General features: G+C 40.5%; 1 protein-coding gene across 1 annotated transcript; it reads left to right on the top strand.

The window, feature by feature from the left end:
* The first annotated feature begins 808 nt into the window (after positions 1-808).
* Positions 809-51,415, top strand: NOL10 (nucleolar protein 10). The gene is made up of 21 exons (XM_063314541.1): positions 809-924; positions 3,402-3,447; positions 4,669-4,767; positions 5,421-5,498; positions 6,840-6,877; positions 8,133-8,269; positions 9,861-9,926; positions 10,739-10,799; positions 11,950-12,035; positions 12,194-12,272; positions 13,106-13,255; positions 23,447-23,513; positions 29,421-29,473; positions 39,213-39,339; positions 42,084-42,163; positions 42,709-42,807; positions 43,721-43,810; positions 45,713-45,886; positions 47,407-47,654; positions 48,172-48,274; positions 51,005-51,415. The coding sequence occupies exons 1-21, from the start codon at positions 859-861 to the stop codon at positions 51,122-51,124; spliced, it is 2,067 nt and encodes a 688-aa protein (XP_063170611.1). The 5' UTR covers positions 809-858; the 3' UTR covers positions 51,125-51,415.
* Positions 51,416-61,063: the final 9,648 nt, after the last annotated feature.

The raw sequence follows: 61,063 nt of genomic DNA, 5'->3' as shown, positions 1-61,063 counted from the left end.
GACAGGAAGCTCTGGCGTGGGCTGGTCCATGAAGTCACGAAGAGTCGGAAGCGACTAAACAAATAAACAACAACCCTCTGGTATTGAAGATGGCAGGTGGAAGGGGCTTTTTCAGCGGTAGCCCCTCCTATCGGAATGGCCTTTCCAGGAAGATGTGCCTGGCATCCAGCAAAGATGGTAACAGTATATTCTTCCAAGCTTTTAAATATGTCTCTGTTAATTTCAAATGTGTATGCTACTTAGACATTTTAATTACCCTGGCTGCTGCTGTTATTGCCTATTTCAGTGTTTCTCAACCTTGGCAACTTTAAGATGTGTGGACTTCAACTCCCACAATGCTTTGCCGGCTTTCTTGTTCTCCGTTTGGGGTGGTTGGGATGGGGGATGCCAGGCCCTCATTCAGTCCAGGGAAAAGCCTGAGCATGAAGCCAACTGGCATGTAAGAACACGCTGAGAGCCACATACAGCCAGGAAGAGGGAAGTGGGGAACTTGCCCCTGGTTTGGAGAAGGGGGTCAGGAGCCCGTGTACACTTTCAAGCATGCACTTCGGGAAGGGTCTTCCCACCAAACCCACACCCAGGTTCAGAGCTGGTGGCAACGTTTTTTTCCATCCTCTCCTTTCCGGACAAACGAAGAAAAAGGTCCACCCTGAAAGGAGGAAGCGCACAACCAACTCCTTCTGCAGAGGGCAACCCAGCACAAATGAGCTGAAGAAGGGAGCACGCCGCAACGTCATCTTTCGATCTGTGACGAAAGCGGTTCGCCGCCTTTTGATAGGTTTTCCCCACTGTATGGCCGGAAGGACTGCCTCTCGCACCCGGAAGTGAAGCCTGGTCTGGTGCGGGAAGTGGGGCGGCATGCAGGTCTCCAACCTCAACGAGGTGAAGATCTACAGCCTGAGTGCCGGCCGGAGCCTGCCTGAGGTGAGTGCCGGAGCGCCTTTCCCGTCACGCGACACCCGCCGCTTTGCCCTCCCCGCGCGCTGTGCTGCTTGGTAGAGCGCGTGCCTTTCGCTCGGCGCGATGCCCAAAGGCGAATTGTGCGCTTCAGTTCCCTACTAACGCATCTCGAAGAGCTCACCGCGTTTGCTGCCTCTTGCCTGGCTAACCAGGGGAAGAGTATTTCTGGCCTTACGAAAAACATCTAGTATTCCCGAAGCCCGCAGTGTCACTGTTTCAGGACGATGAGAAAGGAGTATTCCAAGAACGTCTGTGGACCTGGCTGGATGAAGCTTCCATAAAGGCAGCTCATCTTCAGATCCAGTCGTTTTGCCTTTTAAATCTATTTGACCCTCCGATAAAAACAGATAATACATAAAATCTCATGCTTTTGGAAGAGGTTAGGCTGCCATCTTATTTATACTTACTTGGAAGTAAGCTGCTTTGGGATCATTCATGTTAAATATTTATTATGAACATATATTGTATTATTTTTGAAGGCAGCATTCCACAACTTGGGTATCTTCCAGATATATGGCTTCAATTCCCAGAATTCTCGACCCATCACAGCTGGTGCTAAGAAATCTGGGAGCTGCAGTCCACACTTTTGGCAGTTGTCTAGGTTTGAGAAGTCCGCTTTAAAGTGCTGCAAACATCACTCCCTTTTTATATGTCTACCTCTGACTTGATTGTGAGAATGAAAAGCTGATTAAACAAGCCTTGGAGATAGAGCTAATTTGTAATGAACCACAAAATATTGCCTGGCATCGCCTTACTTGTGGCTGCTTATCCAGGATTATTTTTCTTTATCATTTGTTTGGCACTCTCTCATAGCTATAGAGAGCCAAAAGAGAAGTGCATTCTATCCATTTTTCTGTTTGAGAATACTGTGTCAGATTTAGGCAAGGTGATTGTTTTTATTCAACAAGATGTAGGTTTTAGAACTGTAATCCTGTGGACATGCAGGTAGTCCTTGACTTACAACCACAATTGGGACAGGAACTTCTGTCACCAAGCGAGGCAGTTGTTAAGTGAGTCATGCCAATTTTATGACCTTTTCTGCTACAGTGTTAAGCGAATCACTGCAGTTGTTAAGTGAATCACATGGTCGTTAAGCTATCTGGCTTCCCCCATTGACTTTGCTTGTTGGAAGCTGGCTGGGAAGGTCACAAATGGTGATCACATGGCTTTGGGACGTTGCAACCATTGTAAATACATGCTGGTTGCCAAGCACCCAAATTTTGATCCTGTGACTACAGGGATGCTGTGACAGTTGTAAGTGCGAGGACTAGTCATAAGTCACTTTTCCCAGTGCTGTTGTAACTTCGAATGGTCACTAAACAAATGGTTGTAAGTTGAGGACTACCTGTACAGATAACCGCAATTAGGATAGGTAACTCTGTTGCTAAGCGACATGGCTGAAAAGTAAAAAATCATGTGACTTTGATTGTCGGAATCTGGCTGTGAAGATCGCAAATGGTGATCAAGTGACCTCAGGATGCTGCAACCATCTTAAATGTGTACCAATTGCCAAGCACCCAAATTGTAATTGCATGACCATAGGCACACTGCAATGGCCTCAACTTCAAGGACTGGTAGTAAGTCCCTTTGTTCAGTGCCATCATAACTTTGAATGGTCACTGAATGAGTGGTTGGTAAGCAAGGACTACCTGTAATATCATTCATGGTGTAGTCTGTCTACTGTTGAATTCTGCAAGGCTTACTGACAGATATTTGGACTGTACCTTCATTGAACTAATTCTCAGGATAAGCAGAAAACTGTAGCCTTTTCCCCCTCCTTTCCCCTTTGTGAACAGTTGGGCTATTTAAGAGTACACTTTTTTGTTGACATGCTGGCTAGGAATTAAATTCTACCACAGCTGAAAGATACAAAACTGGGAAAAGGTGTTTTTATGTATATAATAAGTTTTGTTGCAAAATTCATACTTCCTTTAGGTGAAAGTTGGAGTAATTTTTTTGAAACAGCACTTTTCTAACTATACTACTGAGTTCACTAGACCCTGATTACACGATCTAAGATTTGTAAGCTGTCAAGGTGAATACAGTGTGTCCCCCTTCAGCTTCTTGAAAGAAAAACAAATGTTCAGTGACTGCAGGGAATTACCTCGCAGTCACCTGCACAGTGGTGATGAACATTTATAATCAATGGCTTACGTATTCCTTGAGTTCTTAATTTTGTAGTATGCTACTTGTGATGGTAAAGATATGCTTAGTTACAAAGTCGGGTGATTGTTCAGCACTTGTGAATGCTCAGTTGCCATGTTGGATCCTTCTACATCATCGCTTTATTTGATTTTATTGTATTTTTAATATGTAACCCTCTGCAAGCTGAAAGTATTTTAGCTGAAGTTTTTAAAGATATAAACTGGCCTTCTAGAACATCATTCCTCTTTTCCACAGATCATCCAACCTCAGGGTTCTGTTTTTGTTTTTGTTTACAGTGGCTTTCTGATAGAAAAAAAAGAGCACTTCAAAAGAAAAATGTTGGTGAGTTGTCCTTATTTTATACTAAAAAGAGTTATGTTCGTTCATTTCTGATTTCAAAACTGTTTCATGATACCAAGCTGAAGTCATGTCTCCATCAACTGTAGCTTCTGTATTTCATTAATGTTGGAAGGAAGAACATTCTTTGCTGTTCTCTCTGTGGGGGGGGTGTTTTAAACTGGGAAAGTATTTCTCTTTTAAAAAAATAATTGTCTTGTGAAATTCAGTTGGCTGTTGGAATGGTTGCTATGGACATTTATTCACTAGATACAGTACATCTGCAAGTTACTTTTTCATTTTCAGTGAATGAGGTCTTTTAGTGCATAAATGGCTGTTGGAAGTATATTTCTAGTTCCTCTAAGATTAACTCTCGTTAGTCTTGTTCTGGACATTGGCATGTTGTTTTAGTCCAGTATAGAATATCCTGAAGCTAGTTTGTTTGGTTAAAGGCCTAGGAGCACAAAGTGAGTGTTAAGAGTTTTAGATAGCAGAACACACAAGTTTTCCAAGATGGAATAGTATACATGAGGCCAGACTTTTTAAAATAAAAAGTATTTTATTAGCACAAGTGGGAAAAAAATTGAGGCAATTCCCTGAAGCATTGACCCAAAAGACAAAAATACCAATATTTCAGTATTACAATGGGAATACTGAGAACTCTGAAGCTGGCAAAGAAAAATTGATCAACAAAAGAGAAGAATTAGACTTGTTCTTCATTTTATTGTCACAGCAGGTGGCAATTTTTAGCTCACCTTGGTTCTTCAAAAAGCTAGGCAGAGTTGGACCTGGTTAGTATTTGGATGAGAGATCATCAGCAAGTCCAGGGGCTTTAGGCTAGACTGGGAAAGAGAAAAAACATTCTATGAGAAAGTGGTGGGAAACCTGTATGGTTAAAAGAAAACCATGTGGTTAGCAGGGGTTGAGAAAAATTTGAAGAATATATTTTCTTTCCTTGTGTTAGTCTGTCAGAAGCACATTTGAGGAAAGAGATGCAGGGTTCATGGCAATACTGTATGGTAAATGCAAAGAGGGGACAAAAGGCAGTTGTGGGGGTGGGGAGGTGCAGAAACATTTTACCAGGCCACATTGCATAAGGAGAGGGTATACAAAGGGTATTTAGGACCAAGTTGGGCAATGTTAATCAGTGCTGTCGCCATTAATGTCTTACTGTAGTGATGTGTTCGCTGTGCAGCCTTTCTTCCATTTTTATTTCATTTTTTTAAGATATTCATAGGAGAATTGAGCTTATCCAGGATTTTGATATGCCTGCTGTTAGCACCAAGATCAAGGTGTCACAAGATGGACAGTATGTAATGGCAACGGGTGAGTTTGGCTAAAACCAGCTCCTTTCTGAGAACAGCTTCTATTAAACAATTATTCTGCAAATGTGCCTGCTCTGAAGTGTAAAGTGTTAATAAACTTGCAAGAGTGAGATTAGGGTTGAGCAATGCTGGGTTCTGGAGATTACACACAAATCTGATAAGTGTCTAGTGGCACTAAACCTTGCAAAGGTTAGGATGGTAGAACATGGTTGTGTACATTATGCATTATGCATTAATGTATTAACTTTAATAATATCAAAAAAGAATTTTGACATAATGCTGAAATTAGCAAAGAGTTTCTGGGTTTCCAAACTTGCTGGTCCCAAGGACACACTGAGAGAATATTAAAGACATGTTGTGGGCACTGTTACAAAATGGCTGCTCTGGGAGCCACCGCTAGCAGTTTTTATAAAACATATATACATGTGCATATATGTACATATTTGGCCTGCATAGAAAACACATTTGTATATGAAACATGAACATAATGTTTGACTAGGACCATTTTCATTATTTAATTTTACTAATTAAAAACAAAATTTCAGAGTATTTTTGTTTTGCACATCCATTAATTTCTAGATCAAAATCTCTTTTAGAAAACCCAACCTCTGAGTGTTTCTTTTCTCTTTGATGTCAAATATAATTTTTTAACAGGCACGTACAAGCCAAGGGTCCGATGTTTTGATACCTATCAGTTATCTATGAAATTTGAAAGATGCTTAGATGCTGAAGGTTAGTAATCTTGATTATGATGGAAATAAATATGAATGATAAATTAGGCACAGAAAAAATCTCAAAGTGCAAATCTATGCATGTTTGCTTGGAAATAAGTACACCTTTGATCTGTGAAGCTTTCTCCTGGGGGAGCAGGTAGGAGCTGCACCCTAAGTGGTTAGAATTTTTTTGTTGTTGTTTATACAATAATTGTACTATTTATTTGTTTGTTTATAGAATTTATAAGGGCACCCATCTCAGCCTAGTGACTCTGGGAGGCTAACAGTACATGATAAAAAACAATATAAAGCAAAATAAAATAACCACAATACAATGCAATGTAACTGAGGCTCCAAAACTATCCCATAACACATAATAAAACATTCATACTGTATCAGGTTCAGCTAACATCTTGGCCCCAGTGGTAGGGGGAAAAGCTCAGTCTTCGAGTATGAAGATGCAGCACAGTTTCAGTGTGTGCTGTTTTCCTTCTTTGGAAAATGTATTGTAGAAAACTGAATTGTTTTTCTTCTTTGAAAATATATGAACGTGGAAAACTGGAATTTTAAGAAACTTCACTCTGACTGGGCAGAACATTGTAGTGCTTTTGAAACACTCCTGATTTTAAAGAAATTATCATTGGAGGAGGAAGGGCTTGCTGGGCCTGGATCCTCCTCTTCATTCTTTGCATTGTGTCCACTGCAGTGGAATGGTGGGTGTATTCATGTTTAGATGCAACTAAAAAAGATGGATACAGTGAGGAAATGATCTCTTGGGGATTTTTGAGGATTATCTTCTAGAAACATCTGATATAGATCATATCTGGGCAGGACATTCAAACAGTATGTAGGCTTGTAATCATTTGTTGCTTATCCAGGATAAGTGCATGACTGCTCCCCTGTTTTATTACATATAAATGACTCTAAAGCAGAAAGCCATTAGAGAGCTATGAAAGCAACTTTGAAGGAATTCCCAGAGTCATTGGGAATCGGGGATATACAAATTTAATTCTTGCCATTACTTCTCCTGGGCCCTTGAAACTTATGGGAGAGGGAGAGGTAGACATCTTTTTACAGTCATAAGAGGATGGGCTGAAACTGGTTGCAGCCCTCCTTGTGGAGGCTCTGGGTTCCAGATGTGGCAGTACCGTGAATCAAAAGCCTGAGAGAGATCTTTGAGGGAGAAGGCAAATGGAGAGCTGCAATGGCTGTGCCTGTTCCAGCCCCCTCCCCTGTCTCCGGCTGTAAGATCAAAGACCGTTCGGCAGATGATGTAATTGAGTCTTGAAAAAGTGGGGAATGGCATGATGTGGAACAGTTAATATGTGGTTGATTTATAATCTACTTTTCATCTCCTCAGTGGTCACGTTTGATATTTTATCAGATGATTACTCAAAGGTACGTCAACTTTTCATTTTTAAATTTTATGTTTAAATAGTAAATTTGGAGTAAATCTGTTGAAGAACCTTCTCATGGTTTTAGCCTGTGTGATTGCCTCCCCCTCTTAAGCTACAAAAAGACTTAAGAAACTGAGAAAGAATATGGTCCTGATCTCTTGATAGAACTGCGATTAGTTAGATCTTTTAGAGAAGATATTGTTTTCCGTCAGGCTGATGGTGACCAAAACTGAAAAAGCCTGTGGTCAAGGCTGACCAGAGATTTGAACTTGAGCTCTTAATCACCATGCTAATTAGCAGGAAGTAAATAGCATAGCTGACATGCAGGTGTAGCTGGCGGGAATAAGTATGTCCCTCCAAATAATGTTAAGCCAACTTTGGACAAATTTGTAGTACTGCAGGTGAAAGCTGTTTGAAAGATATCTATTCTGACTAGGATCACACATTACCTTAAAGCCTAATTTTAGCTTGGCTGTGTTTTAATGTGCTGTGGGAATAAGCCAGTTGTGGTTTATTTTGTAAATCTTGGCTTAGCCTGATGTGTGAACCTACTCAGGTAATACAATTTTCAACATAATGCAATTTGCTCTGCCATATACCTGTATGTGGCATGTTAGCTTTATGAAACAGAGAACCAGACTGAGTTAATGTGATGTCAGTATGCCTTGTTACATCTTCTGTATTTCTGAAACAGGGTTCACATGCTTAATAGGGTGTAGATGGCTTGCTGTTTGCCTTGTCAGAGAATTGTAAGATTGGAGAGGACCTTGAAGGTCTTCTAGTCCAACCCCCTGCCCTGAGCAGAACTCCTCAGACCATCCCAGACAAGGAGCCGCTTGACACAGCCCCTTGCTGTGTCTCCATGAGAAAAAACACCTCATGAAAATGCCTTGGTCCACCTTGCCAGAGAGATGAGGCAGGGTCCAACCTGTGTCAGGGGACCGCTGTACCAACAGTAGCTATTGTGTACAGAGAGAAGCTGCTTGTATGCAAAAAGAGAGCCACTCTTTTTCAGTGAAGATAAGTGTGGCACTGCTTCACTTCACAGCTTTGCTTCAAGAAGGCCCTAGTTGGAACGATTCCTGAAGCAAAGCATACTTTCAAAGATTTACAGTTACATTTTTTGAATGATAAATTCTTCGTTTTAAACAACTGTTTTGTTTTGTTTTAATGAGGCTGCAAAAAATAACCTTTTATAAGTATCAGCTGGGAGAAGTAATCCTCTTAAACTTAGTTCTGTGGCTTGTATTTTTCAGATAGTTTTCTTGCACAGTGACAGATACGTGGAATTTCATTCACAACATGGCCGTTATTATAGGACAAGAATACCAAAATTTGGAAGAGATTTCTCATATCATTATCCATCCTGCGACTTATACTTTGTAGGAGCAAGGTATTTGTGATGTTTTGAATTGTTACCTAATTCTACTTGTATTTTCCTATAGTGCTTATGGGAAATAACTTTGACTAGTTCTTCTTTTTCCTTGAAAATTCATTTTCTCTCTCTCCTCCTGAGTAAAGAGATGGAATTATTTTATAAGCATTTCTACATAGGTCAAGCACAATTACTGCAGTGCTTTTCAGAAATCAAATAGTTTCCTGATATATTTGTGGCACATTTCAATTTTGTGAAGGATTGAGGATCTAAATTCATTTTAAAAACATTTTTAAAAGGACTGCAAAATCATAACTGGAAATCTTGGAAAATTAAATGACATTTAAAAAAATGTTTTTTAAAGTGTAATTGCAGCTTTGAAACATAATCCAGTCCTTTCCATGAGTAATAATTGTCAGCCCTTTGAGGTAGGCAAGGTCAAGATACAGGCACAGCAGAGATTCCTGAAATGTTCTTTACTGTTGTAGGATAGAATAACAGAATCTTGAAAGCCTGTCTGTGTTTGTCTCTGCCCCAAACAGAATGAAGGTGGGATTATTTTGAGTTTGAGTTTCTTTTTCATGCTTTTTTCTTTCTCAAGATTAAGTAATTTTTTTCTGAAATTCCCCCCTTGATGGAGTGCTCATTCCTCCCCTATTTCCAAGGCCAGGTCTATGTTCTTTCCAAACAATAAAGCAAATATTTTTCTTGACTTGTTAGAAAGGAGGAAGTGGAATGACACTAAGAGCTTATACACTGAAGTCACATTTTCCTTATTGATGTTTGGAGAGGAATCTGTACATCTACCAGTATCTCTGTATTTCGCAGAAGGTTTGGGGGAGAATTTCAGTGTCACTGCAAGCACGTTCTCTTAGTGGTGCTTTGGGTGATGTGACTGAGTTTCTGGCTCCCAAGTAGCAATGCCTGAAAGGCTTTATTGTTTCTTCTATTCTTCAGGTCAAGCTGGTCTCCTCTTGACTTTATAGACAGGTCCATGCCATTTTCTTTAGAAAAATGCAAAAGTATTTTGCACAAGTGGGATTTTTTTTCAGTCTCCCACTCTAGGATACAGTCCTGGTATTCTGCAGAGGAATCCCATCAGAGTACTAACCAGGCCTAATCCTGCTTGGAGTCCAGACAGTCAGGCAGCTACTGCCAGCTGTTAAGACTCCTAATTAAGTAACTAAAAAAATAATGTTTGGAGGAATTAGGAGGTGGATTTTTGTGTGAAAAGACTTCTCAGCCTTGGTTCCAATATATGTCTTAAAGGTATGCCTAGAGGAACCAGGTGTCTTATTTCTAAGCATAGATCATCAATTTGAGCTATTATTTTGTACCTGGCTGCTGTTGGTAAGCCTGGAGATCCTCTCAGCTTGCCCATCACTGTTTTACAACCCAAACTCACTTCCTTTTAGATCTCACCACTTGTGGGTGGGAATAAAGAGTGGTTTTTAAAAAAAAAATATACCCAATTTTTTCCAGAGTTGTTGGGAAATCTCGTTGCAAAGCCAAAAAGTAGGTATTCTCCATGGAGCTTGCATGATTTTTATCTGTCTTTGTAAGTCTCAGTAATCAAAAGGAAAAATGAATATTTTCTTTCTCGTTGCAGCTCTGAAATATACAGGCTAAATCTGGAACAAGGAAGGTATTTGAATTCTCTACAGACAGATGCTTCGTAAGTGTTTCTTCTGCTTTTTGACATAGGCATTTTTTTCCAGTAGGTGGAGCCAAACTATGTAAGATCTGTCTGTGAAAATACCATGGATGGATCACAAACTAATTTATAAACAATCTGGTATTGGTATTTATACATGTGTGTGTGTACAGTGTGTGTGTGTGTATGTATGTATATACACACAGTCACACACTATATGTACAATATACATGTTTAATATTATTCATTGTCATTCATTGTCAGCATTTGCACATTACACTAATTCTAAAATCAACTGAATAGTCCAGGAAAAGCAGGGGGAATCTTCCTGCCTGCAACCCCCACTTTCTTTTTTGCTTTGCCGTTTTCTTTCCACAAGTTGTAAAATAAGTCTGATCTACTGTGTTAACAAAGCTTCTCGTTACATTTGAACTAGAAATAATAATTGAGTGCTGAGGGCTAGAAGGGAAGAGCTACTTTAAATACATCTCCCTGAGACATTCCCAGGTGATAAAGCATTTGTTAGAATCACCTGCAGATTGGGCCAGGATGGCCTGTTAAGAATAGATATTTGTATCTGAGATATTTTAGAAGAGAAGCAAGTTTTTGATTATTTCTTCTGTGATAATTCCTGGTTTTATATTTATATTACGTTGCATATTTTGTATCAGAAACAAAATACAGTAATTCAAATGCAAGCCACTGAATTCAATTGGACCTATAATATTTCTGGTCTCTATATGTTTTGATTGGCTTTGATATTTCTGACAAACTTGATTCTTTAGGATTTTATTCCTTATCTGTATTAAAAATTCATTATTGTTATTTTCCAGAGAGAATCATGTATGCGACATAAATCCTGTACATGGTTTATTTGCCACTGGGACAGTTGAGGTAAGTGACTTTCTCCAGAGATGGTTCCATTTTTTGGTCAGAACAGCATCACTCACGCCGAAGTGGGAGGTAGTACAAGATATAAGGGAAGTGTAGTGTTTCTAGAAGTACATTTAAAAAATCATCTCCAAATCTTTAGTGGAAAATAATAGCAGGAAAATCTCAATAAGTGTTGTTAAATACTGGGCAGAGAACATTGATTTTTGGAAACAAGAAAAGATAACTAGGAAATGGAACAGCATATCCTGGAAAAGGAGATTGCTGGCAGGAGAAGTTGTCTGTGTTGGATATAATATTTTGGCTGGAGGCATTCTTACTATAAAAAGTTACATCATAATTAACATTTATTGAAGCGTCACTTCTGTACCCTTTTATCTAAGAGTAGGTAGGAATAGTTCTGTTGAATTAACAAGGTTTATTCCTGAGTAGACAGGCCTGAATCCATACTGCCATGGGCCCAGATATGCTGCATCTTCCAGAGTTCCCCCTATTATTGCCCTACTGCTTTCTCAACAACCTTCTCTAAAAAAAAGGTTGGATAGTAGCTATCCATCAAAGTTGGATACAGGGCTGCCCTCACCGCTTTCAAGGCTGCTGGAACCTCGCCTTCCCACAAAGAGGTGTTGACCACTAGATTCAACTCCCTGTCTCCTTGCTCGCCACCATGAGGAGCCAGGGGAGGCAGGAGTCCACACATGGCAGAGCTACCATCATCGAAAACCCTGTTCACTTCCTGAAGCTCAAAAACTTCCTGGATAATACTGCTAGACATTGCCTCTACAATCTCATCAGCTTGGAGTGATTATAAACAATTTTACTGGCTAAGTGCTCAGCCAGACAATCACAACTGGACCTTATGGCCCTTTCTTCCCTAATAGAGTTCAGGGCACTCTAAATAATTCAGCTGGCTGATGTTCTGCAGATGCTCTGTGTTCTACCTTTTGAATCTCCTGAGTTGTTCAGAATTGGGTAAAATTATGTCAGATTTGAATGCAGCAAAATATTTTAACTGGAGGAATAGATGTGCATTATTCCAAAGATCCCCTTGAAAAGTAATTCAGTGATTTTGGTAAAAAGCAGATCAGGAAACAGATGAACCATGGTGAATTATTTCTGAATACTGAGTGGTATTTTTCTTTGTTTTTCTCAGGGAAAGGTGGAATGCTGGGATCCTAGACTGAGAAATCGAGTTGGGGTATTGGATTGTGCTTTAAACAGTGTGACTGCTGATCAAGAGTATGGAAATTTCTTGATATTCTTCCTAAATACCTCTCCCATGTAATATTTTTAACAGAAATAGCATGCTATCAGATGCAGATTTTGGTTGATAAGTCTGGGTCCGGATTATGATGACATTTACTGTATCTGAATGAAATGTATTTGAATTCTCTCAGGATAGGTGGCCTGCCCTCTGTTTCTGCCCTGAAGTTTGATGGAAGTTTGAAGATGGCTGTTGGAACATCCACAGGGCAGGTATGCAGTACACCTCCTTGCTGCACTCCTTAAGTAAACTCTCTGGATGTTAAAGTGAAGAGTGAAAGAGACTATATTTTGAACGGAATGTTCACATAATCAGATTAGTTGAGCTTGTGAAGGGAATGTGGTGTTGGAAGTTTTGTAATTCAGATGGCCTAATTCTAAAGCAAGTCTAAGTCTGCTTATTCTTCTGGGTTCTTCAAGGGGTTAGTTGATGTGTTGCATATTAAGTTGGGTTATTGATGAGTGTTTTTTGCAGTGCTTTCCCGTAAAAACAAAACAAAACACACCAGCCAACTACACCAAACCAAACTGGAATATTAGTATAATTCATAGTCCGGAGGATTGTTGTTCTAGCTCCTCTTAAAGTTTTAAAGGGTGAATGAAACACTGCTCTTGAATATAATGAGATCACTATAGCCCAACCAGAATAATGGCTGGGTGATTCACTCTAGCAAGTTACAATTTGATCCAAAATTCCTGTATTTTGTAACATACAAATAGGGATTTGTCAAGCATATAATGAGATGTGGGTTCAGCTAGTCTACAGCAGCTTTTCTGCTCCATAGTATTTTAATACAAAAAGATCTAATAGTTATGCTAAATAGAATAATGCCTAATATTGCTTCATTTGCAGACCAATAGTATAAATTATTTTAATAGATTTTGTTGCTTAGAAGTCCATGGGATGGGTTTACAGAATACTCAATAGATCAAAATCTCTCCTTTTTATTATTTTCAATTTGAGAATGTAAATGTATATTTTAGATTTGTACCTGTATTAAACAATACCTGACCACAAAAATTGACCTGTTTTTTCTGGCTGCCAGGTCTTACTTTATGATCTTCGATCGAGTAATCCATTAATAATGAAGGATCACCAATATGGTCTGCCAGTCAAAACAATCCAGTTCCACAATGCATTAGATTTGATTATTTCTGCTGATTCACGAATTATAAAATTATGGAACCAGGACACGGTAAGTATATTGATTCATGTCTTCTTTCTGAGCACCTTCTAGTTTCTTCTGTTGTAGCTGAATAATAAATACATGTTTACTTTCAGTGCTCCATTCCAAATAAGAATAGTGTATTATTGATTTGTATTTAGTGTGCCAAAATAAATCATGACTGTAACTCTGTATAGTTAAGTAGAAATGCTTCAGTACTTCTACAAAAGGTGTTTGCATGTCTTTTGATTTTGCAAGAACTGAACATAGAAAGTCCTACTGGTATTGCTACCATCCAAAAATGCTTAATTTCTGGGCTAAGCCATATTTCATGTTATCATTCTAATTTGACAAGGTCAATGGCAGGAGTAATACAGCTGCATGATCTTCCCTCCCTCTTCTGGTCTTCCTGCCAGTTATCCAGCCATATGGCATTCCACCTTCCCATCTCCCTCTTTCCTGCTGTCACAGAACTCCAGAAATGAGCCCTCTGTCCACAGAATAACAGACAAACATCACCAACCCAAGGATATTCCCCAGGAGTCAAACTTATTTATGCTATTAGAAAATAAGATTTGGCCATTGTTTTGAATGGGGTTGACTGAACATTAGGGCAGATACTGTTGCCTGTTTCTGAAAATGGAACTTTAAGAGAGCAGATGCCCTTGTCCCTTACAGCCCTTGTGTGTCTTCAGATCTGATCCAGAGGGTTAAAGAAGGAGGAGAGAAACCCAAAGTCCCATCTCACAAATGGTCTTCTGCTCAAGACTGGCATCTGCCCTTGTACATTTCTAATCACTTCAGCAAATGGTGTACAGTGAATAGTCTGGCTAGATCTTACTTTAGGTACATTTGTCTACATGCTTATGCTTTTCCAATTCTTCAGTTTTTCTAACCCCCTGTCCTACCTTCATGTTGATATTTCCTGCTACAGTTAAAAATGTAATTGCAAGCTAGTTGGAGACAGGGATTTCTTTCTTTCCTTATATTACAGGTAGTCCTCACTTGCTGACTGCCTCATTCAGTAACTGTTCAAAGTTGCAACGGTGCTGAAAAAGTAGGTTTACGACCAGTCCTCGAACTTGGGACCATTATAGTGTCCCCACAGTCACTTGATCGTGATTTGGGCACTTTGCAACCAGTGTGCATTTACAATAGTCACAGCATCCTGCAGTCACATGATCACCATTTACGACCTTCATAGCCAGCTTCCAACAAGCAAAGTCGATGGGGAAGCCAGCAGGAAGTCTGCAGTCGCGATCATGTGATGTTGCACTTAATGACTGCCGGTGATTCGCTTAACAACTGCAGCGGAACTGATGTCATAGATCCCACGCAGTCACATGACATTTCATGTAACAACCATGTCGCTTAGCAACAGAGTTGCCAATCCCAATTGTGGTCGGTAAGTGAGGACTACCTGTAATATCACAAACTTTCCGGAATGGTGACACCTGTCCTTTTAAAATTGTGTTTGTCGATCATGAGCATAAGAAGCTGTCTTATACTGAGGCAATAATCTGTGGTAACTGGCAGTGGCTTTCCAGGGTTTTAGATCAAAGTTTTTCTCTGGATACACCAGGGGTTGATCCTGGGACCTCGTGAGTGTGAAGCAAGTGTTTTATCATGTCTTGCTTCATGCTTCACCTTTGCTTTCTAGGCTGTGTGCCTTTGCACAAGATTAAAGTGCACTTAATTTTGAATTGTGGGCATGATAAAGTCTTAGAACAGAAGAGAGCTAGAGCAGATATCAGGCTTGTGGGATCTGTCTCTTGATGTCCTCCCTCAAACCCACCAACCGAAGCCAATGTGCAAAAAATACAGTTGGAATTAAAGATACCAGATCTCAAGAATTCTGAACATCAGAACTGAAATGAGTTCTCAGTCTTTCTGCATACAGATGCACTCTTGGTTGCTGTCCTCTTCTGAAGCCTTTAGTTTTATAATTTGGGGAGTAGAATCATAATGATTTAAGCATCCATCCCTGACCAGTGGCTATCCAATCTCTCCTTAAACATACAGTATTCAGCAAGGGTGATTATGCCACCATTTAGGCAACTGAATATTTTGTTGTGGCTTTGCTCCAAAACTGGGGATGTGGGGAGGGATCCTTTGCTGATCTGCTTCCCTCCCCACCCCCACCCCCACCCCACAAATGACTTGTAAACTGTATCTACAGCAAAATTACAAGTATTGAATTACAAAGGGCCTGATGAGGACTCTCCAAATGAGGAGTCTTCTTGCTACAAAGCAGATCTAACAGTTTCTGCTGGCCTCTGTCTCTGCTGCTCTCTAATCACCTCTGGTTGGGTATCCTTGGACAAAAGAGGAAGGTGGGAAGCAGCTTTTTGTTCCCACTTTGCCTGCAGCTGGAAAGTATCTCATCCTTTGTTTTCAAAGACGAGGTTGGGGAGAAAACCCTTCTCTTAATTATTAGGGAAGCAGCAGAGGTAGGTGAGGTCCAGAATTAAACAGGGAGGGAAAGGAAGAGTATTGTACCTAGAGGCAAAACGAAGCTATTAAAGAAACAAGTGAAGAAGGGAGGAATCCACAAGGGGAAAAAAAAAGTCCTATTTCAGAGTCAGACTTGTGGTCACGGCTGTTCATACCTTTTGTGTATTTAGCTGACTTATCCTGGATTCCTTGAAAACTAAGATTAGGGTGGTGTTCTTTTTCCCCAAGAGTGGTCTCTCCAGTCTGTGCTATAGCATCTCTACAGACTAATCTCCAACCCCCTGGCCTTTTTGGAGCTGTTCTAGTACAGCCTTTTCCCATCTGGACACTTTCCAGATGTGTGGACCAAATCCCAGAATTCTCAGCCAAGGCCATGCTGGCAGCTGAAGTCTGGGTGCAATTTAAGGTGCTGGTTTCAACCTGTAAAGCCCTTCATGGCTTGGTGCCAGGTTGCTTGCAGGAGGGCACCTCCCTCTATAGTTGGCCTGACTGCTCTGATCATGCTGGGAGAAGCAGCTGGTTGTCCCTCATTCCTAGGAAGCCAGGGGGTCCAAAGCCTGGAAGCATTGCTTTTCGGGGAAGGGGCTGGCCCTTCCGTTGGAGGTTTGTCTATCTCTGACATTGTCTGCCTTCCCAAAAAAGCTGGAGACAGAGCTTTTCTTGAAGAGTTTTGAGGCCCCATGCCATGTGTTCTCTCTGGGTGTTAATTATCCTATGTCTTATGCCTTATGTTTTTATCCTGTTATTGTATGTATATTTATTTATTTATTTTATTTTATTTTATCAAATTTATCACCGCCCATCTCCCCGGAAAAGGGACTCTGGGCGGTTATTGTATATTCCTATTTTGTGAGCTGCCGAGAGTCCTGTGACTGCAGCAGGGTATAAATTCGATTGATATTCGTAAATGAAGTCCATATTTGAAGGAACCCAGCTTGAAGGCTTGTCTGTGCATAGGGAGCTTCTGCGTAAGAACCAGAAATAGGGACTCTCCTCCTCCTTCCTGGCATATCACAGACCCCTTCTGCCACAGCTGTGATTTTGCCCAATCGTGTCCCAGTGTTCTGAGCCCAGCATGTTGTGGAACAAAACTAATTTACCATTTCACTTGTCCTGGGGAAAAAAGTTGTTTTTAGGGACGAGAGGAAAGGGGTTGGGGGCATCCTCAAACATCTTGCAGTTATTACTACAATATATTGCCCTCTTCAAAGTAGTAGATCTTCTTTCCTCTCACACCTCCCCATATATATACTCACTTCTAAGTTAAATCTAGTTCTGGCCAAACATCTTTTTCCTCTACATGAAAACTTTGGAGTAGGGTGTGGAAAATATTACAGTGGAACGGAAAATCCACACACTTCCCACGGAAAGGGAGAAAATACATTCTTTGAAGGCCTGGAAAGATTATGTTCACACATGCTGGATGAAAAGTGTGCGGCAGTGGCTGATCCAGCAGGCAGATAGGAGTTCTGAGTTGGCAAATGATTGCACGTAGGACTCTGTTTAATTAACACTTACTCAAGGAAGAAGTCTCCCAGTGTATGAGCCTTTCCATATTTGTCTTGCTAAAATCTTCAACATCCATGTCTTCAAAATGCTTGTCAAAGATTTTTTGCAAATCCAGCCACCGGAAAAGTACCAGAAGAATCTTGTTTCTTTTCTCTATATTAACTGATCTGCCTTCTTCATACCTAGCAATACAATTGTCTGAGTGTCCCCTTCTACATACTTTGGAAGTAGGTGGAACTGGCTGCCAAGGAAAGTGGGGTGCACATGACCCAGTGGCAGCCCCAAATGTTTTGCTTAGTGAAGAAGAGTTTAAATAGCATTCTTCACTTCTGCTAGGAGGCCAAGACTTTACAAATGGCACTTTTCAGTCACTGGTTCCTGCCTTTCTCTCCCTCTCTTCCGTCTTTGGTGCCACAGAAAACAGTGTGGTTTGTAGCTGCATATAGGACTAGCCAGATCACATTTCGAACAGAAACATAAAGATGGTTTATCATGTAGCAAGTAGATTTTTTTTTAGGGGTGCATGATCTGTTTCCACCAAAAGCATTGGGTTCAGTCTCCAGAAGTTACTGCCAAATTGTAAATTTTAATTTGATGGAAAGAAAAAAAATTAAGGATCTGGAAGCAATTATATTCACATCATGTTGGCTGAAATTAGCACTGATGCAGCGAGTCTGCCAGTCTTAAAGGAGGATGAGAGAGTTTGCAGAGCAGTCTCCTGGCTAAATTGACTTGTGCAAATTGAAGCAGGAGTTTTGGTGAGGGTATGGTTGTTTGTTGCAGATACTTTCGACCACATGGCCACTCCAGTGGGAAGGTCCCAAGATGAAAAGTCAAATACATTCTAGGAAAGGTGCCTCTGACTTTCATCTTTCCCTTTGTTTGAGACTTTTAGATGCATTTCATTGGTGGAAAGTACTACTTAATAAAGGTCTGATCCATCATGGGAAGAGTAAATTAATTGACATAGGGCTGGGATGCCTTAAAGCTTCTGTCATGGCACGAGAGATAAAGGAGATCTTGGAAGGAGCTGTACCCAGAATTTAAGTGGAAGAGTTGCTATTGCATGTTCAGTCCTATAGAATGATAGATGTCAGAGATCTGTTATTTTGTTTAAATATATATGATTATTTCTAATTAAATTAAGCACTGCAGTAGAGAAAGAAATCCTATTAACCATGGTTTGTTAGCTGGTGTAATACTAATTATAGTTAGCACTAAACTAGGTCAGTGAGAGAGAAGCTGCAAGGAAAGCAAGGGGAGAACCCCTGTGGTTTAAAGGAGCTCTAAAGTGATCCAACCCTTTTCTGTATTACAAACGTTCCTGCAAAAAATCATAACCATTCACTCATAGGGAGCTGTAACTGGGTAATCTTTGTGAGACTGTTTAAAGCACAGAATGCTAGCAATCCTTGAAAGTTCATAATCTTCTCTGAGAGAAGAATTTAGTAGAAACTGATTTAATACTCAACTCATCTTGGCATTACGGTATGTGAACTCACAGGACTAGAATATTTGCCTAACCCAAATGCTAGAAGATGGAGCTTGCTACAGACACCAGCATGATGATCGCAAAGCATCAAAAAAGAGGACTATGTGTCCCAACTTGTGGGTTATCTACTGAAATGGAAATACGTACTATTGGCCACACCTTGGAAGTCAAGAGTCAGTTATTCAGTGCTATGGAGAAGAGTTTGAGGGCAATAAAGATGAGTCCAGCCTGGCCAGAGCTAAGAAATCCTTCCTCTTTCCATAGAGGTGGTTTTGATAAACTTGTTTATTGTTTATTTGTTTAGTCGCTTCCGACTCTTCGTGACTTCATTTACCAGCCCACGCCAGAGCTTCCTGTTGGTCGTCAACACCCCCAGCTCCCCCAGAGAAGGGTCCGTCACCTCTAGAATATCATCCATCCACCTTGCCCTTGGTCAGCCCCTCTTCCTTTTGCCCTCCACTCTCCCTAGCATCAGCATCTTCTCCAGGGTGTCCTGTCTTCTCATTATGTGGCCAAAGTATTTCAGTTTTGCCTTTAATATCATTCCCTCAAGTGATCAGTCTGGCTTAATTTCCTGGAGGATGGACTGGTTTGATCTTCTTGCAGTCCAAGGCACTCTCAGAATTTTCCTCCAACACCACAGTTCAAAAGCATCGATCTTCCTTCTCTCAGCCTTCCTTATGGTGCAGCTCTCGCAGCCATATGTTACTACGGGGAACACCATTGCTTTAACTATGTGGACCTTTGTTGTCAGTGTGATGTCTCTGCTCTTGACTATTTTATCGAGGTTTGTCATTGCTCTTCTCCCAAGGATTAAGCGTCTTCTGATTTCCTGACTGTAGTCAGCATCTGCAGTAATCTTCGCACCAAGAAATACAAAGTCTTTCAACTGCTTCTACATTTTCTCCCTCTATTTGCCAGTTATCAGTCAAGCTGGTTGCCATAATCTTGGTTTTTTTGAGGTTTAGCTGCAAGCCAGCTTTTGCACTTTCTTCTTTCACCTTCATCATAAGACTCCTCAATTCCTCTTTGCTTTCAGCCATCAAAGTGGTATCATCTGCATATCTGAGATTATTAATGTTTCTTCCAGCGATTTTAACTCCAGCCTTGGATTCCTCAAGCCCAGCATGTCGCATGATGTGTTCTGCGTACAAGTTGAATAGGTAGGATGAGAGTATACAGCCCTGCCGTACTCCTTTCCCAATCTTAAACCGGTCCGTTCTGTGGTCTGTTCTTACCGTTGCTACTTGGTCGTTATACAGATTCTTCAGGAGGCAGACAAGATGACTTGGTATCCCCATACCACTAAGAACTTACCACAATTTGTTATGGTCCACACAGTCAAAGGCTTTAGAATAGTCAATAAAACAGAAATAGATGTTTTTCTGAAACTCCCTGGCCTTTTCCATTATCCATCGGATATTGGCAATTTGGTCCCTAGTTCCTCTGCCTTTTCTAAACCCAGCTTGTACATCTGGCAATTCTCGCTCATGAATTGCTGAAGTCTACCTTGCAGGATCTTGAGCATTACCTTACTGGCATGTGAAATGAGTGCCACTGTTCGATAGTTTGAACATTCTTTAGTGTTTCCCTTTTTTGGTATGGGGATATAAGTTGATTTTTTCCAGTCTGATGGCCATTCTTGTGTTTTCCAAATTTGCTGGCATATAGCATGCATTACCTTGGCAGCATCATCTTGCAAGATTTTGAACAGTTCAGCTGGGATGCCGTCATCTCCTGCTTGATAAAGTTGACTATCACTTAAATTGGTAGACTGGACTGTGCCATTTGACAATTTGACTATTAATCTAGTCTTATGATCTGGTGCATATTGTATTTTAAAAGGAAATGCAATTTGGACATGAAACTTTGCTCCTAGATGTTCTTTGCATTTGTGTAAAGTTCAGGTAACAACTTAGTGAGAACATTGTGAATAGATAGATAGATATAGATATTTTCTACTCTTTTAAAAAGTACTAAATTTCAGAGTGCAATAGCTAAAAAACTGTAACAGCTCAATAACTGCTTCCAATACAGAGCTTGCATACACGCACACACATCTGTTCTTTTCTGTTCACCTTTTCCTCCAGAGTCTGGGACGCGGTGGCGCTGCGGGTTAAACCGCTGAGCTGCCGATCGGAAGGTCGGCGGTTCGAAACTGCGCGGCGGGGTGAGCTCCCGTTGCTAGTCCCAGCTCCTGCTCACCTAGCAGTTCGAAAACATGCAAATGTGAGTAGATCAATAGGTACTGCTTCGGCGGGAAGGTAACGGCGTTCCGTGTCGTCATGCTAGCCACATGACCCGGAAATGTCTACGGACAACGCCGGCTCTAAGGCTTAGAAACGGAGATGAGCATCGCCCCCTAGAGTCGGACACGACTGGACTTTACGTCAAGGGAAACCCCCCTTTCCTCCAGAAACCCTATAGAAATCCTTCATTACCAAAAAGTACAGTGTACAAAGCTTTTGCTTTTTATTTCAGTCCTTCATAAGCCAGGCAGATAGAACATGGGCATTTAAAAAATGGGAACTATATATGCTTTAGATGTAAATCAGAGTAATGAAGAGAATCTGGTAACACAGAGATCATTTGATTGGCTTTATGGGAGGGAAGTATACATCAGCAATCAAGGAAATGTTTTGCATTTTTAATTTGATATATAGTAGGCCTCTTTGAAAACTATTTTTTAGGCCCAAAGGTACATTTTCAAATGAATAAGGCGCAACTTTTGAGGAATTAGTTAATTAATTCAAACATTCTGCTCAGTTAGTAAAGTGTCTTTATTAATAATAATACAAGTACCTACAAAAGCTGTAAATACAATGTTAGCAAAATTGTTTCTGCTTATGTAAAATAAGTGTTTTTTTTCCCTTTCAGAACTCTTATATAAATAAGGAATTCATGAAAATGCAATTGATCTAAAGATTAAGGAGTTTTAATTGGAGGAGGTTGCTATTTTGTTTTGTTTTGTTTTGTTTTATTATTTTATTTTATTTTTGTGCCTTCAAGTCAGTGTTGACACCTGGCGGGCTCCCTGGACTGCTCTCTGCAGTTTTCTTGGCAGGGTTTTTTTCAGAAGTGGTTTGCCCTGGCTTGCTTCCCAGGGCTGAGAGAGGGTGACTGGTCCAAGGTCACCCAGCTGGCTTTGTGCCTCAGGCAGGACTAGAACTCACGGTCTCCCAGTTTCTAGCCTGGTGCCTTACCCACTACACCAGACTAGCTCTGTTTTTAATTAGGTAACAGCTCTAAAATGTAATGATATGTGTGAACATAATATTTTCTAGCTAATTTGTAAGTTTGATATACAGTTACACAAGAAAATGTGCTACAGTATGAAGTATATCCAGTGAACCCAACACTGTTGATTTAGAATGTATTAAGTGGTGTTGGTTTTTCAATGGGGCAAGAGCTTTCTTTATATGTTACATGCCAGAGATATACTCAGTCTAGGAGATGCTGGTTATTGGAGAATATTTTCACTCCTGTTAAATGTATCCAATCTCTGCAATAGCCTAGTGGAATCAAGACTGTGAACCAGGTCTATGCTGAAACAATAATGAGATTGTTCTGTTTAACTTCACAAACTTCCAGATTAATATTAGCAATACTAAGGTAATAACAATATTCTGCCGATAATAGAATTATTGTCTGGAGAATCCTGTTCTATAGGTAGTCCTCAACTTACGGTCACAATTGGGGCCAGAATTTCCATCATTAAGCAATGCGGTCATAAAGCGTGATGTCATGTGACTGGATTGCTTAGCAACAGCAATCCCGGCACTCCCCGTTGCCATTGTTAAGCGAGTTCCACCAATTGTTAGCCAAGGACCCACCCTAATGCAAGCCATTCCGGGGTTGGTCCCTCCCAGCCCCGAGCCTTAGTAAGGTAAGGGGCTGCCTCCAGCTCCCCCCACCCACCTATCTTGGCCCTTTTGGCTGCCCTGCACCTGCCTTGTGGGGCGGCAAGCAACCTCAGAACGGTGTGGCTCTGGGGCTGCTTGCCATGCTGCGGCTCAGGGGCTTCTTGGTGCGCCCTAGCTCTGGGGCTGCAAGAAGCTCCTGAACTGCATTTGCCCCTGGAAGCCTCAGCCGCCCAGCCCGGTCCCAGTTGCCCTCACCACTCTGCACTCGGAGACCCCTGCCGCCCTGTGCTCTGCCACCCCAGCTGACCTTCACTGTCTTCTTGCTCCCGCTGCTGACAAGGCACGCCCAGCCTGGCCCTTCGCACCAAGAAGTCCTTTTGCACCGTACTGCTGCTGAGCACATTTTCCCCAGGTCTCACAAGGAAACTGCCGTGCGTGACCTGGGGAAGAAAGCCTTGTGTGGCCAGCAGCTGCCTCGCAAAGGGCCAGGCCAGGCATGCTCATCAGCAGTGGGAGCAAGAAGATGGCAAAGGTCAGCTGGGGCAGCGGAGTACAGGGTAGCAGGGGGTCAAAAGGACATAGATGGGGGAGACAGGCTGGTGGGGGAGTTGAAGTGACCCTGTGGTTGTAAGTGCAGGTGGGTTGTCAAGTGCCCGAATTTTGGTCACATGGCCATGAGGGTGCTGCAGTGGCCATAACTTCAGGGACTGTCATGAGTCCCTTCGTTCAGTGCTGCAGTAACTTTGATCCAGTAACTACGGTCGCTGAACGATTGGTCGTAAGTTGAGGACTACGTGTATGACATTCTTTGCATTACCTTCAGCTCTAGATAGGTGTCTGACTTTTTTGGCTGATACTTCCTTTGTATGCATTTATTAAGAATTGTGCGCCTTCCTTTTTCAGGGGAAAATATTTACCTCCATAGAACCTGAACATAATATTAATGATGTTTGCCTGTACCCTAATTCAGGTAAGTAGAAAATAATGTCCGGATTTTCTGGTCAGCCAGGTGAGAACCATGCCACTCTTACCTGGGCTCATCGCTTTCCTGGCTGGCCACTGTTAGATGACTTCTTGAGAATTTGGAAGGAGGTGACCCCTTTCACTTTTCCTATGACGGTATTTAACAACTGAAGCATCTGTTGACCATTTTGGAATTCTTAGCGATTTTAACCAGCCTTGGAATGTTTCTGCTCTTACAGGCTATACTGTATACTGAATCCTCTATGACGATTGGATATAGACCTGGTTGTGTTGGCCTAAAAGGCTATTCAATTCAAGAGGTGATGAGTTTGAGGTATACTGTGCAAGTAGACATATACTTCGTAATTATTCTGCATAGATGTTTTTAATCAGTTCATTTCTAAATTCCAAAACCTTCATTTCCCATTAAAAATACTGTCATGTTAGAACTTGATCATTTTATTCCTCCATTCCAAAATTTCATTGTCAATCATCTATGATGTTTGATTTCTTAACAGTGTCACCATGCATTCTCTTTTACTAATGAGATTATTCAAAGCAGCCTGATTTTTTTCCCATGTTACTGGATTAAGCCTGCTCTATTTTCAAAGGTGTGTTTTGATGGGATGATTAAAATTAACAAGTTCAAACAAAAGTTCCAAGATTCATTTACTTTTTTAAAATAGGTTTTAATGTTTTCCATTATATGCATCTAATTTATATTCACTGTGAATCCCCCTTCTCCAGCATGACTTGAACTCGGAAGTACCCTTTCATTTGTGCAGGAATCCCCCACCTTAAGCCAGCAGTTACAACTGATGTTTTGAGAGCATGTTGGCCCTCAGAGGAAATGGCTGGCATAGTGTTGCCGGCTTACCTATGCACAAAATAGTTGATGTGATGGGTGTGATTTACCAGAAGACATGTGTGTATATTTGTAGTCTACTGTCCCATCTATTCAAGAAGCTCTCTGCTACACAATTTAACCTTTCCTCCCTCTCTTCTTTTTTACCCTAAGGAGAGCATTGACTTGTAAACAACCACCATTTATATTTTCTAAGAATACTTACGGGATCTATTTGGAATCCAGGGGCATTCTTGGAAATGCAGAGATTCTGCAGACTGATGCTTTTCTTGTCACTGTGCCAGCTTTCTTTTGTTGTTTTGTTGTTTATTTGTTTAGTCGCTTCCGACTCTTTGTGACTTCATGGACCAGCCCACGCCAGAGCTTCCTGTCGGCCGTCAACACCCCTAGCTCCCCCAGGGACGAGCCCGTCACCTCTAGAATATCATCCATCCACCTTGCCCTTGGTCGGCCCCTCTTCCTTTTGCCCTCCACTCTCCCTAGCATCAGCATCTTCTCCAGGGTGTCCTGTCTTCTCATTATGTGGCCAAAGTATTTCAGTTTTGCCTTTAATATTCCCTCAAGTGAGCAGTCTGGCTTTATTTCCTGGAGTATAGACCGGTTTGATCTTCTTGCAGTCCAAGGCACTCTCAGAATTTTCCTCCAACACCACAGTTCAAAAGCATCGATCTTCCTTCTCTCAGCCTTTCTAAACCCAACTTGTACATCTGGCAATTCTCGCTCCATGAATTGTTGAAGTCTACCTTGCAGGATCTTGAGCATTACCTTACTGGCATGTGAAATGAGCGCCACTGTTCGATAGTTTGAACATACTTTAAAAAGGTAAAGGTTTCCCTTGACGTAAAGTCCAGTCGTGTCCGACTCTTGGGGGCGGTGCTCATCTCCGTTTCTAAGCCTTAGAGCCGGCGTTGTCCGTAGACACTTCTGGGTCATGTGGCCAGCATGACGACACGGAACGTCGTACGCCGAAGCAGTACCTATTGATCTACTCACATTTGCATGTTTTCGAACTGCTAGGTGAGCAGGAGCTGGGACTAGCAACGGGAGCTCACCCCGCCGCGCAGTTTCGAACCGCCGACCTTCCGATTGGCAGCTCAGCGGTTTAACCCGCAGCGCCACCGCGTCCCCTCTGAACATACTTTAGTGCTCCCCTTTTTTGGTATGGGGATATAAGTTGATTTTTTCCACTCTGATGGCCATTCCTGTGTTTTCCAAATTTGCTGGCATATAGCATGCATTACCTTGACAGCATCATCTTGCAAGATTTTGAACAGTTCAGCTGGGATGCCGTCATCTCCTGCTGCCTTGTTATAGCAATGCTTCTTAAGGCCCATTCAACCTCACTCTTCCGGATGTCTGGCTCTAGCTCACTGACCACACCTTCAAAGCTATCCCCAATATTGTTATCCTTCCTATACAGGTCTTCCGTATATTCTTGCCAGCTTTTCTTGATCTCTTCTTCTTCTGTTAGGTCCTTGCCATTTTTGTTTTTGATCATACCCATTTTGTCCTGGAATTTACCTCCGATGTTTCTAATTTTCTGGAAGAGGTCTCTTGTCCTTCCTATTCTATTGTCTTCTTCCACTTCTGCGCATTGCTTGTTTAAAAATAATTCCTTATCTCTTCTGGCTAATCTCTGGAATTTTGCATTTAATTGGGCATATCTCCCCCTATCACTGTTGCCTTTTGCTTTCCTTCTTTCTTGGGCTACTTCTAGTGTCTCAGCAGACAGCCACTTTGCCTTCTTGGTTTTCTCTTTCTTTGGGATGTATTTTGTTGCCACCTCCTGAACAATGTTGCGAACTTCTGTCCATAGTTCTTCCGGGACCCTATCTACTACGTCCAGTCCCTTAAATCTATTCTTCACCTCCACTGCGTATTCCTTAGGAATATTAGTGAGCTCATATCTAGCGGATCTGTGGGTCTTCCCTAATCTCTTTAGTCTGATCCTAAATTGTGCAAGAAGAAGTTCGTTATCTGAACTACAGTCAGCTCCAGGTCTTGTTTTTACCGACTGTATAGATGTCCGCCACCTTTGGCTGCAAAGGAGGTAGTCAATCTGATTTCGGTGTTGTCCATCTGGGGAAGTCCATGTATAAAGCCGTCTCTTAGGTTGTTGGAAGAGAGTGTTTGTTATGCAGAGTGAGTTGTCTTGGCAAAATTCTATCAGCCTATGTCCTGCTTCGTTTTGTTCTCCCAAGCCATGCTTACCTGTAATTCCAGGTGTCATTTGACTGCCCACCTTAGCATTCCAGTCTCCCGTGATGAAAATAACATCACCTTTAGGCGTGTTGTCCAGTAGGTGCTGCAGATCCTCATAGAACTGCTCTACTTCAGCTTCTTCAGCATCTGTGGTTGGGGCGTATATTTGGATCACTGTGATGTTAGATGGCTTGCCCTGAATTCGAATTGAGATCATTCTATCATTTTTTGGATTGTATCCAAGCACTGCTTTAGCCACTTGACTATTAATTATGAAGGCTACTTCATTTCTTCTGTGGTCCTCTTGTCCACAGTAGTAGATCTGGTGGTCATCTGATGTGAAGTGGCCCATTCCAGTCCATTTCAGTTCACTGACGCCCAAAATGTCTATCTTTAATCTTGACATCTCACCAATAACCACATCCAATTTGCCCTGGCTCATAGATCTTACATTCCAGGTTCCAATGGTGTGTTGATCCTTAGAACATCGGATTCGCCATTCAGCACCAGCACCGTCGGCCGCTAGCCGTCCTTTCAGCTTTGAGCTAGCTGCGTCATCACGTCTGGGGCTAGTTGAACTCATCCTCTGTTCCTTCCCAGTAGCATTTTGACCATCTTCCGACCTGGGGGTCTCATCTTCCAATGGCATACCAACATATCTCTGGTTGTACTGATCCATTTAGTTTTCACAGCAAGAATACTGGGGTGGGTTGCCATTACCTTCGCCAGGGATCGCATTTAATCTGACCTCTCTGTCATGACCTTCCCGTCTTGGGTGGCCCTTCATGGTTTAGCTCATGGCATCATTGAGGTGCTCAAGCTCCAGCACCACGACAAGGTAACGATCCTTTGTTGAAGAGCTTTCTTTTACATTTGTTAAAAACAAATGAATCTTTAAATCAATGGAAAAACAGAGTGGGACAAAGGCTTAGTGGAGACCATGAAGGTTTCATGGAAAGATTGATGCCCCAGTATCACACTGAGGATCCCAGCATCAGGGAAGAGTGCTTTTTACTTTTAAGGCTGCTTTTGTTACAGCAGAAGAACGGCTCTGAATCCAGCTGGATTCTTCCATTTGCAGTATTTCTCTCTGTAGACTCCTTTACAACCTGCTGGCATTCGTATGCTCCTGTATCTCTTGCCTGACTTATCCCCTATGCTTGTCATACTGCAGCCTCCTCCAGCATGATGCCTTCCTGATTTATTATAAGTACCAGTCTGAGAGTTTGAAGCTTGTGGCTGGGTGGGCACCCAGCTGGAGAAATATTTTGTAAGGTCATCTCTTTGTAGTGCTGCTCTGGGAGAAATCTGCCACTGACAAAAAGAAAAGGTCCCACCACAGCATGAATACACCTTTTTCTCAGGTTCATGGCTTGTTCCGGATTTAAGCTCATATTGGAGTGAGGAATAGTAGAGATTCTTCCTTGTTTTCATTGGTTTAAGGTAATTTAAAAAGACATTCTGGCAGCTTTTTTAAAAAAAACTACACTCAGTCAAGGAGCCCATGATATTCTCTTTCTAGTCTAAGGGAAGAAAGCATCTTTACTTTTCTAGTCTAAGGAAAATAAAGCATCTTTATTTTCCCATTTACTTTTTTAATGGGAAAATAGAAATACAAGACCTATATGCTTTAAATAGGGTACACCTGGAGCCCCAATCATATGGTCAAAAACCTGGAGTCCTCATGCTGTAGTTAAGCCCTGCCCCTCCCTTCCCCAAAGTCACTCAGACAATCTTGGCTTCCTGCTGGCAGCCGCATACAGTTGTATACATGTCGATTTCCACCTGAGCCAGGGTCCTGCAGATAGTCACACTAAATCTGTGAGAATCTCTGCGGGAAGTTGATCTCATTTGATGGGAGTGGCAGAGCTTAATCAGAGTGCTCACAGGAAGCTATGGATTTTTACTGCTTGCATCTTTACTGCAATATATGGAAGTTATTATGGATGGTCATAATAAATTCTTTGTGAGTGCTGTGGTTAGATTGGTGTTCTTGCTTTTATTATTAACTTGTTTGTCCAGGAGGAAGGAGGACAGAAAAGTGTTTAATGAAGAAATGTTGGACATCTTGTTTTAAATCCCAGAACAGGGTGTGCATGCAAAGATGATCTTAACCCCATCTGGCTATAGGATGGCAATTCCTTTCCCCATATTCAAGGATTAGGTCTGGGGGTATTAATTGGAACATACCTCTTACTATTGTTAGAAGTCAACTATATGGGATAATGCAAAACTCAAAAACCCAGATTTGTTCTAAGCTTCTTGGCTGTTAGAACCTGGCTGCCAGTATAATATCCAAGATAAAATAATGGACACTGCTAATAATTAAACCTAAACAGAATGTTGTCTCCTGCTCCACTACTGTCAATATTTATTTATTTATTTATTTTATTTAAAAAATTTATAAGGCTACCCAACTCACACATGGTGACTCCGGGCAGCTTACAGAATTATAGAAGAAGAACAATTTCTCATTGGTCAAATACCTGTGCTGTACTGAGTATTGGACTGATACTGAAAAGCTAGGGTTTTCTCTTAAGTAATCTGCACGTGCATTTGATTGGGTGAAAAGTGCATGTTGAAAGTTGGGAGAAAAAGATAATTACTTCTGGTTGCTCTGGGGTAAATGTTCTTCTGTCTGAGCTAGAGTTGCTAGTGTATCAGTGGGACTGTTTAATTTCTTTTTGCAAATGGCTTTGCAACGTATATTTCAGCTTTGTTTTGCAATGCATGATATTTCAGCTTTGTTCCCGCTAATAGTCTTAGTGAGTTCAATCTCCTCAAAGTAAAAAATGGAGGAAAAGTTCTGCATTTGAGATCAACCGTTTTGATTTTTTCGATTTGCAGGAATGCTGTTCACAGCCAACGAAGCCCCTAAAATGAACATCTACTACATTCCAGTAAGTAACATGGGATTTTAAAGTGATCTTTGCTGTTTTGTCTCTGAACATGGTAGAATAGGCCTGTACTCTTTGTTTTTAATGTTGGCATTCAATTAAAGTTGTTGCACATGTATTTCAATGCATGAGTTATACTTGCTGTTGAAAAGGAAGCAGCAGTAGCACTTCATGCATGCTTTTCATTCCCATCCCATTGAAATTATGCAGCTTAGTTTATTTCACTGAACTAGTCTTTTGATGATGGCAGTACCTCCATTAGCTGATCTAAGCAAGGTGGTATCTAGTTAGTACTACAGTGGGAGATCACTAGAAGATCCCAGAGCTGCAGTTAGACTGGGAAATTGGAAAAAAAAACTTGGAAAAATGCAAAAGCAGACCAGTTCTGTGCTATTGCCAAGAATATGGGTATGATCTTGAACTCATGAGGAGTAAAGCTCAAGGGAGAATTTACCTAGTATTATCCCATTTTGAATCAATCCTCAGATGCTGAATTTAGTCTTGGCAATTCAATTTTGCGTAAGCAACAGTGGGAAATCCACTGGAAGAGGGAGAAAGAATGGGATTTCAGTTCAAAATTAGGAGCACCTGAAGTCTGCCCTACTGTTAGGTCTGGGCTCAAAACAAAAAAATTAATAAGATAAGTTGAAACCAATGATACAGCTGATTGATAGTCAGTTATAATGAACAGCTGCTTAGCAACCATGAGTTAGTTGTAATGGAAATGAAAAGCATACTTTGGGCTCATGCACTTCCCCATCTCTTAATCAAAAACAAATTGGAAGCTTCTATTCTCTTTTTTTGCTGCTGCTCCTGAGAGGAGATCTAGAGATGCATGCAAATCGGGGCTTTCTGTGGTTGATCTTGTCAAGACCATCCATTGTTTATTTTGACATTGAATATAGCTTATTGGACCTATGGGGAAGGAATTGAAAAATGTAGGATCACAACCAGAAGTCTCTATCTAACATCCCACTTTTCACAGGAACATGATCTAGAGAGACCACTATCAAATCATTTTAGGGGTTGGTTATTTGAGGGACCGCCTATCTCAGATTGTTTCTGCCCACCCAGTACATTCAGGCAAAGTGGATGTGCTCCAGGTCCCTCGTATTAAACATTGGCATCTTGTGGGACCAAGGAAGTGTACCTTCTCTGTTGCTGCCACCGTCCTGTGGAATAGCATCCTCCCAGAGATATGAATGGTGCCCACTCTCCTGGGGTCCCAGAAAGCCCTTAAAACCTGGCTTTGTTCCCAGGCCTGTGTTTAGGAGGGGCCTGTCATATTTTTATTGTTGTGGCTGTTTTTAGTACAGGCTGCCTTGTTTATGTTTTTAACCCTTTTTAACCATGTTTTGGATTTTGTAAGCCATCCAGAAGCTATTGGGACACGGGGGTGCTGCGGCTTAAACTGCTGAGCTGCTGAGCTTGCTGGTTGGAAGGTCGGCGGTTCAAATCTGCGTGACGGGGTGAGCTCCCGTTGCTAGTCCCAGCTCCTGCCAACCTAGCACTTTGAAAACATGCAAATATGAGTAGATTAATAGGTACCGCTTCGGCGGGCAGGTAACGGCGTTCCGTTTAGACATGCCGGCCACATGACCACGGACAAATGCCAGCTCTTCGGCTTTGAAACGGAGATGAGCACCGCCCCCTAGAGTCGGACATGACTGGACTTAATGTCAAGGGAAACCTTTACCTTTACAGAAGCTATTGAAGTGGGCAGCCATAACAAATTTAATTGAATGAATGAATGAAATAAACAATTTTAGCCTCAGCATTTTGAATTGAGAGAGCCAGTAATTTATTTACTTATTTATTTTAAAGACTTACATGGCTGCCTATCTTATGAAACACAACTCTTCATGGCTCAAAACAACAACAGTAATAATGTTGGATTAACAACGGAATAATATGGTCTGAATGTCACATATCAGATAACAGCCTAGTAGCTTCATTTAGGATTACTTGAAACCTCTAGAAATATTCAAAGGGAGACTGATTTGCAGCATATTTAGATCATCTAATCTAATAGCCAAGGGCTCAAGGCATGCTCATGGGATTTATTTTTTTTTAGAAAGACAGATTCCCAACCCACCTCACAAACTGCTGTGGAAAGACTCTTTGTTTTTGTTTTTCAAATAGCTTGTGTTGTTATCTAAGTTGGGTGGAGAGAGGGTGTTGTGTGAGAATTATGAAAAGAGAGCCAGTTTGGTCTAGTGGTTAAGATGCTGGGCTAGAAGCCAGGAGACTGTGAGTTCTAGTCCCGCCTTAGGCATGGAAGCTGGCTGGGTGACCTTGGACCAGTCACCCTCTCTCAGCCCAGCCCACCTCACAGGGTTGTTGTTGTGGGGAAAATAGGAGGAGGAAGGAGTATTTGGTATGTTCGCCGCCTTGAGTTATTTATAAAAATAATAAAGGTAGGATAGAAAATAAAGAAAGAAAGAAAGTAATTTGGCTTATAGAACTAGTACAATTAAGTCCATGCAGTGTAAGTTTCAGATTATATGCAAACACAGACATGTAGAAAATGGAGATGTTATTTGTTGCCAAATTTTACTGATGTGGTTGTGTTTAGACATCCTGAATGCATTTCTGTTTACTGAACTTTGTAAAATCTTGAAAATGTTTTAGGATTGCCAGTCTCATAATATTAAAAAGAACTGTACTATGGAATCCCTCAAAACACTGCAACTAAAGGTTGTTGTTCATCTTGGGCAATCCAAAATAATGCAAATGAGAAATTCATTAAGGCAAAATATTTTAAGGCATCATAGTTCTTGGGCCAGATTCAGGGTAAGAAATCTGGGGTGCATTCTGAAGGAAGGCCCAGGTTGATTTTAGATTACAAACAGCATTACGTAAGAGGATCTCCACTCATATCACAGGACTTTCACTTGCATCTTCTCTGCCCCATACATGTTACAAAATCTGTTCAGGTGGGCCTCTTACACTTTTAACAAGGGGGTTGGGAGCAGGCTGCCATTAGAGGCAATCTGTTCCTGTGAATACATTGCTTGAATACTTTTTCATAAATAGGATGTGGCTAGATTCTTAGATACTAGGACAGCCTTTCTCAACCTTTTGACCCTGGAGGAACCCTTGAAATATTTTTCAGGCCTCAGGGAGCCCCTGCACATTCAGGCTCAAATATAGGCCACAAGTTACAAAATTATTATATTTGTTTCGTGTGTAGGCCTGTATATATGCATTAACAGTGTTCTTAAACTGAAAATAAAGGATGAAACTTACTTCTTTAACATTGAACATAGAAATAATTTTTTAAGTAAACCATGATCTCCCAGGGAACCCCTAGTGACCTCTTACAGAACCCTAGGGTTCCACAGAACCCTGGCTGATAAAGCCTGGATTAGGATGATAATTGAGATCAGGCCTCCTCCATACTGTATGGTAAAGATTGCTGAGGGATTGTTGACTGGTGCAAATGGTTTGAATAATAAATAAAGCATTTATTTGAAGGAGCAGAGAAGGCAGTTATGATGCTATAAAAGAATTCTGTGTTTTGATTTTCTGCTGTCACACTCTACTTTTGCACCTTTTATTAGAATCAAGCTTGTTTATAGCACAGTTTATTTGCAAAAATTGCTACAGTCATTTGAAGTTAACTGATAACTTCCCCTTGATTTCCACTTCTTATAGAAAACTGGACGAAGCTTGTTAATGAGACATTCTTTGTCTTTTACACTGTCACAGTGAAATGCATGTAAAATAGTTGATACTCAGTTATGAACTTTTGTCACCAACAAGAGGTGTTAAAATCTGTAAACAAAAATAAAGAAAAAAATAAAAAAAGATTAGAAGGAAATGTGCTTGTTGTTTTACTTGTGCATTTCACACATAGTATTAACTATTTTATTTCTCTAGAAATTTCATCTTCTCTTTTCTGGGTCTTCTTATGGTAATGTAGTGAAAGACTGTGGTTTGTCTGCCAATATTTTTAAGTATAACCTGCCAGACAATTGTTGAGTCTTCACAAAACAGGAAATGTGGGCTTCCTATCTGTTTTCGGATAAGTACTTTCAATCTAAAAAGTAGCATGTTGGGCTTATTCACAACAAAGGAAATCCTCTACTTCCCATCATAACATGTTGCCTCAAAGGAAATGCGCGTGTGTGGGCATAGGTGCGGAAACCATCCAGTGTGTGACTCTCAGGAAGTAATTTTGTGGCCATCCTGTAGAATCTTTTAACACATTTGGACACTCTGTTGGGTGTGGGGGGAGACTCTGTGTGCCTGATAAGCAGCTGGATAAGCAGATGTGAAAGACAGATACTTCAGTTAAGGGACTGTAGTAGATTGGACCAAGGTGGGTCTGGATGAGAGGGGACATTTCTGGGAGCATAAAATGTTCTAGTAGGGGAAATGCTTGTTGTGGCTGCACTTCACAACATAGGTGGGACTAAAACAAAGAAGAGAGTAGAGTGAGGAAAATATATAAGTCTGATTTAATAATTTTACTAAATTACACTAACTAGTTAATATGATTGTTCTCCATGGATTTAAAAATTTCCCACCTCTGTCACAAAGAACATTAATGTTTATTGGCAAGATAGGGAGGGAGTCTGGCGATAGCATCAAGGCTACTGAGGCCTCATGTGGGCCTTGTTACTTCCAGTGTGCCAAGGCCCACCCTCCCAAAGGGAAAATGGTCATGGAAAAGATAGTGAATGGTAGGTGGGTGGGGGAGAACAGAGAAGGCTGTGGGGAGGGAACTGAACCACACCCTGCTCACTTTTTGGATTTCTGTTCAAGGACCTCAGATTTTGCGTAGAGGCTTTAAAATGTTGAAGAGGGGCAGAAATAGGATGTGATTATTAATTGATTTACTTCCCAAATTTGACACATCATTGAGTAGGTTGGGAACTGGGTGTGAGGAAGGTGTGACATTTGTATTGTTACATATAGCCTCAGGTGATGAATATTGGAAAATGTCTCTGGAGGGAAGAATACATCATTTGTAATACACTTGGCTTGACATGTGTTTTCCATTCTTCCATTAAAAAAAAATCTGTTTAGTTTTTAATCCTGGTCCATCTGTTGTGACATCCTTATTTTACGATTTGAATATTTATCCTGAAATAGAACAGGAAACACAGCAGAGGTGTTTGTGAAAACAAAACACTGCTTCAGTAGCTAACCAATGCAGCTTTGGGATTCCCATCATGTTGGGTTTAAATAGAATCCCTTTGGTCAGGAGTACATTAGTTGAACTGGATTAGGGGAGCAAAAAAACTAAATGTGGCTTGCAGCAACCATTTTATGGCCCCAGTCTCCCAGTCTTTCCAAAGTTGGAAAGACCAAGAAAATTTAGACCAATTTCCCCTCACTTTTCCTTCTTCTTCTTCTTTTTTTGGTGTGTGTGTGTGTGGTTGGATAGATTTAAAGTCAAATAGATACCCTGAGCCTTAAAAGAGATCCTCATCCCATCCACTGTGGAGTATGATCCTCACTATGCCATGAAAAGTCCTTGAGCTGATGGAATTGTACCTCCACCTCTAGATTTTGAAAATGAAAGGGCATTGGGTAGTTTTATGTACTGAGAAGGGCAGATATTAATTGCTGTATAAAGAAAGGATGCTGTCATGACAGCTCCTTTCTATGACCAATATGACAGTCTAATTTAGTGACATATGATAATTTGCCCAGAAGACCATTTTAACAGTTGCCTTTCTGCTATTTTACAAAGTAATTGTAGGCTTAGGTACAAGAAAGGTTTTTCTAGGAATATTTGGAAATTATAGACAACTGCTTTTGCATTCAAACATTTAGGGAAAACTGGCATATTCCTACAATATAATGCATCCTTTCGAAGCTGGGAAAATCTAGGAGAAGATCCTTTCCCCAAATATATGGACTAAGTATGCCTGTCAAATATTGAAGAGCACTATTGAGTCTGTTTATACAAGATTTTGTACTGAATGTAAAGGTGGTGAGGCAATGTATGATTTGTGTGGCTGTTCTTGCTCTGGACACAATCCCGATTGCCTCCACCATCATAATTAGCTTCTACTGACCTGCACCTCTGTTCTGTGGTAGTTGGTTATTGTGGAGAAATGTGTAGCAGGATGATTTTGGAGAAGTACCAGAAAGTTTGTGAACCTTTAGCTTTGTCTGTAATCCTGCAGTACTGTGACACACTTACCTAAATCCTATTAGTAGAAAAGAAATTCTGCTTAAACAAACCAGCCCAAGTAGTGTACTGTGTCATCCCTTAGTTGAACATACTGACCTAATATTGGTTTCCTTAGTTGGAAATTGTATGTGAAGCCCTAGGATAATCAGCTCTCTTAAGTAGGTAAATGGAGCCAGATTTTGGAATGATCAAGTCAAAGCCCTGACCTGAACCTAGCTGAAATGTTGCGGCATAATCTGAAGTGAGTTGAAGCAGTTTCTGTAAATAAGAGTGGGCCAAAATACCTCCAAGCTGATATTAAGAATTGATCAATAGATACAGGAGACATTGGGTTGAGCTATTGCTGCCAAAGGAGGTGCCACCATTTTTTTTCCCCAACAAAGGCAGGGAATGCTGACTTGGTGTGTTCAGTAAAAAGATGTGACAGTGCCCTGTTTTGTTGTTTATTTAACCAGAATATCTTGATCTCTTAATGAGACTTAGATGAAGCTCACATCACACTGTAGGTGTATTGCAAGATTCTGGATGTTCTAAATGTTCATGAACTTTCTTCCAGCACTGTATGTATGAATACCCTTAGCATTTGTTCTCTCTTGTAATACAGATGACTCAGACTATATTAAATATCTGGCCTTAGAAATGAACAAGCTTCAGAATAAGAGATAACCAGAATCTTGCCACAGGGATGTTCAAGGAGTTGCAGACAACTCTTTGGTCACCTGAAGAAACAAAAAATGCACAGCAAGAAGGAAAGGAGTGAAAATTATCTCTTGCAGAGCTTTCTTGTTATTTGGAGTTCTCATGCATTCTTTTCCTTGGAGCAACTTGCTCACAAGACTAAGCAAGTCTATCCCTAATCCTCATAGTAATTAACAGTGACTGAGAGGAAAGAAATCAAAACAAGATTCTGGGATATTGAAGGGTGGCACATAAAGAATAACACTGAATTGGTCTGGATTAATAATAATTTTAAAAATCCCTAGGCTGGTCAACCGATAACATTAGCACAGAATTATAATGATGCACATCATGCTTTGTGTGGGCAGCATCTCGCAGCAGGACATCCATGGAGAAAAGCTGTTTGTCCATAGGAAGATCCATGGGGAGCCTTATTTTTAAGACTGTGCTCATAGTCCACACCACAGTTCTAGACAGAATTTCATTATTGTCCACTGACTTTCTTTTTGAGGAAAAGGAGACAAAAACAGAGACTGAAGAGGGTGATCAGACAGAATGGAGAATAGAGTTCCTTTAATAGTTTGTAGAACAGAGCATTTTAGTTGAAACAGACTTTCTTGCCCCTGCTTGGGAAGTTCATGGTGGAGAAACTCTCTTTTGTTCAGGTGCTTAAAATCCAGTGGCCCTTCCCTCCTTTGCTTCTGATTGCTCAAAGGAGAGGAGGAGAAACATGGACTGGTTCCTGTGCTGCAGGTTCAGGGTTTGCTGTGTCAGTGTAATGGCCATAAACAAATGATAATTCAATGGGGCTTGTCATTTACCATGCATGCTTTTAAAAAGAAGAGGAAGGAGCATCAGAAAGCTTCTGGTGGAGGAGGAGTTTAAACTATTTCCTTCTCAGATACAGTTTTAACGGAATTACTCACCTGACGCTGCTTCAATGACTCAGATTGGTGCCTGTAGCCCACTTGGGTTCTGTGTCTTTTCAGAGTTGCTAAGAACGATAAAATAGTAATTCTCTACTTTCTATCTCTGCTTATAAATAAAATGGTAGAAAATCAATGTGTGATGGTGAACCAATCTGGAAATACTGTAGTCTACAGTCAGCAGGTTGATCCTGCGTATACTCTTTTCTCATTTTTAGGCAGCCCTAAGTGAAGAAAGAGTAGATGATGGTGTAACTAATGTTGAGAAAATGTGACCTTATGTGTATATTTTGGAAAGACTTATTTGAAGGAAAAAATGGCAAGAGCAGGTGTACTTGTTCTGACAGTACTGATAGGGAAAGTACTCAAGAGCAATAGAGGAGAAATGGGGAAGGGAAACAGAGACTGATAGGGCTGTGTTTGTCTAGAGTAGAGGGGAAAAACGAATGGTAGTAATGATAATCCTTGGGTGTATCTAGTTGGGGAGGGAAGGAAGCCTGTGACAAAGTGTGGCATACAGGTAGTCCTCACTTAATGACCACAATTGGGACCAGAATTTTGGTTGCTAAGCAAAATGGTCATTAAGCAAATCGCCACGGGTGTTAAGCGAACCACGTGGTTGTTAAGTGAATCACACAGTTCCCCATCGATTTTGCTTGTCAGAAGCCAGCCAGGAAGGCCGAAAATGGTGACCATATGACCACAAAACGCATTGGTAGTCATAAATGTGAACCAGTTGCCAAGCGTACAAATCATGATCATGTGACTTGCAACAGTCATAAGTGTGAGGGTTGGTTGTAAGTTGGTTTTTCCAGCACTGTCATAAGTCTGAACTATCACTAAACAAATAGTTGCTAAGCAAGGACTACCTGTAATTATAATGACAGGAAATAAGTTAACAGCATTATTCTCAATAAACTAGAAAGTAGGTTAATGAGGAAGCTGTCAGTAGTATGGACAAACACAACTATAAGATGGGGATTTAATAGCTAATCCTGAAATAATGTTTTCTGTGTGTGTTTGAAAAAAATTATAATTACAGTTTTCAGGTCATAGCCTTGAAATGTGGATGAAGGATAGAAAAATAACTGGAGGACTATACTTAATAGTAATATGAAATCCATCTTTATTGGAACCCAAATCTCCAGCTAGCAAAATTGTTTTATCAGGAAAAATTATACTTCACTACTGAGGTTTCTTGCTAAAGAAGCTGCCATGTGCCAATCATGCATTTGACAACACAGGTTGAATGTTCCTGTACTAAGGATTTTCTTATTCACAGTTGTGTAAACTTTGTCATTAATAATTTCTAGCTCCCCCACAACTTTTCATGTGCATATTAAAAATAAACTTATATTGACAATTCCAAAGAAGTACTTGGAGCATCCAAATAGTGAACATGTATCAATATAAGTGATACTGGCAGTTTTTATTGATCTGTACAAATATTCTTCTCAACCTAGAGCAAAGTTGTGCAGACACTTGTATATTGTCAGGTTGACATAGTCTCAGTTACAGTTATATTAGTCATTATATGAAGCGTATGTAGGCACAGCATCCATAAAATATATTTTGCTCTGGATTAGGGCAGTCTAAGGTGTTTAGATAGCAGCTATTCTCTTTTGAAATGTCTTGTTTATCTTCTCCCTGCGTAATTGCCACTGATAGAATTCAAAGGGAAGTGGGGCATCTAAAATTCCATTCTGTAGGTGCCATTATACCCTTTTTCCTTTCCTCTGGAGAGAGGGCTTTCAACATTCACCTTGATAATGCATTGTACATGTTACAGTTTACTCAGTTAATCTTGGTTCACTGGGTGTGACTGTGTGCTCATGGTAGCAGAAGAGAGATTGATATCAGCAGTGGAAAAGAGCTGAGCCACCCTCATTTGGGAGGAAATGGAAACGATCATTTTGAGATCTATCAGCAGCCATTGGCCTTTCACCAAAATAATTTGCCATCACATCTAACTTTAATATATCTACAGGTTTTAGGCCCTGCTCCGAAGTGGTGCTCATTTCTTGATAATCTGACAGAAGAACTGGAGGAGAACCCAGAGACAACAGTTTATGATGACTATAAATTTGTAACAAGAAAAGATCTTGAAAACCTTGGTAAATTACTATTACCGCTGTAGATAAGATTTATTTTGTGTTGGCTCTTTCCTTTGGGTATGATTTCAGATATTCTCTTTACTTATATGCCCTGTAGTGGCTACAATGTACTCCAAGAAGAAATGCATTTGCATTCCTATCCTAGGTCTTTGGTAGAAGATTCTAGTTATGGTTTCCTTATTTTCCAAGTCCAAATAGAGAACCTTGATTTCTGCCTTGATCCAAGTTCAAAGAATGGTTTATATTAGCTGATTCAAATCACTATTGTCACGATTCCAATACCTTATAGCAGGGGTCCCCAACCCCCGGGCCACAGACCGCTACTGGTCTGCGGCCTGTTAGGAACCGGGCCACACAGCAGGAGGTGAGCGGTGGGCGAGCGAGTGAATTTACAGCTGCTCCCTGTCGCTCGCATTACCGCCTGAGCTCCACCTCCTGTCAAAGAAAGCAGGCCCATTGGCTGCTATCTCCAAAGGGCGCAAAGAAAAAAAAATAAAAGGTCGGGAAAAAGAGGAAGCGCTTGAATCATCCCGAAACCATCCCCCCCCCTCCCAGTCCATCGAAAAATTGTCTTCCACGAAACTGGTCCCTGGGGCCAAAAAGGTTGGGAACTGCTGCCTTATAGTATTATGGAAAAAAAATATGTGTGTAACTGGCCTTTTTGCAGGAATAATTTTCCTGCTAAAGAGATAGACCTACTTCTTAATTTAAAAGTTGCTTGTCTTTTGGGCACATGAGACTCAATTCCTTATTGGTAATTGGGGAAAATTAAACTTGTTTAATTTAGAAGTAAACCATTAAAACTCTACATAAATCTATAGCAATATATTTTACCTAGGGGAAGCCAGTTAAGCATGTGAATATCTTTGTTTAAAAAAAACAGCCTTAAAAGAATATAAGGTTTACACTAAGATTTTTAAAAAATCTATTTGTGCCTTGCATTTAAAAGTTTAAGAATACTTAAAATTTTCATTTCTTAAGATTTGTAGCTAAATAACTGAGACATAAAGTGGTTATCTTAGACTTTACAGGGAGTCTGTGATGGTGACCTGGAATCACAAGTCAGGTCTGTAGTAATGTTGGCACCACAAGATTACTTTATTGTGCCTAAGAAGTTATTTTTTCTAAATGTCCATTCACCTTTATTCTCATATTGTCATTATCATGTCATGATGATGGGCGGTAGAGCTGTGAAATATGGTCCAGTGTAAAATATATATTAGAGAGCCTTTTTTTATAATTGTGCTGCTCCCCAGCTCAGTCTTCTACATAATGCATGGATACTCCATGTACTTCTCATTTGAAAGCATATGTGACCCTTTTTGTGGGATTTTGTAATTGAAGAAAGCTTTCTCAAATTGTAAGCATCTCCAACACATTCTGGTGATGTCCCAGAGCATCTCTTAACTTCTTCCTCCATATAAATGAACACATACCATTTTTTTGCTGGTATGTATTGACTTGACTTCAACGGTATAACAGATTTGGACAAGGTTCTCTTTTCATACAGTGATGTTCCTAAACTTTGTGTCTTTCTTCATGTTGTGCATTGGCTTCATCCACATCTATAGCAGATTGCTGTATGTCATGCTGGTGAAGAGCCTCCATCTTGCAGCTTGACTTTTCCTTTTGCCACCATTCTGAACTCATAGCAAGTGCTAATGTTGGTGGCAAAAGGCAAAGCACTTCTCTTCCTCTCTTAATTTTAGCTGTAGAAATAAATTCCATCTATTGCATTGGAAAATGGCCCAGGCTTTCCAGAACTTTGCAGTATGACTGCACCCATGTTGAAAAATAATCCAGTGTGAAAGAGCCAGACTCAGCTGGGAAGTCATTGGCTCCTTTGTTTATAGCATTTTCCCAGGATCAATGTAGGGAAGATGGGTGAATATATGTAAGATATAAAGTAAATGTAAAGAGAACCAGTTTGGTGTAGTGGTTAAGGCAACGGGCTAGAAACCAGGAGAGTGAGAGTTCTAGTCCTGCCTTAGGCACAAAGCCAGCTGGGTGACCTTGGGCCAGTCACTCACTCTCAGCCCTAGGAAGGAGGCAGTGGCAAACCTCTTCCGAAATCTTGCCAAGAAAACTACAGGGACTTGTCCAGGTAGTCACCGGGAGTCAAAACTGACTCAAAGGCACCAAAAAAAAAAAAAAAGGTAAATGTAAAAGTAAAATCCAATGATGGTAGCACCTTTCATGTACTTGAAAACTGTTCATACTGAAGAACCTAGTCGTGTTTTTTTAAAAATATTTTTATTTAGAACATACTTAAAAATAAGTGCAATACAAGACTTACCAATTTGAAGATCTTAATTAGTTATAGGAAGGCAGCATTTTAACTAAATGCTAGATAAAGCTTCATTGATGAAGCAGTCAGCAATGGAACCAGTTACCAAAAGAGTGATGAGCTTCCTTTCGTTGGATATGGTCAAGCTAAGGCCAGAGAGCCATCTGTTGGGATGCTTTAATCTGAATTCCTGTACTAAACTAGAGAGTTGGACTTAATTGCTTAAATAAATAGCATTTCCTAACTTTCTAATTCTCAGTGTTATAGCTATTACACTGTAACATGTATAATTTTTGTACATGACAGCATCCTAGCCACACTTGCACGTACACACCAATGTAGAAAAACATATTCTGCAAAGTACCCTGAAATTTATTTTTGATTTTATGTCATGTTAAGGTCAGGTTCAACATGTGTATCTCCCCGCTTCCGTCCCCCACCTCTGCTTTGTTTCTAGGGCTTTCTCATCTTATTGGATCACCCCTTCTCCGGGCATACATGCATGGCTTTTTCATGGACATACGGCTGTATCATAAGGTATGCAAGCTTGCCCTAGGAAGTCAGGCTAGCTTCCTTTCTGATATAGCACTTTCTTTTAGGCAGGCTTTTGGTTGGATGGATGGGATGACTTTTAATTATTTGGTTGCTCTGTGTTTCATTTTATTGACATCTTTTAGTAATGTTTAATGACTACATAGAGAGCCAGTTTGGTGTAGTGGTTAAGGCACTGGGTTAGAAACTGGGAGACTGTGAGCTCTAGTCCTGCCTTAGGCATGACGCCAGCTGGGTGACCTTGGGCCAGTCATTTTCTCTCAGCCCTAGGAAGAAGGCAATGGCAAACCACTTCTGAAAAACCTTGCCAAGAAAACTGCAGGCACTTGTCCAGACAGTGTCCAAGAATCAGACATGAACAGATTAAAAAAAAATTAGTACACAGCCCCATTTTTAGTTTAATTCTCATTTTTGCTAGCCATCATGCATATATGTCCTACAAATAACAGACAGCGTTAAATCAAATGAAAGAATTATGCAGTGACTTGTGAGTTCTTCCTTCCCCACCCCCCATTGCTTTGTGCTTACAGGTTAAAACGATGGTAAATCCTTTTGCCTATGAGGAATACAGAAGGGAGAAAATTAGACAGAAGATAGAAGAAACACGTGCACAAAGAGTGCAGCTAAAGGTAAAGATGAAGTTCAGTTCCTTCATAATAGGTTCATTAAAGAGAGAGAACGAGGGAGAGATTCCCATGTATAAGCAGTACATTTGGGGCGTTTCAAAGCTGTTGTGCCCAAAAGGAAAGGAGCACAAGTGCATCTGCTCCAGAGAAGATCTTCTTTGTTTTTGGCCTTGCTGGGATAAGTAATGAGGTCTGAAAGGACATTACTGGCATTGGCTTGAATTTTAGCAGGAATCCTATTGCTCTCATCTCCCGGAACACAAATCAGGAATCTGAAAAAGTCCATTCTGGATGGAAGAGTTATGTAGCCCCTACATAGATAGGGTTTTCCTGATCAGAAATAATATTTGAACCAGGTGAAAGTCAGCAGCCTGAATTTTACTTTGCACTAGCTTGGCAAAATGTAAATGGACTTTGTGCTTGGAACTCACTTTGCAACATGGAGGAGAGATCCCAACATTTTTCGGCCTCTTCGTGAACCTGGAAAAAGATGCTCCTGCTTGAAGAGTCTCCTTAACTTTAATAAGTGGATTCCTTAAACCAGTGGCCAAGTCTGGAACCTTTCTTCTAACTCATTTCCAAAGCATGCACTGCTCTGTTGTGAAAGCAAGTGTGATCCAGTTTTTAATTAAGCCACTGGTGAAATATTCAGAAGCCCTTGGCTATCTCGGAAGGATCCAAGTTCCTGATGTTTCCTACTGAAATCCCTGGTATGAGCACCTTCTAGTTGGGGAACTCAAATTATCCAGCAAAGCTGTATGGATATAACTAGAGCTTGCTTTTCACCTAGTATATAATTTAACAAATGTATCCAGTGCAACTATTGTTTGTACTATGATTCATATGCTTAATTGGAAAATACATTGAAAGTGCCAAGTTCCACACTAAAGAGATCCCTGCTCGTTTTATTCACTAGAAACTTCCCAAAGTTAATAAAGAACTTGCACTGAAGTTGATTGAAGAGGGAGAAGAGGAACCACAAAATGCTAGAAAGAGGAAACAGAAGGTAGGTTACCCTTCCTTATTCCTGTTACATTAGTTATATGAAATGAAATAAATCAATGGTGCTGTTTCAAAGATGCCTGTGTCTGAATGTGTGGGGTGGTGGAGGGCTAGAGGTTCTCAGGAGACCAGAAACTTTGTAAGTCCTAATTTGACTCCTGACATCCCCAGTTATTGGGCCTTTGCTGCTCTGCTGGGCCTCCAAGACTGATACCATCCCTAATCCTTGGAGAGCGTGATAGGAGATGGTACTAGAATCACTGAACTAAAACAGCTTTACTTGCTAAGTTGAATTCTGTTAACCAAAACATACCTGTGTTAGATTAATCAGAAATGAATGAGAGTGCAGTACGCACATCCGTGTATAGAAAAGGCGTGTTGAAATTAATGGTGATTAAAGCTAATGCAAACTGTTTTAAGTGATATGGACTAAAAGTTAGTCATCTGTACAGTAGGCAGGGGATGATGCAACTGTTTGATCAATTTGAGTACTGTGCTCTTGGCTCTTTTAGGATTTTAAATTGGGCTTTACATTTAAGCTATTTTATCAGTAAAATAAATTAGCACAGCTACTTCTGACTCCTGCCACAAAGCAGTTTGCATTAGTAATATTCACGTTAGCTACTCTTAATGCATATTTTAGAGCAATTTTAACTGCTCAAAGAATTTTCCTTTCTGTCCAGCTGTCCAAACAAGTTGTTAGACAAAATGAGTTCCCAGGTGCTAGTATTTTTCCAGTGGCCAGGCTCAAATGGTGGTCTTTTTCTAACTCCTAAAAAGCAAATAGTGATTAAATAGCTTTGTCAAAATACTGTAATGTTAATTAAATTATAGCTCACTTTTAAGGTGAAACTGCCTTTCAGTTTGTAAATGAGACATTGCCATCCTAACCGTGCTTAAATCCCGGGTGCCTTGACTAATAGGCACCCTAACCCTAACAAAATCTGCTTAAGGTAAGAGTGGGGACCTTGTCCCTGGTCATGCTGACAGGGGCAACTGATTACTTTCGATGTATGTATGCTGTTTTTCAGGGCAAAAGGTAGCAGTAAAATGATGCTATCAAGGAAATCACTGTATGAAATTAAAAGTTTGACACCTTATGACATTAGAAGAACCTCACTTATACACCAAACACCAACTATTTCTTTATAGCCAGTTTTGAGTAAGGGATGCATGTATCTCCTTGGAAGAATGTTCTATAAGCAATGGGGTTATTACAGAAAAGTTCTGTTTATTCCACTCAAAGGCTTCCATTGAGAAGTATAGCTCATGTATTTAACACAGCTATTTTCCATCCCTTCTGCCACTGTGATCTTAAAATAACTTTTTATCTTGAACTAAATGTATGAGCAAATAGGTATATTAAAATCAGTTCAATAAATAAAGCAAATGAAATAAAAGTGAAATAAAAAATAAGTTAACGTAAGTTTAAGTCAATAGAATATTAGGTAAGTAGTGTGGAAATTTCAAGGACTGGAGAAGAATTTGGAAGAAAACACATAAACCATTCTGCCTGGCAGCTTCCTTCTTTCCCTGCAAACCCACAAGTTGCATTTGTTTTAATTTGTTTAACTTATATCCTCCCTTTCCACAAATGGCACTCAAAGCAACTGACAGTAAAACAAAAATGGCCATTTAAACATAAAAACTTATCAGATAGAAAACACATGAAGAAGTTATAGTTCCCCAAGCAAATTATTAGAAGGCTGAAAATAGTTGATTTAGCATGTTGTTAAATAAATGGTAAAATGGATAGCTCATTGGAGAAAAAAACATACATTTTATTTCACGAAGCTGCTTCTTGCTCTGCAAAGGCCTTTGGAGATCTAAATGCATTTAGCAGGTATATTTGGAAAGGTTTAAGCTATGCAACCATTTCTCAACTTTATTTTCATTTTTCTTCCAGAAAATGCCTAGCATTCTTAGTGATGACCGCTTCAAAATCATGTTTGAGAATCCTGATTTCCAGGTGGATGAGAAGAGTGAAGAGTTTAGGCTGCTTAATCCACTTGTTTCTAAAATAAGTGAGAAAAGGAAGAAGAAATTAAAGATGTTAGAGCATCATGAAGCTCTGGGAGAGGTAAAATCTGAGAATTTGAGATTTTCTATTTTTCTTCAATAGCTATTTATAAAAATTGAGATACAATTCACTTACAGTGTTTGAGAAGGATCCCAGTAAGATTCAGTAGAACCGTATTTTCTTAACCTTCCAACCTTCCTATCCTCACTGCGTGTTTGGTTACTGTGTGCTAAGAATCCCAAGCAAGGTTTGGAATAATTATGTTGTGTCTCTTACACAGACATCCAATTCTTGCTTGTGCGCAGGCATACGTGGACAGCCTATAAAGCATGACAAACTGCCCCTTCTCTTTTACATGATATTTGTACTTTGAGCACAAATACCTTGAAAAGTGCAGAGAGATTGGGCTGAGTGGGAATGCAGCATGCACTCTGGGCACATGCAAGTAGGAGGTGGTCTTAAATTTTTTACAAGGGGTGAAAATATCAGTGCATAATAAGTTTGAAGCATTAGGAGTGTCTTCTTCATACGGGAGATCTACCTGTTCTAGATTGGGCTGGTTCCCCCTAAAGGAACAAATGTGTAGTTTAGGATTGTTTCTGGATCTATCAGTGTTTGCTGAAGGATCAGGTTACCTTCATGGCTAGGAAGCATATTATCAGTTTTAACTGGTAGATTAATTGTGCCCAGTTCTCAGGAAGAACAGCTTAATCACAGCAATTCATTGCATAGGCAACCTCAAGAGTGGCTTGCTATAGCATGCTGTATGTGGGACTACCCTTGTGAATGGTGCAGAAGGTACCATTGGTGCAGAATGCAATGGCTAGGTTACCACCTGGAGTGTCTCACCATGAACCCATCATTCCTCTGCTAAAAGATCTGCACTGGCTGACACTTTGCCACCAAGCTTGGTTCCATGTTTTGAGTTTATACAGCTCAGTAGCAGGTTATCTTAAAAAGCATTTCCAGATACATCAGGCATCTTTGGCGGAGGCCCTGTTTTCTATACCACAATTTTGCAGATTGCTGCTGGGAGATAAGATGGAGGCAGGGCTTCTCTGTGGTAGCACATATGTTGTGGAATGGTTTTCCCACCCATGTATGTCAGATCCCCAGCTCTGGCATATTTTAATGTTTTTTAAGAATGCATCCTTTTATGTTGGTCTTCTCTCGCCACTGTTTATCTTTGGAAGGGGTTGTTGTTGTTTTATTTGTTGGATTGTTATAAGTCCAAGGGATGGGTCTCTCATTCTCCCTCTCTGCTTCCTGATAGACTGGTTCCTAATTTCAGATGTTTGCTTCTTAGGTTGGGCAGTTGGAGGGTAGATTAGGAAATCTGCTGATATAGCAGGTACTTTGCTTCCTAACAGTCTTGTGTCATTTTTGTCTCCTTTCAACAATAGGAATGTTAAATCTGATTGATAATGGATATATTTTGTCCCTTTCTAGGGTTTTTTTTAAAGTCCTCTCCAAACAGTGCATCTGTAAAGCGTCACGTACTCCTAATTGGGTAAATGGTTCATTTAAGGAATGTTAATTCTTTTCTTTTCTTTTTTTTAACTGACTATTTTTGTCTTCAGGAAGAAGAGGAAGAGCCAGAAGGAAAACCAAGTGATGCAGAAAGTTCTGAGTCTTCAGATGATGAAAAAGGATGGGTTGAAGAGGTCAGGAAACAGCGCAGACTTCTATGCCAAGAGGAAAAAGTAAAACGGCAGGAAAGGTTCAAGGAGGATCAGAAAACCGTCCTGGAACCAAAGTTTTTTGAGATTAAAGCTGGGGAAGAATTTAGAAGTTTCCAAGACACGGCCAAAAGGCAAAAGTTAATGAAGTAAGACTACCGTTCTACTGCATTCCCTAGATTTGTCCTCACTGCTTATGATTCAGATGCACATTTTATGTGCTGATGATTTCAGATTTCTGCTAAAGATAATTGATTTCATAGCCCAGACACAGACATAGAGAAGAGGGGTTTCTCTTAATCCATCCATTCATTTGCACACCAGTTAAAAAAGGAGGTGCAGCTACAACCTCGTTGGCTCCCTCGGAATTATGATGGGGCTATGCATAGGGGGGCACAAGTCACACGTGGCATCATTACGCAAGCATCAAGGGCCCTTAAATGGTCTTAGGTTGGTATGTCGTAGGACCTGTAGCCAGATAGCCAGTCAGGCCACTGGCCTGTCTTAATCTAAAGAATATCTTCCTCCCTCCCTTCTTCCTGCCCTCCCTATTTTTGTGGTGATTTTCTGTTTTGTTTGTTCTCAAAGCACAGACGGTTACTGCGGGGGATGATATGCTGATCCTAAAAGTAGATGCTGACTTTATCCTTTCACGTTTTTTTGCAGAAAGTCACTTGAAGATCGCTTGCAACTTGAAGAGAGGGTTGGTGCACTTAGTGTACATGATACCACTGTAGGAAGTAAACAAGTTACCTTTAAATTAAAAAAGGTAAGCATAAATCCTAATTTAAAAATGTTAAGACCGATGCAGTAGAAGTACTAAGTGGGCCTTCTGATGACCCTGCTTTCCTCTTGCACACTGCAGGTGGATTAGAGTTTCTAGGGCTAAATTGTCTCTGCCGGGCTAACTTGGCAGACCTGCATCACTCTCTCTGCTTTGCATATTTTATTTCGCTGCCACTAGCTGTGGGAAGGGGCACTGGGGTATGCAAAGGACTAAATCTTTGTCGGATTGAATCTGTGTTGTGACAGCTAGATCCATTTGGCATTATGCTTCCACTGGGTATTAACGTGGCTGCTGCAGAAGTCTAGCCAAAGAAGAAACGGGAATAGAATGGATCTCAGTTTCTTTCATGTTTTCGCCACCACCACCATCACCCCCACCACACACATACCTGTAGTGCTCTCCAATTTTCTTGCAGTCCCTCCCACCCATCTCTGCTTCGATTATTGCTGCAGGTGTCATCCCACACTCACAAAGAATAGCTTATAGATGCGCATACAGGAAGAAGGAATTGAGAACCTCTAGTTAGTGAGTTAAGATCCACTACCAACAGTTTCTTAGGGGCCAGACCACAATTTATATCTCTTCTGGATTGATCTCATAGCTGTAAAAGCTGATTAGTTTAAAAAAGACTAAAAAAAAAAGGCTTTAAAGTATCAAGAAGGCAAAGTTTGCTTCTGTTATAGTATTCAGATGGCTTACAGGTAGTCCTCGCTTAACAACCATTTGTTTAGTGACAGTTCAGACTTATGACAGTGCTGAAAAACTGACTTACGACTGATCCTCATACTTACAACCATCACAGTGTCCCTGCAATCACATGATCACAATTTGGGCATTTGGCAACCAGTTTGCAATTATGACTGTCACAGCATCCCGTGGTCATGTGATCACTATTTTCGACCTTCCTGGCTGGCTTCTGGCAAGCAAAATCAATGGGGAGCCATGTGATTCACTTAATGACCATGTGGTTTATTTAACGCCCATGGTTATTCACTTAACGGCCACTGCAAAAAAGGTAGTAAAATCAGGTCGGATTCACTTAATGACCACTTCGTTTAGCAACTGAACTTCTAAGAAGTTGTTTGGTAGCTAGCCTAGGAGTTTTCAGCCCGATAACCTAAGTTGTAATTGTAGATATCTTTAAGGTTTTTGTCAGCTCTTAGAAGCCGGAGGGGGAGGAGAAGGTGATAGCCACATTTTAATACAGTTTTCCCCCCTCAAAGAAGACACTTCCCCATATTGTGTGCTTTTAAACCCTCTATTTGTTGTTTCCCTTTGTATCTGTGCTACATCATACAGTGTGTTTCTTGTATTCTGGGTGGCTTTATAGTCAGAAGTAACCATGGAAAAGAAATGCTATGCATAAAACACAAAAGCTTCCACTGACCATTGTTTCAGTCGATTATTTCTGTGGTACATATCATTCATACTCAAATTAATGTTTAGAAGAAATGATGGAATAATAAAACATGTTCTTGCTAGAGGAGGAGGAGCGCAATAAAGCAGGTATCAATATTTGTAGTGCTTATTTACCGAATTTTTGTATAGCTCTTCCTACAAAAGGCAGGCAGAGAGAGATGCAAAGAGCAGTAACCAGGCCAACCCCAAAATCATTAATCCTAAAAAAACAAACAAATACAATTCATTGTAAAGAACTTGTTTTTAAAAATGAATTTCAAACCTATGGAAGTGGAAATATAACAATGCTACACAGTGACTATCAGAAAGAGAACAGTCAAGAGTTCATTCAAGGCTGTGTATGTTTGCTCAGAGTGCAGAGCAGTTTGCTCCCTGAATGCATTATTCCCAGTTCAATAGGTAAAGACCTGTCATATTATTCTTATATTTGGGGGCATGCACAAAATGGAATGTATGTTTTGTTTTAAACGTGAAGCAAACTATTGCATTTTTGAAGTCCTGCTTAACAGTTTTGGATCAGGCCTAGTTCAGAACATTTTGATTCTGGATTTTGACAAAAGCAAATCCAAAGGGATCCCAGAATGATTTTATGGGGCAATTAGGGCAAGTCTCATGTGTGGTTACCCTTCCTGTCCCCTTGTTCTCCACATGGCCTGTGGGCTGGCCTGCCTTCCCTCCTTGTCTGCCTCCCCACAGCCCCCCGTTTCCTAGCACAGGCCCTCCATCCCTCCCTCTCCAACAATGTCCACATATACTGTCACCGAGGAAATCCCTCATCTTTGGGGTTTTCATACTCTCCCCCAACCACACCTTTATTTCTGCCTGGAAAAACTGCATTTTGGTCTACATCTAGAACAAAACAGCCCTGTTTCTTTCCATAATGGACCAAAACATACATTATGATTTTAGCAGCTAAACTTAACTGTGAACTCCTAACATTATAAGCAGATTTAAAAAAAACATCCACTTACTTTATGTTCCTTAATAAACTTTTTATTAAGTTTTATTTTGTTTTTATTTTGAGAAGTTGATACTGCTGCTTCATCTCTCTCCTATAAGAATATGAGGCTAGCTGCACCCTCATACACACCCTCAAAGCTTTTGGTTTCTCTCCCCTTTCCCCACATGTCTCCCAGCCAATAAGTGGAGATGGTGGAGAAGGGAAAAGTTGCAAATGGAGGTGGGGCGCCATTTTGTCTCTTCCCTCTACTAAATATATCTGTTCTACTGGTAGAAGGGACTCCGTTGGATATAAGCTATTCTCTTTAGGTAATTTTTGTAACTCTTTTTCAGTCTGAGCAACATAAAAAGCAGCAAGAAGCAGAGAAACTCCATCATGAGGAGAGGAAAAAACTCAGGCGGTCAGCTGGCCATCTCAAAAGTAAACAAGGAAAAAGGCGACGCTTCCATTGACAGAGTAATTCTGCTTACTTCCTCAGGGGGACTCAGAAATTTGTTTTAATTCATGGACAAAAATCAAAAGCTCTTCAAATCCACTATGGCAGAGGAGAACAATCCACAGCCTAACTATGCTGTGGGGAGGCATAGCGAATCTCCTGTTTTGCACCCGGCATATTACAGTAATGTTTCTGGAGAGACAGCAGCTGGTTATTGTATAACCTTTTGTGTGGTGGCTCATAGGTGTACATGGCTATGTGAACCGGATTCAACCTTTTAAAAAATAAACATTAATAGTAATGTGGTGTTTCAAAGGGCTCCAATTCTTAAGGACCAGAGAACTTTGCTACACTTTTATAGTGTATGAACAACAGAACCTAGCCATGTTGATACAGATTTAGGGAATTAAGCAATTAAGACTTCACTTCTTCTCAACCGATAAAGTAAACTTTTATTCTAGCAAAAAAAAAGTAAGGATTTACTTTAAAGCTCTCCTTTCTGACAGTAATCTGTTCATGATCCTGAAGAGGAGCTAAGTTTTAAATCAATGTGTGTGAGGTTTGTATTCAAATCCAGAGGTGTCAGTTTTGCTAAACAGAACCTAAAAAAAGTATTTCCTGCATTCAGTAGTAGTTTCATGTCTGCTCTGATTTCACATATATTTCACCTACTGTAACTGCTTTTTATTTTCACTATTGACGGATACTGGATTAGTTGATGAGCCTGCATTCTATCAAATATTAACTATATCTTTAATATGAATTTTACTTCAGCACAGTTTTTAAATAGACAAGTGTCCATTTACTCAGGTGCTGTGTTCATATTTCTGTGTCTGAGCACTGAAGTTTTATTAATTCTTTTAAAACAGCTTCTACTTTAGATGAGAAAATTTAATCAATTCTTATCCCCACCCTTTGTACTTGTATCTTACCAACAGGTTTTTCTTCAGAAGAGACATTCATTTGTCAGAATAAGCACTCCTTCCATTTTTTTCTCCAGGAGTGTAATAAAAATGAATTATTTAGAGAAAAAAAAAACAATTTTGGAAAAGTTAGGAAGGGAAAATTGTTTGAGGTTCATCTCAAAAATAAAACTATTGAAAATTGCAATAAGGAAAAATATAGTCGGATTTCTCTAGAGAAACTCGCCCAGAAAAATCTATATGGAGTTGATCATGAGAGTTCCAGCTGTAATGTTTAGTGTTTAAAAAAAGGCAGAGAATGAATACAAAATCACCTTTCCTTCCAGTTGTATTTCAATGTATTTTTTTTATAAAGCAAATGACTCTCTTTTCCTAAAAAAAATTATGTACACCCAAATCACTGTTCATTGTCTAGAGCAGGAGTAGATAAATTTAGTAGATAGGAGCCACACTAAAAGGTTTCAGTGAACAGGGCAATGATGTGAGGACTTTAGAGCTAGGATCTTCTGGGATTTTCTTTTGTTGTTTTTAGAGTGGTGAAAGAATATTTGTGAACTCTTTAGAATTATCAGGAATCCTGCAGTACATACCTACAATGAGATCTGAGCTTCAGCTAAATCCCATTAATAAAGAGATTCTGGTTAAACAAACAACACACAAAACAATGTACTGTATCTTGTCTTTATTGAACTCACTAAGCCAACATTCACCGAGTGTTTTTGTTGGAAAAAGTATGCAAAGCTTTAGTAACTGGTGACACCTCCTTTAGTAGCAGTGATCTCAACTCATTTCCTGTCGATATTGTTCAATCACCCACATTAATTATCTTGCATGAGTTCTTCAGGTGATCCCATGATTTTTTTTTTTAGTTCAGGTTAGGACTCTGATTTAACCATTCCAAGATGCAACATTAAACATTCAAGCCATTTGTTGTAGAATTATTTGTGTGTTTAGGGTGCTGCATGTCCCATACTTGTTTAAGCTTCAGTTCATATACAGATATCATGATACTCTCCTGTACAATGTACTGATGCAATCCAGAATCCATTGTTCCCTTAATGATTGTGAGCCACCAGATGTTGCGGTCTCAAGGCAGCCCAAACCACAATACTCTCATGGCTGTGTGTCATGGTTGAGAGGATAGGCAAACAGTGGTGAAGTCAGTAAAGGACTCATCTGATTTATTTTCTACTTGCAGTTACAGCTAGTTGATACACACGCACACTCATGCACACACTAACACACTATTTCTTAGATAACCTACAGTGACTCCTCTGTCTTTAAACCTACCTAGCTGGCTTCTCATTAGAAAGAGGTGAACACCACTACCATAAAAGGAGGGTTTCCTGAAACCCACCTACTGTATATTCTTCTCTGGTAACCTTTTAGTGAATAAACCATATAAAATTTTAGTATCTCATCTAATTATCTTTTCTGGGAGAGCAGGCACCAATGGAAAGTGCATTCTAACCTGACTATTTTTGCATTTTATTATCTTGTGACAAAGGTAGGGAAAGTGTGCACAGCATGGCTTCAGCAGTGGCCATTGGAGGCATCTGTACTGAATTCAGGATATTGAAGTAGAAGGTTGGATCTGTGGGTGACTGCTCTACCCTCTTTTGCATCTCTGTGTTTGTGTGTGTATCTGTGCTGTAGGAACCACAAGGTGGGCTATACACATACCGCCCAGAGTCGCTGTGTACGAGATGGGCAGCATAGAAATTTGACAAATAAATAAATAAATACATGTCATTGGGAGAGAAGAGGGAGGAGGCTTAGAATGGAGCGATCGCCATTCTGGACCACTCTCCCAACTGCTTTTCTTGTAGGGATGCATTGGGGTAATTTGGAGGGGGGTGTCTTCTGCAATTCCATTTTTAACTCAATCTATCTTTAGCCATACCAAAGTTTGTCCTACACTGTTCAGTTTTTAGAGAATTATCGTGCTGACAGATTGACAGAGTCCCCATTCCCTTTACATCATTTCCTGTACAGAATTTCTTTCCAACATTCCACTAAGGAGTAAATAATATTTTGCCCATTGCTTGAATAGTGTCTATGCTGTGGTAAGGAGGGACAAAGTATTCTTGACTTTATGTTTGTTTTACTAACTGGGGACTCTGAATCACTGACCCAATTCTTTTTGTGTATTAAATGTTCTTTGGTTCCCTGCTTGTCTTAATTCTATCCTCATTAGAGTAGGAAAGTCCAAATTAATGAGATGACTCAAAATCTGTGTTACTTGGGCAGCTTCTGGAAACACATTTAATATGCATGTTTACTCAGTTATGTATCTGGTTCTCAACCAATGTAGATCTCTACCGCATTAGCACAAAGAGTGAAACAGATTGACTTGTTTCCTGTTGCTCCAGAAGACAAGAGTAGAGTTAATGAATGGAGGCTGGCCTGCTTTATTAATTCAAAGATTTTCCAAAACAGCTTTGTACTTTTAACAACCAGGTTTCAGTGAAACTATGTCAAAACTTAAGGGGTGGGAGGCAAAAAACCCAGGAAAAATGAAAACAGAACTGCCAGAGCAGACAAAAGTGCCGCCTGTCTCCTGTTGACACTGCAAAAGTTTTATGGAAATCAAATAATTAGATGTGTACTTTCCAAAGCAGTCAAGGGTGTTAATGATTTCCCTGCCCCACACAGGAGAGGCCTATGACACCTTGAGCCAAGAAATGCTCCTTATTAAATGTGAAGAGCTTATTAAAATGAAAGAACTCTCTCTTCAGTGCTGCAGACCATTGTGATGAAGCACTTGGGCCTTTCTCTCAATTCAACTGTAGCAGCTCTAGCAACACATTTAGGATAATTATTTACTGTATTTATTAAACATGTTTAGATCCAAATGCTTGTCTCCTCCCCTCCCCCAAATTAGATGGCAGACTAGAAGCTGCATCGTGCAACATGTCACTTCAGAACTGACAAACACCCTCCTGGAGCTGTTAAGTTCAGTGAAATTAAACTGAATTTCTGGAAAAACTGCTTTGATGTGGAGATGTTTGCCTGTGTGGTTGCCATTCTGTATGTATGGGTGTTAATACACTTGGTTTGAATTTGGGATAAGATCTTGAATTTCATGCAGAGTGCAGCTGATGGCATGGGAGGTGGAGTTAGACAAGACAGGAAGTGGCATCTGAATGCAACAGTGGGACATTTTAAAGTTTTGGTCTTTGCTATGAATTGTACGGAGAGCCAGTCTGGTGTAGTGGTTAAGGTACTAGGCTAGAAACTGGGAGACTGTGAGTTCTAGCCTGAAGCACACAGCCAGCTGGGTGATCTTGAGCCAGTCCCTCAGCCCTGGGAAGGAGGCCATAGCAGACCACTTCTGAAAAACCTTGCAAAAAAGCTGCAGGCACTTGTTCAGGCAGCTGCCAGGAGTCAAGGGTGACTCAAAGGCACAAAAACAAATAAAAAAACCACAAATATATGGTGGGGTTGATGGCGGTGATGATATTTGGGTTTTGCTTCTAGGAGCAAGATGTCCAATCAGAAAATGCTAAATCAAATGGGAAGAGACTTCTGAAATAGTCTTAGTGGGCACTGGCTACCAACTAGATCAGAATATTTTGCTGTGAGCACAGCTGATTCCAAAATTTGCTACCAAGCAGCTGTTAGGGGTCTTGGAGGGAGAGTCTTACCTAAGGGGGTAGTCATAGAAAGATTGCCTGGATAAATAAGAGGGATTGCAGAAGTGAGGGAACAACCTGGGAGGAAAAAAAATGAAATCACTGACTGTTTGATAACATGGTTATTTGCAATTCCTAGAAGGACAGTTTACTCAACCTGACCCTTTTAGGAGCAGCAGCAGAGCTGGGGAAAACCTTGTAAAGGAGAGGGAATGTTGAGGTCATCAGGCTGATTGAGGATGGAAGGTTGGGGTTTCTTGCCTTGTTGCTATTTTTGCAACTCCCTTATTAGGGAGGGTGAGTGAGTGAGGAGGCTTCTATTCTTTGCTGTAGATGGGACTGCAGGGAGCTTTGTCTGGGGGCAGGCGGGGGGGGGGGGTCAATCAGGATCTGATAGGATTAGGCAAAGAGAGGAGCTGAGTTTGACCCTGGTCACATCCAAAAGACAGGGAGGAAGGTGATGCAGCTTCCATTTTGTTCCTTACATCTATTTTTTCCACCACAGATCAGGTCATTATATTTTTAACTGTGGAGTCTGCTCACTCACTCTTTTCTGAGGCTTGTAAAATAAATCTCCACATTGTTTCTTCCATTTTCTATGGCTGGAGGCATTCTTAATTACTCAGTTTGAGACGACAACAACAACAGAGAGGGGAGCTGCTATCTCTTAATAGTATTGTAATGCAAGCATGTGCAGAAGGAAGTTTTTATTCTTTAAGAATACAACTTGATGCACCATCAAACACCAATCCTATAGCTTGGGCCCCTTTGTAGTCCTGTCTAATCTAAGCTTCTACTCCAAAGTGGACTTCTCTGGGCACCAGTGTCAAATACACAAGTGAATGCTGTCAGCTACTCTTGCAAGGACAGGAGCTGCCCAGCAGTCCCACAATAGTGGCTTCATATGCAGGCAATTGCATCCTTATGAAGAGAGAGCAACTTCACCACTGCATTTTTGGCCGATTGGACCCAAGAGCAGAAGGAATTCTTTTCGTGCTCCCATGCCTAACATTAGCAATCAGCTGCTTTGCTGCACAGTGACCCATAACTCAGGACCTGGTTGCTCTGTGACAACAACCCCTGCTCTAGGTCTAGTATATGCAACTTGGAGACTGACAGACTTGACACAGTCTCCTAGTTGAGCCCTGGCAGGAGCTGGACTGTAGCCTCCCACCACCCATTGGCAGGCTCAGACTCATAAAACTACATGAGTCAATGATATTTTTATCCTATCTATATCTCTTATCTCTAATCTATCTCTTATATCTATCATCTATCTCTTTATCTATCTATCTAATCAACTCAAGGTGGGGAACATACCTAATACTCCTTCCTCCTCCTTTTTTCCCCACAACCACAGTCCTATGAGGGGGGTTGGGCTGAGAGGGAGTGAATGGCCCGAAGTCACCCAGCGGCTTTCATGCCTAAGGGAGGTGTAGAACTCACTGTCTCCTGGTTTCTGGGCCAGCACCTTAACCACTACACCAAACTAGCTTCAGATGTGGGCTTCATGCTTCTAGCCCAAGGACCCCAGCAGTAAACCTATTCTGTGTGGAATGAAATCAAAGTGGTTATCTGGTGACTGATTACAGCATGTGTGTCCAACCTTTTTGCTTCCCTGGGCCACGTTGAGTGAAGAGGAATTGTCTTGGGCCACACATAAAATACATAATATAGTTAATGTATATAAGTAATAAAACTTCATTTATTTTTTTATATCTTTTATTATAACATTTTTAAAAAGAGGGCAACATAAAACTAATGGGACCTTGTTTTTGTGAAACTAATGCATCAATGTCTAGTTCGATGAAAGTGGTTGCAATTCTCAGTGAATTCTCAAGGTGCTCGTCAGAAATTTTAATTCTAATTTTACTCTTCCTGTGCTTCATCCTTGAAAATAGTCGCTCACAAATATACGTGCTGCCAAAAAGCGATGTCATGAATAAGGCGTGATTGTGAAGCGAAGGATATTTTTCTCTGGGAAGATAGGTCTTATAAAAGTCCAGTAGAGAGACATGATCAAATTTTTCTTTGAGTTCAATGCCTGATTGCAACTCTATGCATTCCATTTGAAAAGTCGGAAGTAATGTAGTTATGTTGACTGAAAATGGAGTTGAAAGTATACCAAAATATTGATGATTTTTCCGGAAATCTTGAAACCTGTTCTCAAATCCCTGTATCAAACTGGAAAGCAAGGCTGCATATTTCTTGCTGTTCACAGGACTGTGTTTAGCCAACATATTAAAATGTATAAAACTATTTTCCATAACTTGAGCTTGCCATACTTTTAAGTTTCATTTCAAACACTGTTATGGTTTGAAACACTGCAGTGATAAGTTGATTTTCACCTTGAAGACGCATGTTTAACTCATTTAAATGAACGGTCAAATCCACCAAAAATGCTAGATCTGTGAGCCATTTTTCATCAAGTTCTGGCACAAGTTTTCTTTTTGATTCCATAAACGACTTGATTTCATTTTGCAAATCATAAAATCTTTTCAGCATTTTGTCCCGATGTTGAAGCCATGCTGGAATAAATTTATTTAGGAATAAATATATTTTTAAAGAAATAACACAACAAGCCCATCGTAAATTGTTAGGTAGGCAAATAAACAAAGCAAAGTTTAATAATCAAATAAAACTTACATGTCTACTTAATAATAATAATAAAAAACGCCTGTCATCACAGAACACATGTAGGTAGGTTGAAATATTATATATAACGCCAAGTTGCCTCAAGCTGAGGTGTGTAGTGGGTGGCGTCGGCGTTAGCACTGCACTGCCCCCTCCCCTACACAGCGTTCTGTTGTTTCTACCTACGCAGTCCGTGCTCAAGCACCGTGTGATTGAGTCACAAAAAAATCGCAAAATAATGTTAAAAGTTTATGATTTTGGGAGGCCGCATTATTAGCTGTTCAGGGCCACATGCAGCCCATGAGCCGCAGGTTGGACACGCCTGGATTACAGCAAGGGTAACTGCCCTAAATGTTGGATGGTTTGCTTTCAAGTTGTGAAATTAAGCCCATGCATCCGCTCCAAGGCTTTAATCTTGTTGAATAGTTTTGAATCCATGAATATAGCTTTTCTTATTGTCTGCTCTGAGCGCTGAATGTTTTATCCAAGTGGCTATGCTTGTCAGTTTAGGCCTACATCTAACTCCCCACAAACTACCATGAAATATTTTTTAAAAAAAAGATGAGCAGTGTGACCATCAACAATAATTGCTAATGAGTGGCAATAATTGCTAATGAGTGGCAGCTAATGAGTTAATTAATAAAACTATTTTAGGTTCCAGTGTTTAGTTCTTCAGCTATTTTTAACTGAGTGTGTGTGGATTACAACATTATTTTTTAGTACAAGGTCGGTAAAATGAGGACCCAGCTTGCTGGGGAAGGTGACGACTGGGGAAGGCAATGGCAAACCACCCAGCTATAGTCTGCCAAGGAAACATTGCGAAAGCAGGGTTCCCCCCAAAGGGTCAGACATGACTCGGTGCTTGCACAGGGGACCTTTCACCTTTCACCATCCTGAAAATTGTCCTGACAGTAGTGCTGTTGGTTACCTAGGACATGTTACGTACCTCATTTCTCAAATCAGGGTTTTATCTGTTCAGAGCAATGTGGCAAATAATTTTATTTGTAATTATAAATAAATCCTTAAAGAATGCTCTAAGGTTCCTGAGAAAGTCATGAAAGATCAGAGCAAGGTGTTTTTTTTGAGTTGGGCATACCTTGAATCTGGTTCCCACCTCAGCAGTCTACCTACCAGTGGACACTTTGCACTGAAGATGGAAGCTGACACAAATGGGTTTTCTTGTGTGGCAGACTGAACAAGAGCTTAATTCTCCAGGGGAAGACCTGATACCTTTAACTTTAATTCTGGCTGTGGATGAACAATGGATCCAAACTTTTGAGCGAGAAAGGACTATATGCACAGTAGGCCTTGTACTAATTCCCATGTAGTCAACTGGGAGCTTTTTTCAATGCTTCATTCAGATCAGTCACATGGACTTACGTGCATGTGATGGAAACTATAGAACATTTCTCGTTTCCATGCAAACATAAACTAAAAATAGGAAGCATGAGCCTATTTTTATTGATGTGCCTTTATAGATGGGTTTATCAACTGAATAACCCCAAGGCTCTAGCAGCAGAGTTTGTTTTTTGAAACTACTATGTTTCCAGAGCATTTGTTTTCTGTCTACGCCTATCATACAGGGATCATGATGTAATGTTATGGTTTCTCATTTTGTGTGCATTGATGGATAATTAGTGCTCTGTGAAGATACTTGTTCCCCATAACTCCCAGGTCATATGCTTCAGTTCTTGATTCAAGGAGACACACAACTTTGCTTTCCTTGTAATTAGCTAACTTGCCTCAAGCTGCCTCTTATTCCTTCGTGTGGATGGCGCCCATTATATGCTTTAATCTGAGTCCTGCCAAATTGGTCACAGTGATTCTGTAACCCAGAGAAACTTGGGGCTGTGAGCATGTGACACATCAAGGAGCATGTGAGACAACTGTCCACGTGTGTACCACCATTGGTTTGCCTCTCAATCACCTTGTATGTTGGGTCTCTCCTTCAGCTGATGCTTTCCTTAGGCTGCTTGGGGTAGTACGCTAAGGAGCAATGCCCTTCTCCATCAACAAAGAGCCTTCCTTTTATGAGGAATGAAAATGGATTTCGCTTTGTAGCTGGATCCTTCCTCCAACATAGATCTTGAATTGAGAAGAATGTGATGGGAAATATGGAAGCAGGACCTTCAAGGTGATGTTAGAATACTTCAAATGACCTTTAATAATCACCCCCAGCATTTTAAATTAGCCCTCCAAAAGCACTGGCAACTATTACTGCTGTTTTTTAAAAAAATGGGTAAAAAGTTGATTAATAAGTTCTAACTTACTATACCATTATATTATACTTGCTTGAGCCAATTCACCTTTCATTGGATTTCATTTCATAATGGTCCTCTTAATGTGATCTGATTTCATAAATAGAGGAAAATTTTTCTCTCCAGAATTAAGCTATCTTGTAAAAACTGTGCTCCAGAAGAAACCAAAATGCTGGTGATCCAGAATCATATACAGGTATTTGCTTTTACTAGCATCCCACTTGCCTCAAGGGGAAGAACTGAAGGACTAACTTGGTCAAAGAGCAAACAGGGTTAGGGGGTATTTATTTTATTTTTATTTATTTTCTATCCTGCCTTTATTATTTTTATAAATAACTCAACGTGGCGAACATACCTAATACTCCTTGCTCCTCCTATTCTCCCCACAACAACAACCCTGTGAGGTGGGCTGGGTTGAGAGAGAGTGACTGGCCCAGGTCACCCAGCCAGCTTTCAGGCCTGAGGCGGGATTAGAACTCACAGCCTCCTGGATTCTAGCCCGTTG

This window comes from Candoia aspera, chromosome 1 (genome assembly GCF_035149785.1).
Source record: "Candoia aspera isolate rCanAsp1 chromosome 1, rCanAsp1.hap2, whole genome shotgun sequence".
Taxonomy (NCBI): Eukaryota; Metazoa; Chordata; class Lepidosauria; order Squamata; family Boidae; genus Candoia; species Candoia aspera.
Note: the sequence above shows the minus strand (reverse complement) of the source record. Positions and strands in the feature narration are given on the sequence as shown.

Excerpts from the sequence above, each read along its gene's own strand:
- NOL10 (XM_063314541.1), top strand. The coding sequence starts at position 859 with ATGCAGGTCTCCAACCTCAACGAGGTGAAGATCTACAGCCTGAGTGCC. Across the intron at positions 8,270-9,860 it reads TTATACTTTGTAGGAGCAAG|CTCTGAAATATACAGGCTAA; the intron begins GTATTTGTGATG and ends TTCTCGTTGCAG. Across the intron at positions 29,474-39,212 it reads TGAACATCTACTACATTCCA|GTTTTAGGCCCTGCTCCGAA; the intron begins GTAAGTAACATG and ends ATATATCTACAG.